A 72,089-nucleotide genomic window follows, 5' to 3' on the forward strand; every position below is an offset into this window, starting at 1 on the left:
ATTTATGGCTTGTTTTGACTGAAAAGTCAGAACCGTCCAAAAATTTCAAAATCACTGTGGCTCAGCCATAGCTATACATCAAAGCGACAAGAGCCCCTCTAGGGAATTAATTTCCGCATAGCTGAGATGACCCTGCGTTTAAGGTCTTAGGTTGGGATGCAAAGAGAATAGTGGTAAATTGAGGGAATATACGTGTATAGGTGCTTATTCTAATTAATTTAAAAAACTTTTTCTACAAAATAAGTTTCAAAGAAAAGTAAAGAACTCCATTAAACAAAAAAAGAGCAAAAATAAAGTCAAATAATCTACCAAGCGTTAAACTACCACAAATCAGCATTGATAAATAAATGAAACCCAAAACGAGCAGAAATCAAAGGAGGCGCGCTAGCGCTGCTAAAGTAAAGAACGATGTGGGCACAATGTGTGTTTTTTGTTTGGTTCTCCATACCCGGGCACTTCGTACGGAAGGAGTTGTCGTAGAAACTTTGAAAAGGGCTCATTCGATTGGAAATCGGAGTGGCTAGTGCCCTTTTAAATAGTCAAGAGTGATTGGAGGGCAACTAGCCCTCCCACGCCCATCATTCCCCCAAGCACATCCAATCAAAATTTTGAGATGGTCATTTTCTTTAGCCTAGCTGATTTCCTGATAGAAAATATGTTTTTGAGGAGGACACTCTCCCACAACCCTCAGGGCAAGGGCTTTAAGTTATGCCCTGGGGGCATATAAGGTTGTTATTGAAGCCGTTGTCGTAGAAACTTCAAAAAAGGCTCATTCGATTGGAAATTCAAATGGCTAGTAGCCTTTTTAATAGTTGAAAGTGATTGGAGGGCAACTAGCCTCCCCCCCCACCACACCCATTATTCCCCCAAACACATCCAATCAAAATTTTGAGATAGCCATTTTGTTCAGCGTTGATGATTTCCGATAGAAAATATATTTTTGAGGAGGACACTCCCCCACAACCCTCAGGGCAAGGGTTTTAAGTTATGCCCTGGGGGCATATAAGGCTCTTATAAAAGGTGTTGTCGTAGAAACTTCAAAAAATGCTTATTCGATTGGAAATTCAAAGAACTAGTGTCCTTTTTAATAGTCGAAAGTGATTGGAGGGCAACTAGCCCCCCCACGCCCATCATTTCCCCAAACAGATCCAATCAAAATTTTGAGGTAGCCATTTTGTTCAGCGCAGTTGATTTCCAGATAGAAAATATGTTTTTGTGGAGGACACTCCCCCACAACCCACAGGGTAAGGATTTTTAGTTATGCCCTGGGGGCATATAAGGTTTTTAAAGAAGGCGTTATCGTAAAAACTTCAAAAAAAGCTCATTCGATTGGAAATTCAAAGGGCTAGTGCCCTTTTTAATAGTCAAAAGTGATTGGAGGGCAACTAGCCCCTCCCCCCGCCACACCCATCCTTCTCCCAAACACATCTAATAAAAATTTTGAGATAGCCATTTTGTATAGCGTAGTTGACTTACCGATAGAAAACATATTTTTGAGGAGGACACTCCCCCACAAACCTCAAGGGCAAGGATTATAAGTTATACCCTGGGGACATATAAGGTTTTTATTGAAATCTTTGTCGTAGAAACTTGAAAAAGGGCTCATTTGATTTGAAATTCAAAGGGCTAGTACCCTTTTTAATAGTTGATAGTGATTTGAGCACAGCTAACCCCCCTAACCTAACCTAACATAAACCAGAGACAACACACACACGGAGGCGACACACACATAGAGACAACACACATAGAGACGACAAACACAAAGAGACGACACACATACATAGACAACAAACACACAGAGACGACACACACACAGAGACGACACACACACAGAGACGAAACACACATAGAGACGACACATACACACAGACGACACACACAGAGAGATGACAAACACAGAGAGACGACACACACAAAGAGACGACACACAAATAGAGACGACACACATAGAGATAATACACATAGATGAACATAGAGATGAGGTTTTTATTGAAATCTTTGTCGCAGAAAATTGAAAAAGGGCCCATTTGATTTGAAATTCAAAGGGCTAGTACCTTTTTTAATAGTCGATAGTGATTTGAGCACAGCTAACCCCCCTAACCTAACCTAACATAAACCAGAGACAACACACACACGGAGGCGACACACACAGAGAGACAACTCACACATAGAGACGACACACGCAAAGTGACGACACACACACACAGATAACAAATACACAGAGACGAGAAACACATAGAGATAACAAACGCGAAGAGACGACACACACACACAGAGACGACACACACATAGAGACGACACAAACACACAGACGACACACACACGGAGATGAAACATACAGAGAGACAGCACACACAAAGAGACGACACACACATAGAGACGACACACATAGAGATAATACACATAGATACACATAGAGATAAGGTTTTTAATGAAATCTTTGTCGTAGAAACTTGAAAAAGGGCTCATTCGATTTGAAATTCAAAGGACTAGTACCTTTTTTAATAGTCGAAAGTAATTTGAGGGCAACTAACCCCCCTCTCAGGCCCACCTTTCCCCCAGACACTTCCCCAACACCCTCAGTGCAAGGATTATAAGTTATGCCCTGGGGGCATATAAGGCTTGTATTAAAATCTTCGTCGTAGAAACTTGAAAAAGGGCTCATTGGATTTGAAATTCAAAGGGCTAGTATCCTTTTTAATAGTCGAAAGTGATTTGAGGGCAGCTACCGCCCTCTCACGCCCACCTTTTCCCCAAACACATCCAATCAAAATTTTTAGATAACCATTTTATTCAACGTAGTTGAAAGTTTTGGAAATTAGGTCTTGAAGGATGAGAGGCCCAACCCTCACAGCCTCAGGGCAAGGGTCGTAAGTTATGCCCTGGGGGCATATAAAGTTTTTATTGAAAGTGTTATCGTAGAAACTTCAAAAGGGCTCATTCAATTGGAAATTGAAAGGGCTAGTGCCTTTTTCAATAGCTGAAAGTGATTGGATAGCGACTAACGCCCCTCTCACGCCCACCATTTTCCCAAACACTGCCAATCAAAATTTTGAGATATCCATGTTGTTCAACGTAGTTGAAAGTTCTGGAAATTAGGTCTTTCAGGATGATAACCCCTCTGAGCCCTCACTGCAAGGGTTGTAAGTTATACCCTGGGGGCATTAAAGTTTATATCGAAAGTTGTTATAGAAATTTCAAAAAGGGCTCATTTGATTGGAAATTGAATTTGCCCTTTTTAATAGTCGAAAGTGAGTGGAGAGAAATTAACCCCCATCTTACACCCACCATTGCCCCAAAAACATTCAATCAAAGTTTAGAGATAGCCATTTTGTTCAACATATTTGAACGCTCTGTAAATTATGTATTTAAGGAAGACAAACCCCGGAGAGCCCCAAAGGGAAAGGTTGTAGTTTATGCCCTGGGGGCATATAAGATTTTATAGATAGAGTTGTCGTAAAACTTCAAAAGGGGCTCATTCAATTTGAAATTGAGAGGGCTAGTGCCCTTTGTAATAGTCGAAGATGATTTGAGCATAACTAACCTCCTCTCACGCCCACCATTCCTCCAAACACATCCAATCAAAAGTTTCAGATAGTCATTTTGTTCAACGTAGTAGAAAGTTCTGGAAATTAGGTCTTTGAGAATGAACTTAGGGTAAGGGTTGTAATTTATGCCCTGGGAGCATATAAGGTGTTTATATAAAGTGTTGTCGTTTCCAAAAGTGCTCATTCGATTGGAGTACGCATTGAAAGGCCTAGTGCCCTTTTTAATAGTCGAAAGTGATTGGAAGGCTTGACATTTTTATAGTAAAGATTGATGTGGGTATAATGTATAATTTTTTGTTGTTGTTTAGACTAGGGGACTTCGTATCGAAGGAGTTGTCGTGGGAACTTCGAAAAGGGCTCATTCGATTGAAAATAGATATTGCTGATGCCCTTTTTAATAGTCGAAAGTCATTGAAGGGTAACTAGTCCCCCTTCCACTCCCACCCTCCCATTTGCCCATTATATTTAAAAAAGAATCGGTGCATTAAAATTAAATCAAAATGCACTGTGATAATGCTAATTCCCTCAGCAGTATCTTAAAAACGACTGAGGGTATTATGTTCAAACATTCGGGGCTACTTCTGCTCTTCAAATTTAACCAAATCAAAATAGTGTAAGTGTATCAAAACTGTCAAAGAAAGTAAAACGGATTTTTTCGCGATTAGTTTCAACCTATCTATTTAAGGTCAACTAGATGAGGTATATAACTAAATTCAGCAATACTGTTTGTGTCTAGATTTTGAAAAGGGCTTATATTTTTCAAAATCGATGGAGAGTTTTCTCCAGCATACAAATAGCAGGCCAAACCATAAAGTCTTAAAAAACGAAAAGATTTAAAGTATTATTTTCTTTTTCCCTGAAAAGAGTATGTGAAAATAAAACGAACAGAAATTAATTAAAAAAAACTTTTTCCACAAAATAAGTTTTTCAAAGAAAAGTAAATTTAAACAAAAATGAGCAAAAATAAAATCAAATAATCTACCAAGCGTGAAACTACCACAAATCAGCATCGATAAATAAATGAAACGCAAAACGAAAAGAAATTACAATAATTAACCGAGTCAAACTCAAAACGAGCAGAAATTAACATAAGTTGGGCGCAAAACCCCTATATCCTTCCCAAGGCCAGAACAAAATTTACACTTTACTTAAAAAAATACAGATGAATGTGCATTGTCAGTTTAATCTACATATACTTATATTTAGTAATCAAAATGTTAATATTATTTGATTTATTAAAGTCATAAATGTAAAAACATTTAGATTTTTTCAGTAAAGTACAAATTTTGTTCTGGCCTTGGGAAGGCATAGGGGTTTTAAGCCCAATATATGTTAATTTCTGCTCGTTTTGAGTTTTACTCGGTTATTTATTTTAATTTCTGTTCTTTTTGGGTTTCATTTATTTATCGATGCTGATTTGTGGTAGTTTCACGCTTGGTAGATTATTTGATTTTATATTTACTCTTTTTTTGTTTAATGGATTTCTTTACTTTTCTTTGAAAAACTTATTTTGTAGAAAAAGTTTTTTTTTAATTAATTACAATAAGTAACCGAGTGAATTTTCAATCGAATGATCATTTTTTGAGGTTTCTATGACAACACCTTCTATAAAAACCTTATATGCTCACAGGGCATAACTTAAAACCCTTACCCTGAGGGCTGTGGGGGAGTGTCCTCTTCAAAAACATATTTTCTATGTGGAAATCAACTATGTTGAACAAAATGGCTATCTCAGAATATTGATTGGATGTGTTTTGGGGAATGCTGGGCCTGGGGAGGGGGATAGTTGCCCTCCAATCACTTTCGACTATAAAAAAGGGCAGTAGCCCTTCCAATTTCCAATCGAATGAGCCCTTTTTGAAGTTTGTATGATAACTCCTTCGATAGGAAGTGCCTGGGTATGGAGAAAAAAAACACACACATTGTGCCCACATCGTTCTTGACTTAGGCAGCGCTAGCGCGCTGCCTATGATTGATTGGATGTGTTTGGAGAAAAGACGGGCGTGAGAGGGGGGTTATTTACTCTCAAATCACTTTCGACTATTAAAAAGGGCACTAGCCCTTTGAATTTTCAATCGAATGAGCCCTTTTTCAAGTTTCTACGACAAAGATTTCAATAAAAACCTTATATAACCCAATGGCATAACTTATAACCATTGCCCTGAAGACTGGGGGGGGGAATATCCTGCTCAAAGCTATAATTTCCTGAACTTTGAGCTGCGTGGAACATAATGGCTATCTCAAAATATTTATTGGATGTGTTTGGGGAAATGGTGGGCGTGGAAGGGATGTTAGTTGCTTTCCAATCACTTTTGACTGTTAAAAAGGACACTAGCCATTTCAATTTCCAATGGAATGAGCCCTTTTTGAAGTTTCTTCGACAAAACGTTATATAAGACTCTTATATGCCCGCTGGGCATAATTTACACCCCTTGCCCTGAGGGCTGCGGGGGGGGGGGGGGTGTCATCCTCAGATACCAAATTTCAACTACGCTGAACAAAATGGCTAATTCAAAATTTTTATTGGATAGATTTGGGGAAATGATGGGTGTTTGGGGGGGCTAGTTGCCCTCCAGTCACTGTTGACTATTGAAAAGGGCACTAGCCCTTTGAATTTCCAATCAAATGAGCTTTTTTTGACGTTTCTACGACAACGCCTTCTTTAAAATCCTTATATCCCCCAGGGCATAACTTAAAACCCTTGCCCTGAGGGCTGTGGTGGAGTGTCCTCCTCAAAAACATATTTTCTATCAGAAAATCAAGTACGCTGAACAAAATGGCTATCTCACAATTTTAACTGGATGTGTTTGGGGAAATTATGGGTGTGGGGGGGCTAGTTGCCCTCCAGTCACTTTCGACTATAAAAAAGGGCACTAGCTCTTTGAATTTCCAAACGAACGAGCATTTTTTGAAGTTTCTACGACAATGCCTTCTATAAAAACCTTATATGCCCCAAGGGCATAACTTAAATACCTTGCCCTGAGGGTTTTGGGGGAGTGTCCTCCTCAAAAACATATTTTCTATCTGGAAATCAACTACGCTGAACAAATGGCTATCTCAAAATTTTGATTGGATGTGTTTGGGGCAATTATGGGCGTGGGGGGGCTAGTTGCCCTCTAATCACTTTTGACTATTAAAAAGTGTCCTAGTCCTTTGAATTTCCAGTCGAATGAGCATTTTTTGAAGTTTCTACGACAACGCCTTCTATTAAAACCTCATATGCTCCCAGGGCATAACTTAAATCTCTTGCCCTGAGGGTTGTGGGGGAGTGTCCTCCTCAAAAACATATTTTCTATCTGGAAATCAACTATGCTGAACAAAATGGCCATCTTAAAATTTTGATTTGATTTGTTTGGGGGAATAATGGGTGGGGGGGGGGCATGTTGCCCTCCTATCACTTTTGACTATTAAAAAGGGCACTAGCCACTCAAAGTTTCACAATCCTCAGGCAACAAAGTTTCTACGACAACTCCTTCGATACAAAGTGCCCGGGTATGGAGAATAACAAAAAAAAAACAATTGTGCCCACATCGTTCTTTACTTAGGCAGCGCTAGCGCGCTGCCTATGATTGCTATAAGGAATTTCATTGCTGCTCAGATTAAGGCAAGACTTGAATTTTATGCACATCTATCCCTTTTTTCATATATTTGACAGATTTCCAGGTCCAACCATTCTGTGGCCTAAGCTAGGCTAAGTCTAGAATTGGGGTTGTTGCGAAAAAAATCATGTTAAGAAAATAATTTATGCTTTGTAATATCCAGATTAACCGAGTTGTAATGGTATATACCTAGGGAAGGAAGTATTTTAAGAAAAACATTCATACGGTACTTGATAATATACAGTAAAAATTGTTACTGATATCTTGCTTGTAGCACTGCTATACATTACCCCCAGGCCCTCCCCTTTAATATTCAAATACATAGCTGAAATTTTTCCAGTGTGCCAGTAAATTTAATCAACTGTGACGAAGCAAGAACCAGAAAAACGAGTGATTAGTGGCAGAATGCGTTGGGAATATATAATTTGGGTTATATATTTGCACATTAGGGGAGGGAGTTAGGGGTAAAGTATAGCTGGGATGCATGCCAAATGTGTTAGCTACAATTATTCTGTATATTATGAATTGTTTTCTTAACATGTTTCCTTCTCTGCATGTCCTTCTCTAGGCTGTTGTGGTTAACACTTTTTAACTGTAAGTTTAATATACTTTACCTCCCACCCTCATAATGTATAAATATGTAGTCGGAATTATATTGTAAAATTCTAGACAAGCTAATTTTTGCTATCTTGGGAAGGGGCTAGGTTACGAAAATGAAATTTCCTGGGATGGGTTTACAGACTAAAGTAAGTCATGGGAAGATATTTTGAAGTAGCCAACCCATCTCTACTCCTTTTTCTTATAGAGGGCACTGACCTTTGATGACCTTTAAAAAATCTTCGTTTTATAAAAGTGAAACCTTGCAGAATAGATCTTCTGCTAAAAAAGTAAAAGAATAGTGTCTTCAGCTCTACAACTTTGTTGAATACAAATCTGTGAAGTTTAAAAGATCTGGAAATACAGTTCCTAAATTTAGGAAAGAACCTTTGAAATGGCTTAAAATCCTACTCTAATAACAGGAATCGCATCTTCTGGTGTTTTTTCACGGTTAAAAAAAATTTGAAGAATAGGAAGATAAGTCTGCAAACCAAAATTAGAAGCCACAGTGATGACAGTGGCCAAATATGGCTCTGAAGCATGGACGCTCCAAAAAGCGGATGAAGATTTGCTAGATATTTTCCAGAGGAATTACTTAAGGATTTTTCTGGGTACCCGGCTGACTGACCGTATTTCAAACAATAGGCTATACGAAAAATAAGGTTCAATACCGCTCTCTAGGGTTATAATGAAAGAAAAGTTGAGGTGGCTAGGACACGTTGTGCGAATGAAGGATAACAGATTGCCGAAGATTTTTATTTTCGGCCAACCATCTAAGGCAAAACGGAAAGCTCGTTGTCCTCGTCTGGGGTAGGAGGATGCCATAAAGAAAGATTTAAAGGAAATGGGAACTTCGTGGGTGGGTGTAAAAAGGCAGGCTTTGGATAGATTGGGGTGGAGAAGGAGCATGCGTAGCTGTGTTGACCTCAGGCGGCTTATTGCCGCGGTGAGTGTTTAGTGGTAGTAGTAGTAAACTAAAACCAAAGAAAAAGAAACTCAAAATTAAGATATAATGTTGTTTTGTCAAAATTCCAAGACTTAGAAATCAGAAGGGGGTTAGATTCATCACTGAAGTTTTGTTTTCTTATCCTAACTCTGAACAAGCGCTCCCCAATTTCGTCTTTTTGAAGAGCTACAGGGTTTGATACTAAGTCTTCTCTGTAAGGTTTGATACTAAGCTCATCTGCAGTGTCTGTGACGGTTAACATGCATTTCGGAATTAATTTTTTGCCGAAAGATCAAGTTGATTACGGACATGAGTTCCTGATTGAACTAGCAAAATCTAAACTTTCAGAACACAGAAGAGTGAGATCAAAATACGGTGTTTGGTGTTCCTCAAAACTACGGCTAAGGCGGTGCTTAAACGAATGCCTCCTGCTCTTGATTCGCTCCTCAACCTGAAATTTTTATCCTCTCTGATTTGCTCACCAAGGTTTTGACCCCAATTGGGAGACTTGCCATTGAGAATTGTTTCTACCACCGATTTCAGTGCCCTGGAGAATCAGTGAAGGAAACTGTTGGACGTTAATTGGCCATTTGTGTGTGGAAGAATAATCCCCAAACACTCCTCAGTTCTGAATAGCTGTGCTACAATATCTTGATGCTGTTGGAGTTTAAGTTCTTGAAGTCGAAGAAACTGACCAAACAACTGATCTTGTCGATCTAGATAATATCCCAGCCTGCTTTGAGCCTTAAATCCCTTAACCTTATGGATCTAAGTGCCTTTCTTTTTTGTTTTTGTTTTTTACTTGAACGATAAAAAAACGTATTGATTTGTCGTTGGTGTTCTTTCGGTTAGCCCTGCCATATCCTTTTCTTCTTTTTTTCTTTTTTCTTAATGATCGGTCCTTAGCTGCCCGTATTATTTCATCTTGGGGGTTATGAAGGCTTTTGTATTAACCCCGTTCCCTCACTTCTTTTTCAGGCCTTATTTTAATTATAGAGTTATTTTTAAATAATATTTTGCGACTGTACTAAAAAATTTTATGCGATAATAAACCAAAAATGTTGTATGTCTTCGGCTTGTGGTTGCTACTAGTACATATCAACAAATCCATAGGAATAAGCTATAAATGTTCTAAAAGTTAATAAAAAGAGTTCACAGCTGTTTAACCATTATGACGCATAAACCTGCAGCTAAAAACAAATGAATTTTGGTGGATCCCGCAAAATGGCTGTTCGTCCGTGAAAGCGGAGCAGGATGAACCAAGGGTAAGCAACCAAGGTAGAAGTATGGTTAGATTAGGGGCAAAACCTTTTCTTACTTTAGCACGAAAGGCCTATTTTAGCACTATTGGATCGTGTATAGTGCTGTAGCACGTGCTTAAATTTGTAGCGCTTTCGTAATACCATTTTTAATTTTGTCATGGAAGAAATGATGAGGATTTTTAAAAAGGCTAAAGAATTAGCAAAAACTGTGGACCGCATTGTTCCGAAAGATTTGTGCGAAGTTTGATTTAACCAGAACCACCCTTTTGCAGTGTTCGTTTCGAAAGACTGGTGCTAAGTTTAAATAACCGGACAAAAAAGTGATATAAAACTAATCCAACTATACTTGTCGGGCCATGCGCGTGTCTCGGCGCAAGCCGCGACCCGCGTAATTTTTTTTTTACTTTAGCACCGAAAATGGTTGTGCAACACGCAAAATCGGGCAATTTTAGCGCTTTAGGGTCTGACCATGATATCACTCTTGGTTTTCAAAGACTCGGGCGTATTTTGGCGTGTTTTCCAAAGGCTTGGGCTTGTGTTTTGTTTCACTTTCTGGCAACGCTGGTCGTACTCGAACAACAACAAATTGAAGCAGCCTCTACTATCCTATTTATTAAGTTCGAAAAACAAAAAAAAAGAAGAATAATATTAAAATAATTGTGTTAGAGAATTTGAAAATTTTTTGAAAACAGAACTATCAATTGAAGTTTTCTTGATTTTTTTTATTTATATAAAGTGGTGAATTTATCTCAACCATGATCCCAGTGAAATTACCCCCAGAGAAGAGGGATACCAATAAACAAATTGCTAGGCACCATCTCCCCATTACCAAGTGACCTTTCCAAGGACTCAGACTCCAATGAAACCATAATCACTGTCCACTCTGAGGACTCAAATCACCATGATGATGGCTTCAAAACTGTCACTCCTAAAAGATCCAAGAGAAAACGGGTCACCAGTTTCTCCCCATTAAAGACAGTTTCTACTACACCCCCATCTTTTTTGAAAGAAGAACACTTCATCCACATTCTGCATATCTCTCCTCAAACCATGTTCCAAATAAAAAACATCCAAATAATTCGCCTTGAGCTCTTCAAAATTCTGAAAATTAATTTCAACCTCAACATCAACAGAGATGGTTCAATCTTAATATCTATTCAAGCAGGCTTTGAAAATGCAAAAACAACTCTTTTGTCACTTAACTCCCTTGGAGGCACTAAGGTCCATTCAAAGCAATGGATTCGCCCTCCCCCTGCCCAAACAAAAATTGTCATATACAATATCCCTAACGGTATTCCTGAAACTGACTTAAAGGATGGCCTTATGAATTGCAAAGGCCAAAAAATATCAGTATCAAAAGTCACCAGACTTGAAAAACCCAACAATGATGGCATATAGATATCTAAATCCTACCTTTTCATCCTGGACTCCGCCCTAGAGAACTTCAGTGAACTTATATCCCTATTTGGCCGGATAAAGCCCTACAAAGAGTACAAGGCTAAGCCAATACAGTGTGAAATATGTTTGATAATGGGTCACACAAAACAACACTACAAAACAAACCTGAAAAGGTGCAACCTATGCCAAAATATCCATCCTCCAAACACAGCAAACTGTGCAAACAAGAAATTAACATGCATTAATTGCAAAGGTCCCCGTTCTTCTGACAGCAGATCTGTATGCCCAAAATACAAGTCAAGGTCAATGGCTCTCAGGTTGTCTGAAAAAGAAAACATCCCTTTTCAGTTTGCAAAAATTAGACTTATGGTGCATAATGCAGATACACCTGAATTCTCATAATCAAACACACAACCTAATCAAAAGTCTCTACAGCGAAAAACTGCAAGGACCCAACCACAAAAAAACACTCCCTGGAATCAAGACCTTAGACTTTCCCTCCTTCCAGCCAGAGACCAAGACCCTGAATCTTCTATAAGTAAACCTACAAAACCGACCTCATCAAAATCACCAAAGGAAACATCAGAAGAAAATCCAAATCTACTTACAAACTTATGCCTCTACATATTCAACTTCAACTCACTCTCTAGAACATCCCTCAGAGAAGATCAAAAGTTCTCAATTCTCAGAAGAAATCGCTACTAACTACTTCCCAAAAAGTCTCAAGTATACAGCCAACACAAATTTCAGAACTATACTCAATAAACTAAATTTATCTATCAATGGCTACCCCTCAGTTATCTCTATCCACCACAATTTTGCAATGGAAAGTGAGATCCTTAAATGATTATAAAATTACTGACCTTCTGAAGTATACTTCTTCACACAACATAGACATACTATGCCTCCAAGAAACCCATTTAAACTCATCAGTTAATCTAAAAATTCCTGGTTATGATTTCCTAAGAAAAGACAGATCTTCCAATAGAATTGGTGGTGGAGTTGCCATCCTTGTACAATCACACCTCAAATCCTGTGGTATAAGCCTCCCTGATTTTAGTCATGACATTGATGCAATTGATGTAAAGCTGTGGCTGGCAAACATGGAGGTCACTGTTATTAATTTAGATAATCCAAATGGTACTAACAATGGACATGATTTTTTCAATTTTATTTCTAATAATTTCTCAAACTCAAATCTAGTGGTTGTTGGGGACTTCAATGCCCACAATCCTATCTGGGGATATTCACCTCGAAATAATGTTGGAAAATACATAGAGGAATTTCTCACCAGTTTTACCAATATAGTACTAGTGACTCCTAGACACCTAAATATCTACTTCAGTAAAAGAAGTGGGAGTGATTTAACTATTGATCTTCAGTTAGTCTCACCAAATTTAATAAATAAAACTACTGTCAACAGAATAGACAACCTCCTAAGCGACCATTTTGCCATATGCACAAAAATTGGTGACCCAGCCATCATTGATAATTTCATTTCCCACTATGTTTGGCAAAAAGCAGACTGGCCAAACTTCTCCCATATTCTCTCAAATCATGACTACTCTTCACTGTCCACTGACCCAAACAAGCTCTCCAAAAATCTCACATCACTACTTCTTGATACTGCAAAACTTACCATACCCCAGTCCCAACGCCCAAAAACACTGAAGAATAATAAACCCCCTAAGTCATGGTGGACATCCTCTTGCCAAGAGACTTGGCACAATAAAAGGAATGCCATCAGATCCTTCAAGAGAAATTCATCCACTGGAAAATATATAGCAAAGCTACAAGCAGAGGCAAAACTTAAGAGCAAAACAATCAGACTTGCAAAAGAAGAGGCATGCAAAAACTTTCTCTTATCAGTGCCCTGCAAAACGCAAGAGTCAAAGATTCATAAATTCCTAGACAAGATGCGTGGCAAATTCTCCACACAGAACCCCTTCCATTACCAGCTAACTCTAAATGGTCAGCAGCTGGAAACCAACAAAGAAAAAGCGGAATTTTTAGCAGATTTTTTGGAGAAGAAATTCAAAACCACCCCTCATAATCCACCTCAGATCAGCCTAACACCCCATTTTGACTTGCCGCGGTCCCAGTATCTACTCCAATATTTTACAATGATTGAGCTGAATAAAGCAATCAATTCAATCAAACCCAAAACATCTTGCACCCTCGACCAGATCCATCCATCTTTGCTCCAACACCTTCCAATTGAGTTTAAAAAAGTACTCTTATCTCTCTTCAACAACGCCTGGAGCAATTCCTTCTTCCCACCTGCTTGGAAAACATCACTCATCATCCCTATATTATAACAAAATAAACCCAAAGAGGACTCCAACTCCTTCAGACCCATTATGATTACCCCAGTTCTGGGAAAATTATATGAGAAGATAATTCACTCCCGATTGTATTGGTTTGCTGAGTCTAACCACCTCATCCCACATACCCAAACAGCATTTAGGAAATACCATTCTTCCATTGACGCATTTGTTCGCTTAACCAACGCAATATCTGAGTGTCTGAAAGACAACCAAATCCTAGTTGCAGCCATCTTGGACTTCCAAAACGCATATGATAATATCCTACATCCACTCCTACTGCAAAAATTATCAAAAATGGGTTTTCCAATACCTGTAGTGAATTTCTTTAAAAGTTACCAATCCGAACGTTCTATTGTTCTCCGAGTAAACTCTTACATCTCTTCTAAAAAGTCTGTCTCCAAAGGCCTTCCCCAAGGTGCTGTCCTCAGCTGTCTCCTGTTTTCGCTCATTATTCCATGAATTTCAGTGTCAGAGATAAATCCACCTTCTCCCAATTTTTGTGGATGGCTAAAAAACAGAATCCAGGACTGCTTGTGGAGTCTACTTCCCATCTTTATGTATAGCAGCTGCAAAAAGGCTCCAAAATGATGTGAGTATCATGACAGCCGAAATAGCTGCCATCAACATTGCATTGGAAACCATTATAAAGATGCCGAACCCTCCAAGAAACACCCCTCTTATAATTTATTCGGACTCAAAATCATCACTTGCCTCAATATCACCAGAACATTCAGACTTCCTAGACAATGACATCTCTACCACTCTTGAACTATTAAACCAACTACTTAAACATGGTATATCCACAAAATTCCAATACATCCCAAGACATATGGGTTTTAAAAGAAACCATAAGGCAGATGAAATACTTAAGTCTGCCTTTTAGCTTCAAATAATATCTGGAAGACCTATCCCAGTAAGAGATGTAAACCATTGGCACCTAAAAATTTACCTAGCAAACCAACGCCCACCAAACCTTTCTCCATTTACATCCCGGAAAGACTACAAATATGTACCACAGAATACAATCAAATGCTAATGGCCTTAACGGCCAAACTTATCACTTTCAAAACACAACCATTCCAACATTAATGAGCCCTCTTTGTCGCCTATGGCAAACCTAAGATGAGACCATCAACCAGGTCCTTTTTGGTTGCCCTGTGGCAACTCTTAACCATAAAAAAGAATGGCTAACTTTATCTGCTATATTCAAGCGCCTTCATCTAACCCTTAAGATTGACCAACTAACACAAAGGAGACACTCTTCAACTGATGATGCCGAATTGTTCAAGGCTGTCTTTAACTGCCTAAATATAGGTGGTTTCATCAACGATGTATAAATTATGCTATTAAACAATAATAGTCTAATTTTTATATTTGATTTCCCAGGACACCCCTGACATAATCAGACAACACAAAAAAGGTTACATGGATTCATCCGAAGCCTATAATTGAAGAAGAAGAAGAAGAAATTAAATCTCTTGCGGAAAAGTCGTGAGATTGTGAAATACAGCAGCAACATTTTAAGAAATTTAAAATAAATTTTCTTGTGAAATATTATCTCAATTAATCAGCAGCTGTACCGAACCAATCCTGCTCAAATCATCCTCAGGGCTATACTGTGGTTTTTCTTCTCCCCGTAGTATACTGCGGACGGTTTGATATGATTGTATTATCCCTTCTTGTTTTAGTTTTGTCTTAGTTTAAAACTTTTTCCAATAAACAATGCTTAGAAGTCCTCCAAAAAAAAAGTCCCACCAGACCCAAACTCAAATACCAGTGAGCCTGATACCCATTTTGGCTGGTCATGCTCACTATCTCAAAGTTCAAATGATAACTCCAATTCTGAGAATAGGACAATGATCAGTGTAGGGGTTAATGACACTATAAATGATGATAATGGGTTTCAAGAGGTCCTTTCTAGAAACTCTAAAGAAAGGAAAAAAATCTCCCCAATCGAAAGCATTTCCCCCCTCCCTGCTCAAGATCCTCCCTCCCAAAACTTAGGAATTTACCTTAAAATTACTCCTACTACCCCCTTTAAAATAAAAAAGATTACTGCAATAAGAGTTGCAATTTTCAAACTGATAAAATCACTGTTCTCTCTTAATATTCACCGTGATGGATCTCTGCTAATAGCTGTCCAAGATCAGAAATCAGCAGACACAATAATTAACCTAAAATCCCTTCTGAATACCCCATTTAATGTATCTAAATGGAACCCAAAACAATCACAAACAAAAATAGTAGTTTATAATGTTCCCCCAAAAATATCCATTCAGGAGTTAAAAGAAGGGCTCTCAGATAGGGCTGGCAACACAATCCCAGTTGAAGATGTTACCCAACTTGGTAAACCTACCTCTAATGGCCTAAAAACAAGTAGATCCTTCTTATTTACACTGAAGGAAAAAATTAATATAAAGGGATATTAATATAAAAGGATATGAACATACATCAACTAAAAATTAATAAAAAAAGGATATTAATATAAAAGGATGTGAACATACATCAACTACAGAAAACAAAAATCATTGCAGAATTGGCAAAAATCTACATCCCTGATGATATGCTCATTCAAGCAAAAAAAGATCTTGCTTTACTGTTAACAAAGCTGAACATTGATACACAGTCATATGAAAAATAAATCAACAACACAACACATATCAATACTCCAGTGGAACATAAGATCACTCACAGAAAATAAGCTAAATGAACTAATATCTTTTATGAATAATAATTCCATTAATATTGCTTGCCTCCAGGAAATTCATTTAACCCAAAATCAACAAATTAAGTCTCTGGGATATACTACCCTGAGAAAGGATAGATCATCAGAGAGAAAAGGAGGTGGAGTAACTCTATTAGTTAAAAATAATATAAAATTCTGTGGCATCAATTTTCCAGATTTTGCTAATGATGTTGATGCAATCGGTATCAGTGTTTGGCTGAATAATATAAAAACCTAAATAATAAGCTTTTATAACCCTAATTGCCAAATTACAGATGCCTTGGATTTCTTTAATTATATAAATAATTCTAATATGTTAAAAAATATCATTATTTGTGGAGATTTCAATGCACACAGCCTTTTGCGGGGAAATAAACCAGCAAATAAAGCTGGTAAATTGATTGAGTATATGACTTCAAATAATAATGAATTAGCTGTTGCTACCCTTCCAAACCTGAATACTTATTTCAACCCCAAAAGTGGCAGATTCTCCACAATTGGCCTACAAATTGTGTCATTAAATATTTTGAATAAAATTTATATAAATAAAATTGATAGTCTATGTACTGACCACTTTGCTATAGTGTGCTCCCTAAATGAACTTGCTGAAAACTAAAGCAAATTGGTCTATGTTCCAAAATAAGCTAAATGATGAAATCACAAGTTTCACCCAAAATTCATACATTTCAAACACAACAGTTGACACACATGCTGAAGTATTGACATCTTTACTAATACATACAGCTAATCATGCTATCTCCAGGACAACACCTAAGAAAACCTACCCTAAACACATTCCTAAAGCATGGTGGACAAATGAGTTCCAAAATAAATGGAGAATAAAAAAGGCAGCTAGTACAGAATTCATAAAATCTAAAAAGGACTATAATAGATGCTAAATATAATTACTGGAATAATTTTGCAAATAATCTCTCCAGAGAAACACATGAGCCAATTATACATAAAGTCATAAGCCACATCTGTGGGAAAAAGATTTCCCCCAACCCACTCCTGTATGAGCTTATACAAAATAACAACAATTATAATAAGTAAAAGTTAATAGCTAAATTACTTACCTCTCGTTTTGTTAACAAGCTAGCATCAAATTCTTAAAGCAAAATGTCACCGATTTCCATCAAATCAAGATACAACCCTTATCGAGGAGCTACGTACGTAACCACTCCATTTTCAATCCAGTAAATGGATAACAAAATGCATCATATTAGGACCAAAACTAGCAGCAGCTATGGCAATATACACCCCACATGGATAAAGAATCTCACCCCTTCATACAAACAAGAACTGCTAAATTGTTATAATCACGCTTGGGCATCTTCTATGTAAATATATGGAAATTTTCGTCCCTCCTACCAATCCTAAAGAAAAATAAACCCAAAGAGAACCCTGAGTCCTATAGGCCCAGTTTGATTACTCCTGTGATGGGGAAAATAATGGAGAAAATGATCTATCACAGACTCCTCTGGTTTGTTGAAAAAAACAATATGATCCCTCACACTCAAACTGGATTCAGGAAACACCATTCCTCAACAGATGCTTTCATTTTGCTAACAAAAGCAATAAATGAATCATTCTCAAAAAATAATGTCCTAGTTGCAGTTTTCCTAGATTTTGAAGGGGCACATGACAATGTGAACCGCCAAATCCCTTTAAACAAACTTGCAAACCTTGGACTACCCCCCAAGCTAGTATCTCTTATAAAATCCTTCATAGAAGTGCAAAGTTTAATTGTTTGTGTTGGTTCAGCCTCTTCACCCCAAAAGACAACAACCAAAGGCCTACCGCAGGGAGCAGTCCTCAGTTGCCTCCTGTTTGCCCTATATCTCTGGGAAATGAACCTACCCCACACGAATCTACAGTATGCTGACGATCTGGTGCTACGGTTATCTGGCAAAACCTTTGAGATAGCACAGTCAAATCTGCAAAAGTCACTTCCAATTTGAAAAATTCTCTCAACATTCAGATTTACCCATTGCACCTACCAAGTCAAAAATAATCCAATTTCACCAAAAGCGAAACCATGTCAATGCAAAACTAACTCTAAATATAACAACTATTCCAGAAGATAATCATATTAATAACCTAGGTCTCATGCTTGACCTAATACTTAATTTCCAGCTCTACATTTCAAACACAATAATAAAATGCTATAGAAAAATACATCTACTAAAAAGACTTATTTCCACACCCTGGGGCTGTAAGGAGAAAACCTTACTCCAGTTTTATAAATCACATATAAGACACCATATTGACTATGGGCTCATCGTATATGTTGCATGTGCAAAGACCCAGATGTAAAAAATTGAAACAACACGTAATGATATAATACGTCTGATATTTGGTCTTAGGAAACCCACAAGCACCAAGTTTCTGCTTATGGAGAGTGGATTAACAACAATAAGGGAGAGACGTAGCTTTCTCTTGACAAAACATCTTACAAAAATTGAATCAAATAGCTCACACACCCTACATAATTGGTTAAGAAATCCAGTCATGTATAGAGGCATTGCAGATGAGTATGCCAGCATTCAGAAGAAGTTCCCCGTACCAGCATAGTCTATTGCACCTACTTTCCCCCAATCCCCTCCATGGAATTGGTCAAGTCCCATAATAAATACTGATTTTTCAAAGTGGACTAAAGATTTAACCCCCATTGCTTTTGTCTAGAAAAAATTTGCTGAACTTAATACAATTACCTATAAAAATCACTTCCAAATATTTGTTGATGGGTCAAAAATGAATGAGAAGGTAGCATGTGGTGCTTTCCTTCCTCACCTGAAAATTGCAATGGACGAGAGATTATATAATAATTTATCTATAATGTCTGCTGAGTTAAATGCCATAATCATGGTATTAGAACACATTAAGGAAAACCAACCTTTGATTGCAAATTCAAATAACATTATTGTATATTCCGACTCTTTATCCAGCCTTGAGTTGCTGGCCTCAGCTCCTCAGTATAAGTTGGACATTGAAACTTATCATTGTCTTAGTATTATAGATAATCTTGCTTCAAGTGGCATAAAAACTTATTTTCAGTATATTGCTAGCCACTCTGGCATAAGTGGTAATCATCAGGTTGATGAAATAGCAAAAAATGCTATAAATATTGACCAGCCAAGTGGAAGAACAATCCCGATTAGAGATATTTACCGATGGAGGCTATCAGATATTAATTTTAGTAAGATTAATTCTATCCTTTCCCCCTTTCCCAATAAGTATCTTTCTAAAATTTATCATAGAATTCGTTCTGGAACAAATGGACTAAATTTTCTTGTATTCTCGTATAAGTTTTATAATTCAAGTGGTTCAATTCCCCTGTCCCCTCTTTGCAGGCATTGCAATATGAATAATTAAGCAATTGACCATTGCCTATTTTAATGTAATATGCTGACGTCTGCACAACATATTTTGCTTTGCAAACTGTTAAAATGCTTCAAACACCACAAAATCTCACTATCAGCCAAGAGCCTAGCCAACTATACCTGCACACAGAGCATAGAAATCGACATCTATCAACTCATAATTGAACTCATTTAGTCGAAAGATCTACTGAAAGATATCTGAAAATATCTAATAATCATGAGGCAATCAAGCCAGTAGCTCTGTAGTCCACAGAGTGAAGCAAAAGGAAAAGGGCTAAATAGTATCACCTGAAAAGCCCGCCTGCTGTTAAATAGAAGAATAAGAAATATTCAAAGATTGGGATACATTGTCAGAAGAAGAAGAAGAATCAACCAACCCAGAGAGAAGAGGGGCAAATGATCTGACGCACGCCTCGATTCACTACAGTTGATTGATTGACAAATGACAAAAAACATAGAAAATTGATACTTGCTTATAGCCTAATTTTAAATAGGCTAGTAGCCTAATCCAAAATCAGTTTTCACAAAAGTTCATGGGTTTATTTTTTGGTGAGTAACTATGTATCATAATTTGCTACTAATGCTGGCCAGGTAGAAGCTAGACTCACTATCTGCCAAAATCAAAACTGTAAACAATTTATCTTGTTAATAGTTCTAGGCTAGGTACTATCCATTTTTGAATATTATGCAAATTTAAAGGTTTCATAGGCTATTAGGCCTGAAGTATAGAATTTGGTAAATTTGGAGTAGCTGAAATCACTGACCTAGGAATAAGGGTAAATTTCTAGGTGGCCCTTTAATTTTACACATTATCCCTCTAGGCCTATGGACATTGTAAACTACTGGTGCTATCCCTGCATAAAAACTTATAAGCTGTGCATATGGAATATTCAGATGCCTCCAGGATCTAAAGGAGTAGCATTTAAAGAGACTGAAGGTGTTCAAACACTAGTGCATTACTCCAGACTCCATAAGCTGCTGGGTGCTAAGGAAATTTCATGAATTTTTTTAGGCTAACTCAGGGTTGACCAAATTATGACTAGCCTAGTTACCTGCATTCAGTGCACAACAGATTTTACTGTTTCAGTGGTTTCCATTTCAAAATACCAAGTTCTAAAAATTTTTTTCCCAAACATAAAGACTTTATTCTGGCTACAACAAATGTTGTTTCACTGTGTAGAGGTATAGTATGTCCTGCCCTTTATGTGGTCTTAGCAACAAGAAATTTGCCTGTCTCTGCTTTAATAACTGTATACTCAATAGTTTATGGAAAAAAGAGGTACTTATGCAGGCACTGCTATACTCTGTAGGCTATGTGGAATGTCAAACAGAAAATGCTACAGTCACCCAACAAAACCCATCAAATTGCTATTTGCCATACCTAAATTGATTGCAAAGCATTGTGTCTCATGGAGTTTACAATATTTAAATGATTGTTTTTGGGGTTTAGGGGGGGGGGGGAGAGGGAAAGGTACCTAGGTTAGGTTATGCATTTAATATATGCTATGCTTTATCCCCACCCCTAATGTGCAAATTTATAGCCCAAATTTGTTTCTAAACTTTTATATATTCATCCTATTTTATTTCATTAGCATTAACCATACTTGAGTAAATAGCAGTGCCTGCATAATGCATAAGTACCTAAAAAGAAAAAATATACCCCTAAACATAATCATCTCTACATTTAGTTTTTGAATGAAAGTTATCATTTAAATTTTAAATTTATATTTTATATGAATTATGAAAGAGCATAAAAAAGCATCAAATGATGTTTTCACTTTCATCCTAGCTAAATTATATAGCCCACTGCAAATTTACCTTGAACTTTACCCCACCCACTCCCTAATGTGGAAATATATACCCTGAATTGTTTGCAGCAAAGTGTTGAATTGCAAAATTCAGCACTGTTTTTGTTGATGGCATTTGAAAAACTTTAAATGGTAGGAAAATGGCTTGAATTGGAAATCAAGTATTTTGCAGGTTATGCTAGGTTATAACTTCTTTGTGTGGTTACAAAAATAAATTACCTTTGGGGCCCCTTTAAGGGCTCAAGATGCAATTTGCACCAGAAGCTATTATTATATTGATGAAAGAGCATTAATAAAGGCATCAAATGCTTCACTTTTATTGTAGCTGAATTATAGGGCCACCTAGAAATTTACCAGAATAAGCTAAATATAGCCTACTGCTCAATGCCTTTTTTTGCTCTTTCCAAATAGAATAATTGCTGGTGTAAGCCTAGATAAGACCCATCACATAAGGGAACATGTTAAGATAACAATTCTTACTTTATAATATACAGAATATTCATAATGAACACATTTTGCATAGGGAGAATCTTTATCTTCACTTCTTTCATTGTTGTATTATTTTTTTTTTCAAATTCCTGAAAAATAAGCATGTATTTCATAAGCAGATTCTCTGTTTTCAAATACAAAGTAAACACCACCAGTGCCATTTAATTATTTATCATAGGCCTATCACATGTTAATAGAAATGTAGTGATAAATTAGGCTAGGTACAATGGTGGTTGGGCATTTGTTTTGAGCATGTTTTTCAATACTTAAAGAATAGACACACAGATTTAGAAATGTGGTAGAAAAAGTATAAAAAAATCAAAGAAGTGAAGATAAAGATTCTCCCCTTGCAAAATATGTTAATTATGATTATTCTTCATATTATGAAGCAAAAATTGTTTTCTTAACATGTTTCCTTATGTGAAGGGGCTTATCTAGACATATACCTAAATGCTTTACTTGCAAACTCAATTTTATGCCCATTATGGATTGTCAAAGATGATACCACTTTTCACTTATTTTTGCTATATAATGAAAATGAAAAAACACAAATGAAAAATACTTTAAATACTTTAATGAAATACAAAAAATACTTTAATGAAAAAAATAAAAATGAAGGTGCATTGTCAGTTTAATTTACATATACTGATATTTAGTAATCAAAATGCTAAAATTATTTGATTTAATAAAGGCATAAAAGTAAAAACATTTATTTTTTTCTGTGAAGTGCAAATTTTGTTCTGGCCTTGGGATGGCATAGGGGTTTTGCACCCAACTTTTGTTAATTTTTGCTCGTTTTGAGTTTGACTTGGTTATTTATTTTAATTTCTGTTTGTTTTGGGTTTCATTTATTTATTGATGCTGATTTGTGGTAGTTTCACTCTTAGTAGAATATTTGATTTTATTTTTGCTCATTTTTTGTTTAATGGAGTTCTTTACTTTTCTTTGAAAAACTTATTTTGTGGAAAAAGTTTTTTAATTAATTTCTGTTCGTTTTATATTTACATAGTCTTTTCAGTGAAAAAGAAAATAACACTTTAAATCTTTTCGTTTTTTAAGACTTTATAGTTTGACCTGCTATTTGTATGCTGGAGAAAAATTTTCAGCAATTTTTAACAACATACACCATTTTAAAAATCTTGACACAAATAGTACTGTTTAACTTAGTTTCATACCTCCTCTAGTTGACCTGAAACAGAAAACTTGATACCATTTGCAAAAAAATCTGTTTACTTTCTTTGATAGCTTTGATATACTTGCACTTTTTTGATTTGGTTAAATTTTGAGAGCAGAAGTAGCATCAAAAGTTTGAACATAATACCCTCAGTTTTTCTTCGGATACAGCTGAGATGCCTTATTGGGAATTAGCATTATCACATTGCATTTTGATTTAATCTTAAGGCAACATTTAGTTTTTAAACATAATGGGCAAATGGGAGGGTAGGAGTGGAAGGGAGATTAGTTGCCCTCCAATCACTTTTGACTATTAAAAAGGGCATCAGCCCTTTCTATTTTCAATCAAATGAGCCCCTTTTGATGCTTCCACAACAACTCCTTTGATACTAAGTGCCCTGGTCTAAACCACAACAACAACAAAAAATATTACTAATCACTTTCAACTATTAAAAAGGGCACTAGCCCTTTGAATTTCAAATTGAATGAGCCTTTTTCTGAAGTTCTTATGACAACGTCTTCTATAAAAACCTTATATGCTCTCAGGGCATAAGTTAAAACCCTAGCCCTGAGGGCTGTGGTGGATTGTCCTCCTCAAACACATATTGTCTGTCTGTAAATCAACTATGCTGAACAAAATGGCTATCGCCAACTTTTTATTAGCTGTGTTTGGGGGACTAATGTGCATGGGGGGGACTAGTTGCCCTCCAATCACTTTCGACTATTAGAAAGGGCACTATCCCTTTCAGTTTCCAATTGAATGAGCTTTTATTGAAGATTCTAGGACAACGCCTTCTATAAAACATTATATGCCCCCTGGGCATAACTTACAACCCTAGCCGTGAGGGTTGTGAGGGAGTGTCCTCCTCAAAAAGATATTTTCTATCTGGGAATCAACGATGCTGAACAAAATCGCAATCACAAACTTTTGTTTGCTGGGGTGTGAGGGACGTAGGGGCATGGGGGAGGGGGGCTAGTTGCCCTCCAATCACTTTAGATGATTAAAAAGGGCACTAGCCCTTTGAATTTCCAATCAAATTAGTCTTTTTTGAAGTTTCTATGACAACGCCTTCTATAAAAAACCTTATATGCCCCCAGGGTATAACTTAAAACCCTCGCCCTGAGGGTTGTGGGGGAGTGTCCTTCTCAAAAACATATTTTCCATCTGGAAATCAACTAGCCTATGCTAAAAAAAATGGCTATCAAAATTTTGTTTGGATGTGTGTGGGTGAATGATGGATGGGGGGGGCGGTTGGCCATCCACACACTTTAAAATTTGAAAAAGGTCAAGAACCATATAAATTTCCAGTCATATTAGCACATTTTGAAGTTTATATGAAAACGCCTTCTATAAAAACCTTATATCCCCCACGACATAACTTACAGCCCTTGCCCTGAGGGAGGTTGGGGAGTGTCATCACAAAAATAATTTATATCTTGACATCAAATATGCTGAACAAAATGTTTATCTCCAAATTTTGAGTGGATGTGTTTGAGAAACTGATGGGCGTGGAGGAGGGGCTAGTTCCCCTCCAATCACTTTTGATTATTAAGAAGGGATTTAGCCCTTTGAATTTCCAATTGAATGAACCTGTTTTGAAGTTTCTATGACAAAGCCTTCTTATAAAAACCTTATATGCCCCCAGGGCATAACTTAAAACCCCTGCCGTGAGGGTTGTGGGGGGTGTCCTCTAAAAACATATTTTCTATCTGGAAATCAACCAGCATAAGCTGAACAATATGGCTCTCTCAAAATTCTGATTGGATGTGTTTGGGGGGAATGATCGGCATGGGGGACTAGTTACCCTCCCATCACTTTCAACTATTAAAAAGGGAACTGGCCCTTTGAATTTCTAATCGAATGAGCCTGTTTTGAAGTTCTTACAACAACGCCTTCTATAAAAACCTTAAAACCCCCAGGGCATAACTTAAAACATTTGCCCTGTGGGTTGTGGGAGAGTGTCCTCCTCAAAAACATATTCTCTATCTGGAAATCAACTCTGCTGAACAAAATGGTTATCTCAAAATTTTGATTGGATGTGTTTGGGGAATGATGGGTGGGGAGGGGGGTTAGTTGCCCTCCAATCACTTTTGACTTTTAAAAAGTGCACTAGCCCTTTGAATTTCCAATTAAATGAGTCTGTTTTGAAGTTTCTACAACAACGCCTTCTATTAAAACCTTATATGGCCCCAGGGCATAACTTAAAACCTTTGCCCTGAGGGTTGCGTGGGAGTGTCTTCCTCAAAAACGTATTTACTATCTGGGCATCAACTAGCCTACGCTGAACAAAATGGCTATCTCAAAATTTTGATTGGATGTGTTTTGGGGAATGATGGGCGTGGGAGGGGGGCTAGGTGCCCTCCAATCACTTTTGACTATTATAAAGGGCCCTAGCCCTTTGAATTTCCAATCAAATGAGCCTGTTTTGAAGTTTCTATGGCAACGCCTTCTATATAAACCTTATATGCCCCCAGGGCATAACTTAAAACCCTTGCCCCGAGGGTTGTGTGGGAGTGTCCTCCTCAAAAAGATATTTTCTATCTGGAAATCAGCTACGCTGACAAATTACCTATCTTAAAGTTTTAATTGAATGTGTTTGGGGGAATGATGGGATTGAAGGGGGGGGGGCTAGGTGCCCTCCAATCACTTTTGACTATTAAAAAGGGCACTAGTCCTTTGAATTTTCAATAAAATGAACCTGTTTTGAAGTTTCTATGACAATGACTTCTATAAAAGCCTTATATGCCTCCAGGGCATAACTTAAAATCCTTGCCCTGAGGGTTGTGGGGGAATATCCTCCTCAAAAACCTATTTTCTATCTGGAAATCAACTTGTTGAACAAAATGGCTATCTCACAATTTTAATTGCATGTGTTTGGGGGAAAGATGGGCGTGGGGAGGGGGTGTTAGTTGCCCTCCAATCCCTTTCGACTATTAAAAAGGGCACTAGCCCTTTGAATTCCCAATCGAATGAACATTTTTTGAAGTTTCTATGACAACGCCTTCTATAAAAACCTTATATGCCCCCAGGGCATAACTTAAAGGCCTTGCTCTGAGGGTTGTGGTGGAGTGCCCTCCTCAAAAACACATTTTCTATCTTGAAATCAACTACGCTGAACAAAATGGCTATGTCACAATTTTGATTGGCTATGTTTGGGGGAATGAAGGGCGTGAGGGGGGGGGCTAGTTGCCCTCCAATCACTTTCGACTATTAAAAAGGCACAAACCCTTTGAATTTCCAATCGAATGAGCCCGTTTTGAAGTTTCTACAACAATGCCTTCTATAAAAACCATATATGTCCCCCAGGGCATAACTTAAAACCCTTGCCCTGATGTTTGTGGGGGAGTGTCCTCCTCAAAAAAATATTTTCTATCTGGAAATCAACTTCGCTGAACAAAATGGTTATCTCAAAATTTTGATTGGATGTGTTTGGGAGAATGATGGGCGTGGAGGAGGGGCTAGTTCCCCTCCAATCACTTTCGACTATTAACAAGGGATTTAGCCCTTTGAATTTCCAATTGAATGAGCCTGTTTTGAAGTTTCTATTACAACACCTTCTTATAAAAACCTTATATGCCCCCAGGGTATAACTTAAAACCCTCGCCCTGAGGGTTGTGGGGGAGTGTCCTTCTCAAAAACATATTTTCTATCTGGAAATCAACTAGCCTACACAAAAAAATGGCTATCTCAAAATTTTGATTGGATGTGTTTGGGTGATTGATGGACGTGGGGGTTGGGGGGGGGGGGCTTGTTGCCCTCCAGTTACTGTCAACTGTTAAAAAGGGCACTAGCCTTTCAATTTCCAATCGAATGAGCCTCTTTTGAAGTTTCTATGGCAACACCTTCTATAAAAACCTTATATACCCCAAGACATAACTTAAAGCCCTTGCCCTGAGGGTTGTTGGGGAGTGTCCTCCTCAAAAACACATTTTCGATCCTGATAGTTGCCCTGATAGTTGAATTTCCAATTGAATGAGCCCGTTTTGAAGTTTCTACAACAATGTCTTCTATAAAAACCATATATGCCCCCCATTTCGACTATTAAAAAGGGTATTAGCCTTTCGAATTTCCAAACGAATGAGCCTGTTTTGAAGTTTCTACAACAACGGCTTCAATAAAAACCTTAGATGCCCCCAGGGCATAACTTAAACCACGTGACCTGAGGGTGGTGGGGGAGTGTCCTACTCAAAAACACATTTTCGATCCGGAAATCAACTCCGCTGAACAACCTGGATATCTCCACAGTTCGAGTGGAGGTGGGTGGGGGAGTAAGGGGCGTGAGGTAGGGGGGGCTAGTTGCCCTCCAATCACTTTCGACTATTAAAAAGGGCACTAGAGCTCACGATTTCCAATCGAATGAGCTCCTTGTGAAGTCTCTACGAGGACCCCTTCTATATGAAGTGCCCTGCTTTAAAGAAAAAAAAAAATAAACTACATTGTTTCAACATTGATCTTATATGACCTCAGGGCATAACTTAAAACCCTTGCCCTGAGGGTTGTGGGGAGTGTCCTCCTCAAAAAGATATTTTCTATCTGGGAATCAACTATACTGAACAAAATGGCTATCTCAAAATTTTGATTGGATGTGTTTAGGGAAATGATGGGCATGGGGGGGCTAGTTGCCCTCCAATCACTTTTGACTATTAAAAAGGGCACTAGCCACTCCAATTTCCCATTAATGAGTCCTTTTTGAAGTTTCTACGACAACTCCTTAAATACGAAGTGCCCAGGTATGGAAAAAAAAAAAAAACCAAAAAAACATTGTGCCCCCATCGTTCTTTACTTAGGCAGCGCTCGCGCGCTGCCTAAGATAGTATTTTTCCGAGGTGCATGTTAAAGTCACTACAAGCTGTACTCTAAGAGGAATATATGTAACCATAGTTGGATTTGCAGATGACATCTTGAGTTTTTCTTGGAAAATAATATCCCTAGAAAGTAATTTTAATTTCCTGTCTTCTCAGTATGGTGATATTGGCCTTAGTTTTAATTTGTCAAAATCGGAAGTAATATTGTTTAATTGTAATAAATCTGTTCTACCTCACATTTAACTAGAATCCTAGTGTGTCAAGCGTATGGAGTCACTAGTATACTTGGGACTGCCCATTGGTGACACACTGTCATCTACCCATTGCTGGTCATCACATATGTTGAGCATTAAATTAGAACTGTATGGGGCCACAATTTCTTCGAAGAGAAATCTTGACAGGTTTTCACTGGCTAGAATTTATAATGCTGTCGCGCTGCCATATATATTATATATAACACCATTTTGGAAACTTCTGCATAAAGAAGATAAGTTTAAAATCTGTAGAATTTTCTTCAGATATTTGAAGATTCTGCTGAAAATTCCACTGAGAACAAGTACTTCATATCTGATCCGGTGATACGTAGTAACTGATCGTTTTCCTGCAGATAATCAGTTGCTTGACAAGTCTTGCTAAGTTGAATTGTAGCAGTCATCCTTGGCTACCTCTACTCTCGTCACTTTGATTGATGTATATATGTATTTGCTTTGTCTGTGCCATTAAGTGTATGTTTTTCGTTTTCTCTTTTCTGCTGTTTTTTCCATCTGTTTCTGTGTTTGTGATAGTTGTAAAATAAATTAAATTAATTGGGCTTAAATGTGTTTTCAGTTTTGCCTTGACGTGATGTGATGGGGTGTTTGTCAGTTTATCAACCTAAAAAAAAAAACAACTCATATAGTTAACAGTGACCATGTAATCTTGTCTGTTGAGCTGGAACAGGTCAACAGCTATTTGCTGGAAAGGGTAGTCTGGTATTTTGTGTGGGATCATTGTCTCCTTCTGTTGGCTTGGGGCAAACTTGGCACATACTTCACACTGGCCCACCATTCTCTTGATATCTTGTGTAATGCCTGGCCAGAACACAGAAGTTCTGGCCCGCTCTTTAGTCGTTCCCACTGCCAAATGAAAGGAGTGTAGTTGGTCTAATATATCTGGTCTCATGCTTATCGGAATGACTATACGCTGTCCTTTTACCACAAGGCAATCAAGTTCTGCCAGCTCTTGCTGGTAATTCCAGAAGGCCCCAAGTTTTTTGTCTAGGTCCTTATTAGTGCTTCGCCAGCCTACTTGTATTGTCTGCATCAGAAGCTTATATATTTCGTCTTTTGCTGTTTCTTGGCATATTTGGACTAGCCTTTGGCTTGCTATGGGTATAATTTGAAGGACTGAGTAAACCACAAATTCCAAGTCCACTTGTGACTCTATGTCTATATCTGCAAGATGCAGATGAGATAGGGCGTCCGCTACAGGAATGGTCTTTCCAGATTTGTATCACAGCTTGATGTCATACGGCTGAACAGCCAACATCATTTGCTGCAGCCTTGGAGGTGTCTTTTGTATTGATTTCCCAAAGATCAACTCCAGAGGCTTGTGGTCTGGGGTCATGCAGATTGTTCTTCCAAACAGATATTTGTGGAATCTTTTACAAGCAAATGTTATTCCAAGCATCTCTTTTTCCATTTGCAAGTAATGCTGCTCCATCTCACTTAGAGAGCAAGATGCAAAAGCAATGGTTGCTCTGTCTACTGTCAGTTGCGTGTCTAGACCATGCTGGGAGGCATCTGTAATCACCTCAATCTCCTTGGCTTCTTGGTCGAAGTATGAGAGATTTTGACAAATTGTATCCCAAATCCCCCTTGGCATCCTTTTGGCTTGGAGTCCATTCAAACTTCTTCTGTTTTGACAGGTCTCAAAGGGGTTTATTCAGCGTTGATAGATTGGGGATGTATCTGAATAGGTAATTATATATTTCTAACAATGTCTGTTTTTCTTTCTGGTTTTGGGGTGCAGGCATGTTTTTTAATGCCTTGGTTTCCTCTGGATCTGGGGCAATGCTGCTTGTTGTTAATCTGTGTCCAAAGTAGGTGATGGAAGTAGTATCAAAGACATATTTCTCTCTATTGAACTGCACTCCTTTGTTTCTTACGGCTAGGAGTACTGCTCTCAGCTTGACGTCATGCTCAGCATTGTTATGCCCATTGCCTGTGATATCATCAACAATCAGCTCAATGTCCAGTTCCCCAAAAACCTCCTCCATCTTTTGCTGATGTTTGTCTTGTGCTGAAATCAGTCCAAATGGGTATTGATTTCATTTATACCAACCGTGCAGGGTGTTGAACGTTGTCAACTCGGAGGATGGTTTGTCCAAAACCATCAACCAGTATCCATTTATGGCATCCATTTAAAAAATTTCTTGCCGCCTTTGCACTTTGATGCTACTTCATCAAATAAGGGTATAGGGTAATGCAGTCTCTCAATTGCTCTGTTTAGGTCAACAAGGTCTAAACAGATCCTGACTGACCCATCTGTCTTTCTTACCAGGACCAGAGAGTTCAAACACTGTGTTGGCTTGGTCACTTTTTCTATGACCCCAAGTGACTACAGCCTTTCCAGTTCTTCTTTGAACTTAGCTTGCAGAGCAAATGAGATTTGCTTTGGTTGCTGTACAGTAGGGGTTGTACCCTCTTTGAGATATATCTTGCTGGTTCCAGGCAGTGTTCCTATGCTTTCAAAAACCTCACTGAATTCATCTAAAAGTTTTTGTACTCCTGGTCTAATCGGGACAGGACTGTGGATGCTGAGGACAAACTTGATCAGCTGAAGCTGTTCACTTGAATGGCGGCTGAGGATGGGGGCTCTATCCATGCAGACTACATGGAAAGTATGGGTCTGGGGGTTTTGGCTCTTGTACTGAACTTTGAGGTTGACCGTCCCCAGTGCATTCAGCTGTTCTCTGGTATAACTGGTCAGCACATCTGCAGTAGGCAGAATTGCTGTTTTTTTTGCCAATTTAGCCATAACTTGTTGACTGAAGTTGTACCTGCAGACAAACAATTTTAGAAAGCATGTGTATACAAATTACAAAAAGATCAGGCAAGATTTAGCAAACCAAGATTGGTCTTTTGTTGAAAAGAATAATCTAGAGGGAGCATGGCTTGGGATGAAAATGGTCTTCAGTGAGACAACTGCAAAACACACAACAAACACTTGGAAACAAAGACTAAAAGCACTCCCTTTCATCACATGAGAAATCAAGCTAGCAGTCTGAAAGAAAAAGAAGTTCTTGAGAGGGTACAAGGTCGTCCCAACGTAGGCAAATCATGACAAATTCAAACAAATACGAAACAAAGTCCGCTACCTTACAAGAGAAGTTACTAGCAAGCATGGTGAGTCTTTAGCTTCAGCGTTGAAAACAAATCCAAAGAAGTTTTGGAAGTATGCCTCCACTCAAAAGCCTGGAAGACATTCAGTAACCAAACTCTCAGTTAATGGGAATACCATAAGCAACCCTGGAGGTATAGCTGAAGCTCTGAACCAGCAGTTCAAGTCAGTTTTTACACCTCCAGGAGATACCCCTTTGCCACAGGTGCCAGAATATGATATTCAGAAACCAATGCAAATTATTACTGTTGGCACTTTGGATGTGGAATCACAGCTGAAAAGATTGAACCCAAATAAGTCAGTTGGTCCTGATGGGGTTCAACCTCGGACTTTGTAAGAGGCTCATGAGGAAATTGCCCTGTCCTTAGCAAAGCTGTTCCAGAAATCTCTTGATACCAAACAAGTCCCTCAAGATTGGCGAAATGCGAATATCACACCTGTTCACAAGGGTGGAAGCAGGAACTGTGCCCCCAATTACCAATCCATTAGCATCACCTCGACAGTCATTGGAATCCTTGAATTAATTGTGAATACTGCTGTTATGAAACACCTGATTGACAACAAATTACTTACTGATAGCCAACATGGATTCAGATCTGGACGCTTGGTCGAGACAAATCTTATTGATGCATATGAATATGTCTCTGAACTGCTAGACCTGGGTATCTCTGCTTATATGATCTCATTGGACTTTGCTAAGGCCTTTGACAAAGTTTGCTATCACGGTTTGAAGACAAAACTCTTAGCTACTGGGGTACACGTGGAGGTTGTTGACTGGGTGATGCAGTTCCTCTCAGAAAGAAAGCAGAGAGTTAAAGCTTTTGGGGATAATGGGCAGGAGTTCCTCTTGGTAGTTGCTGGAGTTGATAGTGGCGTGCCCCAGGGAACGATTTTGGGCTCAACAGTTTTCAATATTTACATTAATGATACTCCATGGGCTGTAAGAAATAAGATGAGCCTTTATGCCAACAATTCAAAGCTTATAGGGCCCGCGGAATAGACAGCAACAAAAGCCACCATACAGGAAGACCTGGATTCCCTTTCCCTTTGGGCCCGCTTATGGGAGCTTGAGTTTAACATCCAGAAATGCAAGACAGTATATTTCGGGAAAAAGAATGAGAAGGGGCAGTATCCTATAAGTAAAAGGGGTGTCCTAAGGCAATTGGTTGGTTCTTCGGCAGCTGAAAGAGATTTGGGAATAGTCGTTGATTAAGAATTAAAATTCCACAAACACACACAAACAGCGGTTGCCAAAGCATCTCAGAACCTCGGAATAATTAAGTGTACAGTACGTAATAGATCATCCAAAGTCATAACGAAGCTGTACAACGGTCTCGTTTGGCCATTACTGGAATTTCAGATGTGGTTGCCACGCCCCTGAATAAGGGTGAGCAACCGACAATAGAGTCTGTTCAAAGGCGCGCACCCAAAGCTGATGATGGATGCAAGATCCTCAACTATCCATCTCGCCTGAAAAAACTACAGTTTCCAACACTAGTCTACAGACAACAGAGGGGTTATTTCATCTTGACTCACAAGCTACTGCATGCCGATTCCTCTTCTCACAAGTCTTTCCAACTTGACAAATCATCCAGGACAGGAGGGCATAGTAAGAAGCTGCTTAGAGGGCGCAGCAGACTCCACAACCACTATTTCTCCAATTAAGTGGTGGCCCCCTGGAACAGTTTTTCCAATTCACCTGTCACCACTCCCTCTGTCAATGCATTCAAAATCGCTGTTGATAAGAATCAGTCCACCAAACCATGGAAAACAGAGCGGGATGCTGCTGAACCAATGGCTCCCCATCTTCACTGACCAGCAACCAGCGATCAGCAACTCTACAGGATTTTTTCATTATTTTGCTGGACAATGCGATTTAAGGTAATTAAGGTAGTTTTGAGAGGAATGGAAGTTTCTTTGGCTGTTTTTGGTAGATGACACAGGATTGCTTTTTTTTCAGTTGATAAGAGAGGTTCTTTAACGTTTGTCCATGATATGTTGACATCAGAAAGGATTAGTTCTGATCAATTTATTGAGGCTAGTTCCTTCTGTATTGCTTGAGAGTCAATAAAAGTTTGAGGACAAAGATTAGGTTGCAGACGTCTATTCTGTGAAGGGGTTGTCAAGTCACTATCTCTATCTGTTTCTGTATCTAATTTCTAGGGTTTAGAAAATTTTGTATGAGGCAGGTCTACTAGCCTAGTTAAATTTTGACAAAAAATATTTTGCCTTAATTTTGGGCAGTAATTTTTTTTTCATTTGTTCTAGTTTTTTTTTAAATATAATTCATTTTATTGCAGTAGAATTTTAAGCATTAAACAAGTTTTACCTTAGATTAAATTTATATATTTATAAATCTGTGATAGCTTAGAAATCAGGATCTATAAAGGTATAATGCTTAAACACTTTTCTTGGGTCTCAAGGAAGCAGTGGATCTGTCTCTTGGGATTACCTTTATAAAACAAAATTTTTTAAAGGTAACAATCCTTTGGAAAGAAATGGATATAGATGCTTCTAAATATCATCCCAGGTTCTGGATTAAGGTTCTGGATCAAATCCTTTTAATCCAGTACTACTTTTCTAATCTATTTAGATCCACTACTTTGCAAGATGAATAGAAACCTCTAATTTAGCTTTTTACCAAAAGTGCTAATGTTCAGAATTTCATAGTATTCCCCTCAGGACAGGCCAACCATTGCATCTATCAGCTACTATTTTTAGCAGAGATTTCTGGATCTGCTCTGGATTTCCCAATTTAATTTTATGAGCATTATAAAATACTTCAAGTAATACCTGTATAAAATACCCAGCAAAACAGGTAACAATAATTGTCTGATTATTTAGTTGCCATGTTCCATAGCAAGGTAGCTAACTTTTTAGTACTATCTCATGCAAACTTACAATAGTTCTATGAGTGAAAGGAGTAGCTTAGGAAGTTATTTTGATATAGTCTCAAGGATGTCAGTTCCATGGGTTTTTATTGAGATTATATTAAGCTGAAGCTACTGCGGTACCAAATTTTTGTATGTTCTGTTTTTTGAAGATTTCTAAGCTGATTAGAATAGACATGGAGTTTGCTAAGAAAACACAGTATCATCTATAATTAATCTTTCTATTTGAAAGAAAAGCAAAAAAATCTATTGAGGTCTATATATAGTTTTTAGGGAGTATATGTAGCTGTGTCAACCAAGTTACTGAAATCACAATCCTATATTTTTTTCGGGGGGGGGAGGGGGTCTGGGTAGGTATGGTAAGTGGTTTTTTAGGACGAAGTGGTAAGTGTATTATTTTGTCTTGTCGCCAAAAAAAAGATAAAAACAATCCAAAGCCATTCCTGGTGCATAGGTAACGGAATCAACATTTCAGCCTTGGATAATGGATATTGGGATCAGCCTTGTTTCTAGGGTGAGGTATAAATACTACTATAAACAAACATGAGGAAAAGGATACATAGCCAAAGACGGGATTAAAGAGGTAAAGAATAGTGCGTAGGTGTCTTGGGGAACGGGGGGGGGGGCTGGCTAGTTATAATTAAGATTTGAAATATATACGAAAAGAAAAACTCAATATTGTATTTAAGAAAGCGGGGCAGAATGAGTAGCTGTTCAAAGACATTTAAAAGCAATAGAGCAAAATGGAAAGGGCCTTTTTTTGGGGGGGGGGGGTATGTAGGAGAATTAATATTTAAAATACATTTGAAAAGAAACATATAATTTGCTGGAGTTCAAGAAAATTTTATGGTTCTACCAAACATACCCTATTTTAGGACATATCAAGACCTTTAATTTTTAAAGACTAGCAGTTCTTGCTTCTAACACTTCATCACAGGACCACGACTTCTTCTCTATGTAAGGCCAACAGTCAATTCATTTCTTGTAGTCAGGTATTGATTACAAGATATGTCTTTCATCCCTAACCTTGACCTAAGCTGATACATTTAAATTAAAGCGTATAAATAAATATAACATCATGTAAGCACTGGCCCTAGAACCAAAAATGATATATGTTTCTATATCTCCAAACAAGTCAAAAGATGATAAGACTTTAAATTAGGCAAATATAGTGTTTGTAAAAGGGAGCATGTGTAGCTGTTCAGCCTTTTCACTAAGTACTTTCTATCGTACGATGTTGGAATGAGGGTTGATTTTGGCCCTTTAAATCTCAAAATCTTATGATTTCACCTATAAGTGCTTAGAAAATCAAGTTGAAGTATTTTAAGGTTTTTAAAGGGGTCTCTTGGAGTAGTGAGAATTGTACTTAGGATTTATATGTGAAATTAGTAGGGATACTTGTCTTAGTTCAGTTTCTTCATTGAATTTTCAGGGGTTTAGCTGCCTTGCTGTTGCTATTATCAATACTTAATTCAGAAAGACTTCAGAAAATTGTATGAGAGGTTCTGGAAGGGATAATGGATTTTCTCAAGGTTGTGACCTACCTTGATACAAATACCAGTTGTATGTCCCTAGGTTTAGGAGCTTAGGTTTATTTTCCTCTAAGGGGCAACATTTTGCCAACATATTTTAGATATAGCAACTTGAATTAAAAATATGTTGGTCCAATTGAAGCAACTAGAAAAGGGAGAATTATAAAAAGTAAAAAACATTGTAAGTAGAAAGTAATACCTACTAGTATGGCATCTGTTCAAGATTTGTTTTTACCTTTTAACCTTTATTTGAAAGCTGTAAACTTTTATAGGAACTTCATATTTGCTTAAGACTGCTTAAGAACTTAAGTTTCGTTGCTTAAGAACTTCCGACTGTTCTGACAAAGATGAAGAAAAATGTTTACCATAGGCTACATCTATTTTATTAATTGGTCAATGTAAATTTAGAAATGTCAATAAATCTGTCTTTAATTTGGGCATGTGCTTGATCTATGTTCTTTTTGCTTATATCTCCCATCCATTTTCTAGGTTTTGTAGTCCTTCTTTTTTAAAGATACAATATTGAAATTTGTGAAGGGGAGCTGACTGTGTATTTGACTTAATTTATGAAACATGGAAACACCTGGCTATGTTGGCATCAGTGCTATTAAGAAAGGTAATTTGTATTATGAGGGACTGAGCCAATTTTCTACTTATTTGTACTGCTTTTGTGCTGTACTTATTTTTTATGCTGTCTTACTTTTGTGATTTTTGTGCTCTACCTATATTTTGAACAATTATGTGTGAATATTAGGACAATTATTGAACTTTTCGTTTTTGCTATTTTTACCTAAAGTATAGATCAAACAAACTATAACCTGTCTTTTGTTAATCTAAAAAATAACTTCTTCCACAAAGAAGCTTTTCCAACCAAGGTTTGAGAGGTAATGCTGTTTTATTGCCTTTGTTTAATTTCATAAATTACTGCCCTTAAGTTAATGACAAAAAAGCACCAATTTCAATTGCATCTGCTTCCCACCAGAAAGCTGCTATTAATTTTAAATGGAGTGTTAAACATTTTCCTTCTTTCACTAAAGAAAGCAGATTGGCTTTAAACTTAAAAAAAACGTAAATAATCAGGATTGGAATAACAAATTCTATTATTCCTTGGTTTTACTTCCAGCCAATTAGACAGCCTAACCATGATGTTTAAGAGAACCAGCTGAGAATCATCATTCATATGTCCTCGTCTCTGTCCCTAGATAACCAAAATAAAATAATACTGAAGCTTTGACCTAGTTTACCAAGTATTGTCAGAACTGTCTAAAGGGGGGGGGGGGGGGTCTTCAAGACTGCTCTCAAGCGTTATCCATACCTAGATACGAGGATGTATACCTCTTGGCTAGAGGAGGCCCAAAGTTTATTCTTTTTCATTATGATAAGTTTTTATTACTTCTTCTTGATGATTGTATCCTAACTCTCTAATCTGGGATTCATGAGATATATTATAATTAATTTTGACTTGTAGCATGCGATTTTCACTTATCTATAACTTGCATACAATGGATATTATTTCAGTATATATTTTTGTCTCCTACCATTTGTTTTTCTTTGCTTTGTTTACCATTCGGACGAGTTGCTTTTGTTGTTACTTATAGATATTTACTTATAACTGTTTAATTGTGCAAAGACAAAAACAAAGATAGTCAGAAAAATTTTGTCTTTTCTTTCTATAATTTTTTACTCATCACTAAATCCATACTCCTGGGGCTTCTATTTTAAAGCCTATTAATGTTTTCTCTTTAAAAACCTTAATACTTATCACTAAATTATTTTTTGAAATCAAAAATTTCATTTTTTGAGCTTTTCGTTTTTGCTACTTTTACTTAAAGTATAGATCAAACAAACTGTAAAACCTGTCTTTTGTTAATCTAAAAAATAACTTCTTTTACAAAGAAGCTTTTCCAATCAAGGTCTGAGAGGTCATGCTGTTTTATTGCCTTGGTTTAATTTTATAAATTATTGCCCTTAAGTTAATGACAAAAAAAACAACAAAAAAACAATTTCAATTGCATCTGCTTCCGACCACAAATCTGTTATTAATTTTAAATGGAGGTTTAAATATTTTCCCTCTTTCACTAAAGAAAGCAGATTAGCTTTAAATTCAAAAAACAAATAATCAGGATTGGAATAACAAATTCTATTATTTCTTGGTTTTACTTCCAGCTAATTAGACAGCCTAACCATGATGTTTAAGAGAACGAGCTAAGACTCATCATTCATATGTCCTTGTCTCTGACCCTAGATAACCAAAATAAATAATACTAAAGCTTTGACCTAATTTACCAAGTATTGTCAGAAACAGTCTAAATGGGGGGAGGGGGTCTTCAAGACTGCTCTCAAGCGTTATCCGTACCTAGATACGAGGATGTATACCTCTTGGCTAGAGGAGGCCCGAAGTATATTCTTTTTGCTTATGATAAGTTTTTATTACTTCTACTTGATGATTGTATCCTAACTCTTGAATCCGGGATTCATGAGATAAATTAAAATTAATTTTGACTTGTAGCATGTGATTTTCACGTATCTAGAAGTAGCATACAATGGATATTATTTCAGTATATATTTGTCTCCTACCATTTGTTTTTCTTTGCTTTGTTTACCATTCGGACGAGTTGCTTTTGTTGTTATTTATTGATATTTACCTATAACTGTTTAATTGTGCAAAGACAAAAACAAAGATAGTCAGAAAAATTTTGTTTTTTCTTTCTATAATTTTTTACTCATCACTAAATCCATAGTCCTGGGGCTTCTTTTTTTCTAAACCTATTATAAAGTTTTCTCTTTAAAAATCTTAATACTCATCACTGAATCATTTTTTGAGATTTCATAAGTGAATTTAATTTTAATATTTTTAGAACTTGAAGATGCATTACCCAATGATAAGAGTCTGTTTGGAAGTACTGATTCTTTTTTATCGCTCAAAGAGGAAGTTTTCGTAGAAAAGAGTCTTTATACAGATGCATCTGTAAAGCTTCAACCAGATTACAACCCTCCTAAATTGGAGCCAAATATTAATATGGACGGTGGTATGTTTTTTTTTATATCTTCTTGTATAACTGGGTGCCAGGATAGAGTATTGAATTTTTAAGTCCTTGGGAAAATATGGTAGGAACTCAAATGTACTTTTAGTGGATAACCCACAAGTTAATTGACCGGAAAATATAAATCTAATGGTGGAATTCTAGGTACTATAGAAGTATTTGTTTCATAAGAAGTCTTGGAGACTGGAATAGATAGGACATGCCATTTCTTTCCTTAAACTGGTTCTTTGAATAAAAATCAGTTCATGTGATGAGAATGCTGTTTTTATTTAAAATTTCTTCCAGTGTGTTGAAAATGTATGGTATAATTGCAACAAAACCGAAAAATTGGCCCACATTAAAAACTGATAAGCTTTCGATAATTTATATAGTAATTTGTTTTATTTGGTTGTTTGTTTTATAAAGCCCATTTTATTTTCACTTTTCAAATAGAATCTCCAATCAATCAATAGAATTCAATAGAATAGAATCCTTCTTTTCCAATCAATAGAATCTCCAGTGTCTTGGGTCACCAATCAGGATGCAATGCCAAAATTTTCTCATTAGACAGGTTTGTTTTTTCAATACAGGTCTTTAACTGTCTCTTACTATGAGCAAGGGCTTGCTCTTTACTAAGTAGCAGCTATTACTACTATTGTACAAGAAAATTTTGAAAAAAAACTCATCAATTTCTAAAATTCCTTATCTTTGCAAATCTATTATCCCTTTGAAAGACCTATTATCCTTGCAAAGTTCCTTAATTTTTAAAATGACCTTTTTCAAACCCTAAACTAATTCTAACTGTCTAAACGTCTAAACTTGATTCTTAACGTCGTAACCTTGAGTTGTACATCTGCAGGGGAATGGGTATGCTTCATATATCCTGATGCTCTTTTGTTTATTTGCATGTTTAAAATGAAAAGACGTACCATACACTTTCCTAGAATTTTTTGTGAAGGTTATGTTTTATTGTGTCTGGGTAAAATGGGTGTATTTTAAGATTTATACTTAGTTAATAAGAATCTCAGATGGTGTCACTTATTAGGACACTGAATTTTGTATTACAATAAAATCCATGAACAAAACAGCAAACCTTAATTTATTTGGAACTCTTATTTTTCTTACAAGTATTTTTTTGTGATTTTACTAGAATTGTTTTAAAGCAGGACATACCTCCTCAAATGATAATATAATATCAAAATATTATCATATTTGTTACTATTGTTATTGCTACTTACAACATTGGAGCATCAAGCCGTCTGAGGTCTACACAACTACGCACACTTTTCCTCTATCCGAATCTATGCAAAGCCTCCCTCTTTTCACCCTCCAAATAAGTTCCCATTTCCCTTAAATACTTTCTAAAAACATCCTCCCGCCCCATTCGAGGGTGTTCTGCTTTTCGCTACGCCTGAGACGGTTGCCCTAAGAGAACGATCTTGTACAGTGTATCATTCGCAGAACGTGTCTTAACCGTCTCAACTTTTCTCTCATTATAACCATAGAAGCCCTACTGAATCTTATTTTTCGTACAACTTACAACTAAGATACGGTCACTCAGTAGAGTACCAAAAAACATAGGCGAATACTTTGGAAAATATCTTGCAAATGCTCCTCTATTTTTTGGAAAGTTCAATTTTTAGAGCCCATACTTGACCATTATCATCACTGTAGCGTCCAATTTTCTAATTTTGTTGAGAAGATTTATTTTCCTATTCTTCCAAACTTTTTCCAATTGTGAAAAAAACACCATGGGCCTTCCTCATTGTACTTCCAACATCTTCACTATACCCTTTTGACATCTTCACGTATCAAAGAAACGTGATGCCAATCTATTTTCTGTTTCTTCTGGTATAACTATAAACATCATTCTGAGTATCTTAATATGGAGTCGAACATCGCAGGGTCAAAGGTATGACTCTTATATCCTGAGATTCTTCTATAAATGTATGTGTCCAAAATGAAAATGTGTATGCTGCGCTTTCCTTGAAATTATAGCGGGGCGTGAAATGGTGGCATTTTAAGTTATATACTTGTTTCATAAGAGTCACGGATTGTTTCAATTATTAGGATGTTTATTTTTTAATATCCCAATGAACTCTATGAACAAAACAACCAACATAAGTTTATTTGGATCTTAACTTTTGGAATTTAATACTTACTTATTATTTTCAAATTTTCAATTTTCTTAACTTGAAGAGTGTGAAATATTTTATTTGTTTCTGGTGCAAGGATTTAGTTGTATGTACAAGTGGCGAGACCGTTTATAAATAGCACGTCTTTTCTGACATATTTGCCTTTTATTTTCTAATAATTCAATATGCCACTCTCTAATCATTTGAATAAAAAAACTGCTTTAGTTTCCATTGATTTTAATGCAATACTGAGCCGAAGATGATGCAATAAGACCAGGGTGCTGTCAGTTGCAACTCAGGTGGAATAAGACTAATACAAGGGTGCAGCCAGTTGCAAATCAAGTGCAATGAGATTAAGAATATGGTACAATAAGCCTCAGGACAATGAGGCCAGGGCTTTTGACAGATTTTTTCACCTAACTTCACATAGGACTTCACATTTGAATTTGAATTCACAAATTTTGACTTCACATAATTTTTTTCCCAAAAAAAGAACGCTTTGGTTTTCCATTTATTATAATGCAACACTAAGAGCCGAAGATGGTGCAATAATACTATGGTGCAATACTCAGTTAAAATATAGTGCAGTAATACTAAGACTAGGATGCAAGGAGTCTTAATGTCGTGTGATTTTATATAAATTTAGGAATTGTTCATAAATTTGTTCTTTTTACATCGAAACTTCAGCGTCACCTGGGCACTCCGCTAAAGCGGAAGGAAGATTTAGAGCAACTAGGAGTGAATGACATTTATGACGTCAGGCGCAAAAGAGACTGTTACAATAAAAGTTAAAGCGGATATGTTGGGACCCGTATCGAGCTTGATAAAAGATAGATATCCGGATTGCTGCGTCGAATCGAGAAAACGCGAGTTTGCAGGGTATCATGGGCGGGACTGAGAAAGATTGCGATTTGGAAGCCATAGAAGGAAAATATTTGGGGATTTTTGATTTCAAGCGGCTGCGACAATCTCCCGTGGTGAGAATAAATTTCAATTCAGAATCTCTTATGAAGTATTATTTGTGCTATGGTTTAAACATAGGTTATGAGTATTTTCTGATTACTGCTGACAGGAAGCTCCCGAGGAGATTTCAGTGTTGCCAGAGTATGTCCCACGATACTAAGATGTGCTTAACAATTGCTATGACTTGCGCGCGCTGTTCGGGCGACCACGAAAACTAGAGACAAACCTTGCTCTCTTCCGGTCCAGTGTGCGAATTGTGGCTCAAAAGACCATCCGTCTTTCAGTTTCCGTTGTCCTCAGATTCGTTAGTATATAAATGCAAAGTAACAATTTACCTGACCGAATTGTGGCTCTACCTATATTTTGAACAATTATGTGTGAAAATTAGGACAATTATTGAACTTTTCGTTTTTGCTATTTTTACCTAAAGTATAGATCAAACAAACTAAAACCTGTCTTTTGTTAATCTAAAAAATAACTTCTTCCACAAAGAAGCTTTTCCAACCAAGGTTTGAGAGGTAATGCTGTTTTATTGCCTTTGTTTAATTTCATAAATTACTGCCCTTAAGTTAATGACAAAAAAGCACCAATTTCAATTGCATCTGCTTCCCACCAGAAAGCTGTTATTAATTTTAAATGGAGGGTTAAACATTTTCCCTCTTTCACTAAATAAAGCAGATTGGCTTTAAACTTAAAAAAAAAAACCATAAATAATCAGGATTGGAATTACAAATTCTATTATTCCTTGGTTTTACTTCCAGCCAATTAGGTAGCCTAACCATGATGTTTAAGAGAACCAGCTAAGACTCATCATTCATATGTCCTCGTCTCTGTCCCTAGATAACCAAAATAAAATAATACTGAAGCTTTGACCTAGTTTACCAAGTATTGTCAGAACTGCCTAAAAAGGGGGGGGGGGGGGCCTTCAAGACGGCTCTGAAGCGTTATCCATACCTAGATACGAGGATGTATACCTCTTGGCTAGAGGAGGCCCAAAGTTTATTCTTTTTCATTATGATAAGTTTTTATTACTTCTTCTTGATGATTGTATCCTAACTCTTGAATCTGGGATTCATGAGATAAATTATAATTAATTTTGACTTGTAGCCTGCGATTTTCACTTATCTAGAAGTAGCATACAATGGATATTATTTCAGTATATATTTTTGTCTCCTACCATTTGTTTTTCTTTGTTTTGTTTTCCATTCTGACGAGATACTTTTGTTGTTACTTATAGATATTTACCTTTAACTGTTTAATTGTGCAAAGACAAAAACAAAGATAGTCCGAAAAATTTTGTCTTTTCTTTCTATAATTTTTTACTCATCACTAAATCCATAGTCCTGGGGCTTTTATTTTAAAGCCTATTAATGTTTTCTCTTTAAAAACCTTAATACTTATCACTAAATTATTTTTTGAAATCAAAAATTTCATTTTTTGAACTTTTCGTTTTTGCTACTTTTACTTAAAGTATAGATCAAACAAACTGTAAAACCTGTCTTTTGTTAATCTAAAAAATAGCTTCTTCCACAAAGAAGCTTTTCCAATCAAGGTCTGAAAGGTCATACATTTTTATTGCCTTTGTTTAATTGAATAAATTATTGCCCTTAAGTTAATGACAAAAAAAAAACACCAATTTCAATTGCATCTGCTTCCGACCAGAAATCTGTTATTAATTTTAAATGGAGGTTTAAATATTTTCCCTCTTTCACTAAAGAAAGCAGATTAGCTTTAAATTTAAAAAACAAATAATCAGGATTGGAATAACAAATTCTATTATTTCTTGGTTTTACTTCCAGCCAATTAGGCAGCCTAACCATGATGTTTAAGAGAACCAGCTCTCATCATTCATATGTCCTTGTCTCTGACCCTAGATAACCAAAATAAAATAATACTGAAGCTTTGACCTAATTTACTAGGTATTGTCAGAAACTGTCTAAATGGGGGTAGGGGTTCTTCAAGACTGCTCTCAAGCGTTATCCGTACCTAGATACGAGGACGTATAGCTCTTGGCTAGAGGAGTCCCAAAGTTTATTCTTTTTGCTTATGATAAGTTTTTATTACTTCTACTTGATGATTGTATCCTAACTCTTGAATCCGGGATTCATGAGATAAATTAAAATTAATTTTGACTTGTAGCATGTGATTTTCACGTATCTAGAAGTAGCATACAATGGATATTATTTCAGTATATATTTGTCTCCTACCATTTGTTTTTCTTTGCTTTGTTTACCATTCGGACGAGTTACTTTTGTTGTTACTTATTGATATTTACCTATAACTGTTTAATTGTGCAAAGACAAAAACAAAGATAGTCAGAAAAATTTTGTCTTTTCTTTCTATAATTTTTTTCTCATCACTAAATCCATAGTCCTGGGGTTTCTTTTTTTCTAAACTTATTATAAAGTTTTCTCTTTAAAAACCTTAATACTCATCACTAAATCATTTTTTGAGATTTCATAAGCGAATTCAGTTTTAATTTCCTTATAACTTTAAGACGCATTAACCAATGATAAGAGTCTGTTTGGAAGTACTGATTCGTTTTTATCGCTCAATGAGGAAGTTTTCGTAGAAATGAGTCTTTATACAGATGCTTCTGTAAAGCTTCAACCAGATTACAACCCTCCTAAATTGGAGCCAAATATTAATATGGACGGTGGTATGTTTTTTTTTATATCTTCTTGTATAACTGGGTGCCAGGATAGAGTATTGCATTTTTAATTCCTTGGGAAAATATGGTAGAAACTGAAATATGCTTTTAGTGGATGACCCACAAGTTAGTTGACCGGAAAATATAAATCTAATGGCGGAATTCTAGGTACTACAGAAGTATTTGTTTCATAAGGAGTCTTGGAGACTAGAATAGATAGGACATGCCATTTCTCTTCCTAAACTGGTTCTTTGAATAAAAATCAGTTCATATGATGAGAATGCTGTTTTTATTTAAAATCTCTTCCAGTGTGTTGAAAATGTATGGTATAATTGCAACAAAACCGAAAAATTGGCCCACATTAAAAACTGATAAGTTTTCGATAATTTATATAGTAATTTGTTTTATTTGGTTGTTTGTTTTATAAAGCCCATTTTATTTTCACTTTTCAAAAGGGCTGAGAGGGGGCGGTATCCAAGGCAAGTTATTTTAAACTCTGGTGAAGAGGTTAAACCTCTGGAAAAAGATACATTAATGATACACAGACAAAAATAGCGTCTTTCGAGGTTTTTCATGTAAGTGCCTGAAATTTTCTGATGAAGACCTTCGACAATTGTTATACCAATCGAGCCCCCCCCCCCCGCCCTCAGTGCCAATTTGATGGGTTTTCAAACTCTTTTTTTGAAATTTTCTAAAATTATTTTCCCTGTAAAATTGTGCTATTAAGATGAGCCAATATAGAGGTCACCGTTCTTTCTAATCAGTAGAATCTCCAGTGTCTTGGGTCACCAATCACAGGATGCAATGCCAAAATTTTCTCATTAGACAGGTTTGTTTTTTCAGTACAGGTCTTTAACTGTCTCTTACTATAATAATAATAATAATTTATTTTTGACCCACTAACAATTATAAAAAAGTGGAGTAACAAAAAAAATATAAAGTAAAGACATACAAAAACAAAACACATGCAAAATAATATCAATATAAAAAATACAAATCAAAACAATCGCACAAGAGGATGAAAAGGACCCAACCGCTTGCAGCCCTCATCTTTTAACTTGGAGTCCAACTTGTTATATGAAGTCAATATATCAGTTGCATTAAACATTCGAATAATCTTACGGTTTCTATACAAACGAGGCAAATACAAAAGATATTTACAATAACTGAAATACAAAACTCTAATATCATGCATATCATTATTATTAAAAAATGGGCGCAAACCTGATAGAAAAAGAATGGAATGGTCACAATACGTAGAATAGAGTTTAGCCAATGCCTTACGAGAATGTCGGTCACGATTTGGAACAATTTTAGCATAACCTGCTTTAAGCTTATTCTTAATATCTGCAAGTGCACTAGCACGGATAGCTGAAATAGAAGAGCAGATACTAATCCCGAGCCAACGCAACGCAGGAGCCAGCTTAACTGAAAAAGAACTACAACTCAAATTACTACTTGGGTTTTTAGCATTGAAAACTAAATATTCACATTTTTCAGCATTAAGCACGAGGCCAATTTTTTGCAAAAGTTTAGAAACAAACTGGGTAGACTTAGCTAGGGTGAATTTTGAACGGCTAATAAGTAATAAATCATCTGCATAAGCAATATAAGATAAATTAGTTAGACCCGTAAAACACGATGGAAAAATACGAGAAAGCACAGGGTATAAACAAGCATTAAAAAGGTATGGTGACAGAACCCCTCCCTGCCTAAATCCAGACCGAATTGGAATATTACCAAAAAAGATTTCTCCTGACCGAAGTCGAACATATGAATTTGCATACCAAAAACGAAGGACACACATAACAGATGAATTCACTCCTAGCTGGGTAAGAGAATACCATAGTTGGCTGTGACAAACCGAATCAAAAGCTTTTGAAATATCTAACGCACATAAATGAACTTCAGATCCGTCTTTTTGTGCTTGAATTAAAAAATAAGTAAGAATTCGATGCGCAGGTTGGCATCCAATATTTGTTTTAAACCCAAATTGATTGGACACATAATTAACATTTGGAAGAATTTCAGGAAGCAGGACATATTCAAAAACTTTGTTCAGTGATCAGGCTACCGTAATGTGTCTATATGATGCGCACTTAGTCGGATCTTTCCCACGTTTAAGAATCGAAGTGACGCTCCCGCACAAAAAAGAATCATGCACCAAAGACGTACGTAGACAAATTTTAAATAATAACTGCAAATGATAAATCAATTCTTTAGAATCAATATGATGGTGAAAAACACTAATACCATCAATATCGTATGATTTAGATTTTAAATTCTTAATACAACTAATCACCCGGTCAGCGGAAACGGGAGGCATATGGCCTTGGTAAATTTTCGCAGGTAATACATAAGAACAGAGGCTAACAAATTGAGAGTGAACCGCATAATTCATAACATTAAAAATCTTATTATAATGATTAATCCAAGAGGCATTAGGGATCCGATCGGCATTAGGAGGTGAATCAAATTTCGCAACATCAATCACTTGTTTCTACTGACTAGAGGTCTTGGGAAATTCTACACCATTGTACCTTACTTTACGAAGATAACGTTTAAAGTCCAACTTCGTTTTCTGTTTAATGTTAAAAAGGTGAACCCTTAAAGGGCGGCCGCACGCTACCCAAATTCTAAGCCACAATTTTGCACGATTTTTCACAATTTTTAAATCAGGGTCAGATTTCCATATTGAGCCTCTAGTCTTAAGCTTAAAACGACAAAGCGGGACAGCCACTTCTACAGCTTTTTTCAGACAGGAAACAATTTGGCTGTAATATATATTCAGCTGAACTCGAGCTTGTGGGGATATAACACTGGTACAGAGTAAATTAAATGGAACTTTAATTGTAGACAGAAGAAGAGCAAGGGTAGATAGATATAGAGCCCATTCCGCTTTATTCCAGTCTCTTTTGATTATCCACTTTTTGTAATTAGCACATAAGTTCGGTTCAGCCCAAGTAATATTGATGGTGACAGTGGCTGAAAGGGGCAGATGGTCATAATGACGTTCATCCTAATTAATTTGAATATCACTAATAGAAACAACGGAAGAAACAACACAGTGATCAATATGAGACAATGAACCGCTATTATGTATGTATGAATGGGATGCATCTTTATCCAAAAACCGATAGCCATTAGGTAGCGAATCCAAAAATAAATCAGTTCGTGTTGAGGTAGAGTTTATATCACAGTTCATATCGCCTACAAGGATCCAATCCAATCCAATTACTCTCAACTAATAAGAAGGGTCTTTAGCGAAGCACATGCTTTAGTATACCTTGTTAGAGAGGAAAATGATCTTTGGTTACAAGGGAGGTATACATTAATAGGAAATAGGTTAGCAAAACAGATTGCAATGAAATAATCACATTCACGATAACACAGAGGAGATATCGGGAGTTGTTTATGTTTTAATAGGCAGGCCAGCCCACCTGAAGGTCTCCCAGAAGTTTTTCGGGCACTTCTAGCGAAAACCAAGGGTTCTTTACTCCTTCGAAGGGAGTTCAAACTCACCAAAGGCAAAAGATGTTCTTGTAGAAACAAAATGTCGAAATTAGATAGTCTCTGGTTCAAAGAATCATCCTTATCCTTCGTTCCGTTTATGTTGAATGAGCATGTAGGAAATTTGATTTTAATAGTCATTTTCATAGCTGACTAGAACGTTTAGCTACGGCATTACGAAGCATTCGGCATTTTAGAGAAAATGAAGCATGATTGACATGACAATTAGCACATTCAGGGGTAGCCTGGCACAGAGAATCGCGCGACGATTCATGCTCTTCTGCACAGCGGGAGCAACGTTTAGGGTTATTACAAGACGACTTCAGAAGATTAGGCGATAGGCAATTATAGCAGCATCTTGGTGGACGGTAGAACTCATGAACACGGAAAATCTCATAACCAACTTTCACGCCAAGCTTCAGTGCATTAGCAAGAGCAATTGCATTTTCAAAAAACACTTTAGCAGCAAAAGAATTGCCAATTTGTTTTGCATCCTTAATATTGCCACAGCCAATAAGCATGCTCATGTCAAAAGCATTTGATAAACCTTTCACAATACCTATATATTTTGTTTCATTTACTTTGACGTCACAGTTGCTCATAATAGAGGGAACAGAATCACAAAAGCCCTTAGCAGCAGTCTGATCAATCCGCACCACCAATTTATCGCCGGAGGGCTTTATGCTATGAATACATTCATGACCAGGTATAAGGTCAATCACTTCACAGCGTTTTGCAGGATTATTAAGGTGAGATGGAACTTTTGAAATGACAATAATGGCCTGATTATCAGCGATTGGCTGGGGCCTGGGGTCACTAAGAGAAGGGAATTTTAGATCATAAGACACAATTTTCTCACGGATTTGCTTGAGTTCGGAGTCAATGTTTAGAAGCCTTGATGCGAGGCTTGAATATGCGACGGCTGGAATGACAGGAACCTCGGTAGGCAAAATAATCACGTAAGTAGGCAAAATAAAATCATCAGACTCGCATTTCTGAAAGGTCTCAATTATATCCTTTATGTGACGGTAATTAGCTAGATCACCTTACCGTCGAGCCACGCGTTCGCCCACGAGCACTCGAGACTATAGGTCAGTTTTAGCTATCATAATAGACTTTTCATCAAAAAAGTCACCCGCATGTTTGGCAATAATTTCAGTATCCACTCCTTCATGAAAATTCGACTGCACAAAGTTTAGCAGCGCAGAATGTACAAGCTCCATCATAATCATGAGTATATTCAATTTATACCACATTCATCCATTTTAGTAGTAAATAAGTTCAAGTCTAAACTGATTCTTTTACTATGAGTAAGGGCTTGTTCTTTACTAAGTAGCAGCTATCGCTACTATTGTACAAGAAAATTTTGAAAAAAACTTTCATTAATTTCTAAAATTCCTTATCTTTGCAAATCTTTTATCCCTTTGAAAGTCCTATTATCCTTGCAAAGTTCCTTAATTTTTAAAATGACCTTTTTCAAACCCTAAACTAATTCTAACTGTCTAAACGTCTAAACTTAATTCTTAACGTCGTAACCTTGAGTTGTACATCTGCAGGGGAATGGGTATGCTTCATATATCCTGATGCTCTTTTGTTTATTTGCATGTTTAAAATGAAAAGACGTACCATACACTTTCCTAGAAATTTTTGTGAAGGTAATGTTTTATTGTGTCTGGATGAAATGGGTGTATTTTAAGATTTATACTTAGTTAATAAGAATCTCAGATGGTCTCACATATTAGGACATTGAATTTTGTATCACAATAAAATCCATGAACAAAACAGCAAACCTAAATTTATTTGGAGCTCTTATTTTTCTTATAAATATTTTTATACGATTTTACTGGAATTGTTTTAAAAGCAACACACTTCCTCAAATGATAATATAATATCGAAATATTATCATATTTTTTACTATTGTTATTGCTACTTACAACATTGGAGCATCAAGCCGTCTGAGGTCTACACAACTACGCACACTTTTTCTCTATCCGAATCTATGCAAAGCCTCCCTCTTTTCACCCTCCAAATAAGTTCCCATTTCCCTTAAATACTTCCTAAAAACATCCTCCCACCCCATTTGAGGGTGATCTGCTTTTCGCTACGCCCGAGACGGTTGCCCTAAGAGAACGATCTTGTACAGTGTATCATTGGCAGAATGTGTCTTAACCGTCTCAACTTTTCTCTCATTATAACCATAGAAGCCCTAATGAATCTTATTTTTCGTACAACTTACAACTTGAGATACGGTCACTCAGTAGAGTACCCAAAAAACATAGGCGAATACTTTGGAAAAAATCTTGCAAATGCTCCTCTATTTTTTGGAAAGTTCAATTTTTAGAGCCCATACTTGACCATTATCATCACTGTAGCGTCCAATTTTCTAATTTTGTTGAGAAGAGTTATTTTCCTATGCTTCCAAACTTTTTCCAATTGTGAAAAAAACACCTTGGGCCTTCCTCATTGTACTTTTAACATCTTCACTGTACCCTTTTGACATCTTCACGTATCAAAGAAACGTGATGCCAATCTATTTTCTGTTTCTTCTGGTATAACTATAAACATCATTGTGAGTATCTTAATATGGAGTCGAACATCGGCAGGGACAAAGGTATGACTCTTATATCCTGAGATTCTTCTATAAATGTATGTGTCAAAATGAAAATGTGTATGCTGCGCTTTCCTTGAAATTATAGCGGGGCGTGAAATGGTGGCATTTTAAGTTAGATACTTGTTTCATAAGAGTCACGGATTGTTTCAATTATTAGGATGTTTATTTTTTAATATCCCAATGAACTCTATCAACAAAACAACCAACTTAAGTTTATTTGGATCTTAACTTTTGGAACTTAATACTTACTTATTATTTTCTAATTTTCAATTTTCTTAACTTGAAGAGTGTGAAATATTTCATTTGTTTCTGGTGCAAGGATTTAGTTGGATGTACAGTAGCGAGACCGTTTATAAATAGCACGTCTTTTCTGACATATTTGCCTTTTATTTACTAATAATTCAATATGCCACTCTCTAATCATTTGAATAAAAAAACTGCTTTAGTTTCCATTGATTTTAATGCAATACTGAGCCGAAGATGATGCAATAAGACCAGGGTGCTGTCAGGTGCAACTCAGGTGGAATAAGACTAATACAAGGGTGCAGCCAGTTGCAAATCAAGTGCAATGAGATTAAGAATATGGTACAATAAGCCTCAGGACAATGAGGCCAGGGCTTTTGACAGATTTTTTCACCTAACTTCACATAGGACTTCACATTTGAATTTGAATTCACAAATTTTGACTTCGCATAATTTTTTTCCCAAAAAAAGAACGCTTTGGTTTTCCATTTATTATAATGCAACACTAAGAGCCGAAGATGGTGCAATAATACTATGGTGCAATCAGGTGCAATACTCAGTTAAAATATAGTGCAATAATACTAAGACTAGGATGCAATGAGTCTTAATGTCGTGTGATTTTATATAAATTTAGGGATTGTTCATAAATTTGTTCTTTTTACATCGAAACTTCAGCGTCACCTGGGCATTCCGCAAGAGCGGAAGGAAGATTTAGAGCAACTAGGAGTGAATGACATTTATGACGTCAGGCGCAAAAGAGACTGTTACAATAAAAGTTAAAGCGGATATGTTGGGACCCGTATCGAGCTTGATAAAAGATAGATATCCGGACTGCTGCGTCGAATCGAGAAAACGCGAGTTTGCGGGGTATCATGGGCGGGACTGAGAAAGATTGTGATTTGGAAGCCCTAGAAGGAAAATATTTGGGGATTTTTGATTAGATGTGGCTTGGACAATTTTCTGTGGTGAAAATAACTTTCGATTCAGAATCTTTTATGAAATATTATTTGTGTCATGGTTTGAACATAGGTTATGAGCATTTTCAGATTACTTCTGACAGGAAGGTCCCGAGGAGATTTCAGTGTTGCCAGAGTATGTCCCACGATACTAAGATGTGCTTAACTTTAATTGTATTCATTTTCATAATTCTCGCTCAACTAGTAATCTTGATCACGTTCTTGTTCTTACTTCTAGTTCGATTTCTGGTTCGATTGAAGTGGTTGTAGATTTCCCGATTAGTGATCATAAACCTTTAAAGTTTTCACTTTCACTTGAAGGAATTCCTCAGCAAAGAAATAAAAGGAAAAATCAACCTTGGAGAACTAAGTTGATTTGGGATAAAAATCTTGCTGATTCTTATAGGGTCTCTGTAGATTCTGAAGTTTCTATAGTTATTGTACCTGATTATTCTAGTCTTAAACCTGCAGAGTCTACATTATTAGATATAGATTGTACATTTCTCAAGCCTGTCCATTGCCTTAAATTTAGTGCAGATCTAGTTTTGAGAAGAAAAAATATAAAGTAGGAACTGAGATACCTTGTTGGTCTAGTAACGCAGATTTGGTAGCGGCGAACAAGCTAGCTAAATGTAATTATCTCTGTTGGTGAGACATTGGTCAGCCCTCAGATCACCCTGCGTTTTTTTTAGATGAAAGCAAGTAAGGCGGCATAAAGATAATCTGATAAATGTTGCTTCAGAAAAAGTTGATAATGATCAGCAGTTATTGTGGAGAACTTTAAAAAATAGGAAAACAGCTGGTTCAAATAACATCTCTCATAAAGCCCTGACAGAGGAAATGTGGGTGGACCATTTTACGAATTTAATGTCTTTAATGATAATGCTGAAGAGTTCCCAGAGCTTGATGACTTCTTTCGCGTCGAGATCCTCAGTTTTTTCTTGCGAGTTATGATCTCAATGTGGCTCTAAAGGTGTCTTAAAAATGAAAGTGCTCTGGACCATGATGGAATTTTTTTCAATCATCTAAAACTTGCCCCGGCTTAATTTTTTGCTATGCTTTCGTGTTGTTTTTTTTACGTGATTCTTTTGTCTGGGTAAGTGCGAACGTCTTTTAAAACAGGGATAATTACGCCGCTTCCAAAGCATGGAAAAAGCAAGTACCAGACATGCGATTCTTTTTGGCCTATTACTAAGGGCTCTCAATTAAGTAAGATGTTTTAATTTAGTGTTAAATCTCTTTTTGTTTCGCTTGGTTTTGGTTCGAATCAATTGGGGTTCACTAGGGTACAGGTTATCATCATGCAAATACTATTTTTTTCAATTTGTAAGTTCTTCTTGGCTTAATGGAGACCCGTTATATTGTTTATTAATAGATATTAAAGGAGCTTGCGACAATCTTTCTGATACATCTGCTCTACTTAGCTAACTAAAATGTGGTTTACCACAAAACCTGGTTAATGTTTTTCGTTTGTGGTATTCTTGCCTTAAAATTCGCGTTGCCTAGGGATCTATAATTTCTGCTGATGAAGTAGCAGTTAGGAGGGGGTTAGACAGGGGGATATTATCGTCGTCTATTAAGATTGGGGTAATAATAAGGGGGGTAATTTGTGTCTAAAAGATTGTTTCGCTTTATTAAAAACCTCTCTGATTTACTTAGCAGTTGAAATTAATTATTTGGCTTATGCTGATGATATTATTTTACTTAGTCGGTCGAATACTGTGTTGATTGAAGATTTTAGCGAATGAGTTGAAGAAAAAGTTCTAGAAATTAACCTCGCGAAATGCCAGTATTTTATGATTAATGACCCTCTTGGCTCTCCTTCTCTTGATTGCGGTAATGATCAGATTTTCAATGCTTTGAACTCGGTGGTATACCTAGGTGTGCCATATTTTACTGTAAAAAGACTATCACCTCTTTTAATAATATGCCATCTGGAAATTAAGATAAGAAAGACGTTCGGTTCCCTTGTTCATCTGCGGGGCAATATGAGAAGAGATATATTAGCTAGACTGTATCAGTCGACGGTTCCACCTTTGATTAGCTTTCCAGCGATGATTTTGAAAACTTTTTGATATTATTAAATTTAAAAACATTTTAGGTATCTTAAATTTCTACTAGGTTGTCCGCTAATTTCTTTAAAATATATGTACGGAATAAAGGACCCGCTTGATGTAATAAAGAGTAAGTGTGAGCTTTTTTATTTCAAAAAGCTCGAAATTATCTTCGATGTAGAAATTTATTCCTGTTTTTTGAAAAAATATAATATGTTAACCGATTGGCGTCTTACTCGTATTCGTCGGTTCTGGTTGTGTGAATTGTAAGTTGTGTCTATATATTTTATATTTATTTTGAATGTACTCCTCATAGTGTATCCTGAGGGAAATTAAAAGTATTATTATTATTATTACTGACAAATTTCTGACAGTTACCATTTGGTTGTCTTCGCCAGTGACTTAACCTTATTCTGGGATTTTCTTTATGGCTACATTCAATGAAGCCTTAGGATTTGAAAGAATTTTGGTTTTCGGAATTATTATGATCGTCGCATTTAGCAAAATTTATATTTTAGAGCTAATCTGTTGTAGGTATATGCAGCTCTATGTAGCTTGAGTCACCATTTCCTTTATGGCAAATAGCATAAATCATGGTTTATGCTCTTTGATTGGCGAAAAAGTCTTGACCTTTATCCAAAAAAGTTCAAAGTTCAAAAATAACCGAAGTGCTTTATAAATGCTTTTCATTCAAATTCAATGAGCCTAACGAGTCATTTTTCAGAAATTAGGGCTAAAATTTGAACTTCATTAGTACTAAAAGTCAAACAGTAGCAGAAGAATAAAGAATCTACAGAGGAATTAGAATAATGTTTCAAATTGCCTGTTATAAACTAATTATCCACAGAAGAGTCTTTAAAAAGAAATTTATGTAACTGTGTAAATTAAAAATGTGTAAGTTATTTAAGTACATTTTACAATATTTTAGTTCTCCTTGCTGCAACGCTCTGTGATAACGATATCAGCAAACAAGAATGTAGAACATCTAGAATACCTGGTCTGACAGGAATATGTCTAAAAAAAGAAACAAATTTGAATTGTCATCATGAGATAACACGTACCATTAGTGTACTTACTAAAAATGATGTAGGAAAACCTAGGGAATACTGAAGAAAAATCTTTCAAGTGTGATGCAAGTGAGAAAACATTCCGCCGAAAATCCAACCTATCAACTCATCTGGGAAATTATACTAGAGAAAAATGTTTCGAATGCGATATGTGTAACAAAACGTTTCGTCAAAAATCTAACCTATTAGCTCATCAAAGAATTCATACTGGAGAAATCCCTTTCGAATGGGATATATGTGATAAAACATTTCGCCAACAAATTCACCTATCTGATCATCAAAGTACTCATACAGAAAAAAAAACTTTCGAATGCGATATATGTGAGAAAACATTTTGCCAAAAATCTCAACTATCTATTCATCGAAGAACTCATACAGGAGAAAAACCTTTCGAATGCGATATATGCGACAAAACATTTCGCCAAAAAATTCACCTATCTGATCATCAAAGAACTCATACTGGAGACAAACCTTTCAAATGTGACATATGTGCGAAAACATTCAACCGAAAAATCCATCTATCAGGTCATCGAAGAAATCATACTGGAGAAAAACCTTTTGAATGTGATGTATGTAAAAAATCTTTTAATTTTAGTTGTAATTTGTCTAGACATCTAAGAACTCATACTGAAGAAAAACCTTACAAATGTTCCATATGTGAGAAAACTTTCAGCCAAAATTCCTACCTATCTGCTCATCAAAGAACTCATACTGGAGAAAAACCTTTCAAATGTGAAATATGCGACAAAACATTTCGCCAAAAAATTCACCTATCTGATCATCAAAGAACTCATACTGGAGACAAACCTTTCAAATGTGACATATGTGAGAAAACTTTCAGCCAAAATTCCTACCTATCTGATCATCAAAGATCTCATACTGGAGAAAAACCTTTCAAATGTGAAATATGTGCGAAAACATTCAACCATAAATCCCATCTGTCAGTTCATCGAAGAACTCATACTGGAGAAAAACCGTACAAATGTGCCATATGTGAGAAAACTTTCAGCCAAAATTCCAACCTATCTAAACATCTAAGAACTCATACTGAAGAAAAACATTTCAAATGTGAAATATGTGCGAAAACATTCAACCATAAATCCCATCTGTCAGGTCATCGAATAACTCATACTGGAGAAAAACCTTTCAAATGTGCCGTATGTGAGAAAACTGTCAGCCAACATTCTACCCTATCTAATCATGAAAGAACTCATACTGGAGAAAAACCTTTCAAATGTGCCGTATGTGAGAACACATTTTGCAAAAAAATTCACCTATCTGATCATCAAAGAACTCATACTGGAGAAAAAATTTTCAAATGTGCCGTATGTGAGAAAACATTCAGCCAAAATTCCAATTTATCTGATCATCGAAGAACTCATACTGAAGAAAAACCGTACAAATGTGCCATTTGTGAGAAAACTTTCAGTCGAAATTCCAACCTATCTAATCATCTAAGAACTCATACTTAAGAAAAACCTTTCAAATGTGAAATATGTGCGAAAACACTTAACCATAAAAACCATCTATTCGATCATAAAAGAACTCATACTGGAGAAAAACCTTTCGAATGTCATATATGTAAGAAACGTTTTACTTTAAGGTACTATTTTTCTCAACCTCTAAGTACATGTTTCGAATTATAACTTTTCTAGGCATCAAATTATTTTTGCTTAATAAAACCTTACTTGTTACGTATGAAAAAATATTCTGCGCAAAATCGACTCTAGCTTATCTTAATTGATCTCATTCTGGAGAAAACCTTTCTAATGTTACATATGTGAGGAAAAAACCCCTCCTATCTACCCATCAAAGAACTCACATTGAAGACAAACATTTTGAACGTGATGAATGTAAGGAAAGTTTACTGTAAGCTCCACTTTGTCTAACGGAAGAACTCATACCGGAAGAAAATCTTTCAAGCCTTATTTTTTGTGAGTAATTTTTTTTTTTTTTTGAATGCGATTTATCTCTGGCAGAGACTTCGTACATATTAAAAACAGATTGAATGTGATATATGTGAGAAATGTTTCACTCCAAGCTGTTATTTATCTCGTAGTGAAAACTCAGGAGTTTGTTTAACAAGTTCATTGTCCATATTTTCAGTGTTGATTTTTTGTTCTGTTTTGTTGCTGTTTACTCTGTTGCTGTTTGAAACTTGCTGCTTACTGTGAAATTAGCCTGAAGTATAAATTTCAATTCTATGTAAAATAAAAAAAGAAAGATATTCTATGTTTATTAATGCAGGTTGCTCAGAACATCTTTTTATATATACTCAAGTTATTATATTTAATATGTTTTGTTATTTCATTAAGTTCATTCAAGATTTATAGAGTATTGGCTATTTTATTTTAAGATTCGAGTTTTCTGATAGTTGTTTACCATTAAAATTTGATCCAAAAGATATAAATTATCTTTAACATTTATGTTAAATCATTATGAATTGTTGCTAGCAAGTTGGAGTGTCAGGGCGTTCGTAAATAGGAAATAAAACTTAAAAAAATATAGTTTAAAACTTGCAACCACGAGTCTTTGGGCCAAGAAGAACATAATGCACGAACAGACTTGGATTTCATTCTACCCTTCCTTATTCAAGTTGACCCAAAGAAAGAGCCAGCAAAACAGGAGTCTTTGGATCAAGAGAAATGTATTGTAAAAAAAGACTTGGATTTTTCTGCCCCCACCCCCTTCCCCTTCAAAAGAAAGTTCGTCCTAGAAAGAACCAACAATTTTTTTGTGATTGTCTTAAAACATATCCTGATATCTTTTGCCTCGGGAGACCTCTGACTCTGCCAGAGTGAAAAATAGAAGAAGAAAAATATTTTTTCCCACAAAACAATATCCCAATAAAGAGATTTTTTTACTGTGAACCACTTGAGCATTTCCCTATAATTGAAGGATTCTTGAAAAATAGCATTTACTGAAACCTGAGCTTTCTTGAGTTTTAAAACAGTATCGTGAAACTTATTGATTTCATGGCGGTTTAAAGACTATTGAGAGCTCTAAAAGACTAGCTGTGCTGCTATTACTACCTCTCTACTTAACACTGCGAGTCTCTCTTGTGAAGGTAATTTATGCGATAGTCTTGTGACATAACAACTTGAGAAGTGACTGCTCGTGATTGTGACTATTTCTGCATACTTTTGATTGCAACTACAGCAACTTGTGACTATGGCTGCAAATACTGTGACAATCACTCGTAATCGTAACTGCGATTTCGACTCTTACTACTAATGCAATAGTTACTGTTACTGGTCCTACTACTACTACTCAACTTTATAAAATGCTTTACGGGCATCCAGGTTGTCAAAATGGTGTTGATTCATTATTTAAGGAACAGAATAGAGTATTAATTTGAAACTTACAGAAATAGTGAAAGGGGAGTATTAAAAACTAAATCAGAAGAAATTTTGTCTGTCAAAATCATCTAAAGGTTTCTTTGAAACATCACAGGAAGATTTTAGAAAATCACGTCGGAACTTTCAATGACATTTTATTCATCAAATCCGAAGGATGTCAAATGTCAAAATACACAAAGTCAGATACACAAAGACACTTTGTGTATCCAAGTTTGTAATAATCTCGTATCTGTGGTATCTCAGGAACTAATGTAGGCACAGATTTTAAGCTCTCAGGAGATGTTGAGGAAGCTGGTTGACTAATATTTTCTATACTCTATTATTCTGCATAATGGCGGTGAAATTATCATTCAAGCTTAATGAGAAAATTCCTCTAAATAGATGAAAGAGACCTAAATCAAGCAGAAATCATAGGCAGCGCAATAGCGCTGCCTAAGTTAAGAGCGATATGGGCACAAAGTATTTTTTGTTAGACCAGGGCATTTCGTATTGAAGGAGTTGTCGTAGAAACTTCGAAAAGGGTTCATTTGATTTGAAATTGGAAGGGCTTGTGCCCTTTTTAATAGTCGAAAGTAATTGGAGGGCAACTAACACCCCTCCGACGTCCACCTTTACCCCAAACACAGGTCCGGAAATTAAGTCTTTGAGGATGATACTCCCCCCCCCCCCAGAGTCCTTAGGGCAAGGGCTGTAAGTTACGCCTCGAAAGTGCCAAACTCGATTCTTATAGAAATTAAATAAAAAAACTAATTTTTTTTAGTGACAACCCTCCAATCTTCCTGGTCACTTAAAATGGGTACTAGAACTTTAAATTTACGTTTGAATGAGTTCTTTTCCGATATTTTAGGACCTCTGGTTCGATACTATCAGCCCTGAGAAGAACAAAAAAAAAAACACGCATCCGTGACCTTTCTTTTGGCAGAAAATGCAAATTTCCACATTTTTGAAGATGTAGGCTTGAAACTTCTACGGTAGGGTTCTCTGATACGCTGAATCTGATGGTTTGGTTTTAATTAAGGTTCTGTGATTTTAAAAGGGTGCTTCTCCCCTTTTTCGAAAATCAGACAAATTTTCTCAGGCTTGTAGTCTTTAATGGCTCAAAGAAAATTTAATGAATAAATTTAATATATTAAACTTCAATATATTTGGAATCAACAGAATATGCTGATTCTTTTTATATATATACTATCTTAATATGTGAGTAATAGTTGTGTATATATGTATGTATGTTCTCAAAAATTGCTCCGTATTTTTTGGGAGAATTAGTATCTTGAGATATTCTCCCATAAGAAAAACGATCTAGATAAGTCAGAAGTCTGAGAAAAATCGTTAAGAGCCGTAATTTTGGTTTTAACAAATGACTTCATGCACTATGTTATTACATCATATAAGCATTTGCTATGACATCGCATATGGCGTCATATAAGTATTTTCTTATATGATGTCATGCATACCATAAATAAGATTATTGAGTTTCCAACGCAATACTTATTTATATAATATAATGTCTGTTGAAAGGCCCAAAAAACGAAAATTTGCAGTTGAAGATACTATAAATGATTTGTCTTTGGAACTGACATCTGAACTATCAAACGTGATAAGATGTGAAATTGGACCAGAACCATCAATTGCGACAGCACCAATGTGAACAGCTAAAGCCATGGCCATTGCTAAATTGTCTGAAGTAATCAAAATCCAACAATGTATCAAAAATGAAAATGAAGGGCAAAGACATAAGCGGTTAGAAGACATACGACACCAAACAAGTGAGGGAGTCAAAAATGAAAATGAAGAGCAGCGAGTCAATGAAAATCAACTTGAATAACAAGAATCAAAATGTTTCAAAATTAAAAATGATAGCATTGATGGTTTGGTTCGGGATTTTGATGGATAAGGTCATCAATACCTACCATACCTTTGTTAAAAAAAAAAACAAAGGTTCGGTGATATGTATTTCATAATGACGAAAGATAAGCCGAGGTGTAACGAATCAAACAAATTGAAAATGATAGCGATGATTGAAACGATAATAAAAAGGTTGATTGGGTTTCGGATTTTGACATGGATAAGGTCATCTATACCTGCCATGCCTTTGAAAATCAAAAAATATGGACTGGATAAATCGTTGGATGAAAAAGTTTTTGTCCCACCACTTAAACAATTAAAAGAAACAAAGGTTCGACGATACTACTACTAACAACTCATCGCAGCACCAAGCCGCGTGAGGCCAATACAGCTACGCACGCTCCTCCTCCACCCCAATCTATTCAAGGCCTCCCTTTTTACACCCACCTACGAAGTTCCCATTTCCTTTCAATCTTTCTTTATGACGTCCTCCCGCGCAAGACGAGGACGACCTGTTTTCCGTTTAGCCCTATACGGTTGGCCAAAAAGAATAATCTTTGGCAATCTGTCATCCTTCATCCGCACAATGTGCTCTTGCCACCTCAACCTTTCTCTCATGATATCCCTAGAGAGCGGTATTTTTGCCCCACCACCTGAACAATTAAAAGAAACAAAGATGGCCGTCAATGCCTTCCATACCTTGTAAGATCAAAAACCTGGACTAGATAAGTCATTGGAAGAAAAAGTAGTTTTTGTCCCACCACCTGAACAATTAAAAGAAACAAAGGTTCGGCAATAATGAGGTTACGAAAATGAAATTTTCTGGGATGGGTTTACAGACTAAAGTAAGTCATGGGAAGATATTTTGAAGTAGCCAACCCATCTCTACTCCTTTTCCTTATAGAGGGCACTGACCTTTGATGACCTTTAAAAAATCTTCGTTTTATAAAAGTGAAACCTTGCAGAATAGATCTTCTGCTAAAAAAGTAAAAGAATAGTGTCTTCAGCTCTACAACTTTGTTGAAACCAAATCTGTGAAGTTTAAAAGATCTGGAAATACAGTTCCTAAATTTAGGAAAGAACCTTTTTAAATGGCTTAAAATTCTACTCTAATAACAGGAATCGCATTTTCTGGTGTTTTTTCACGGTTAAAAAAAAATTTTAAGAATAAGAAGATAAGTCTGCAAACCAAGATTAGAAGCCACAGTGATGACAGTGGCCAAATATGGCTCTGAAGCATGGACGCTCCAAAAAGCGGATGAAGATTTTCTAGATATTTTCCAGAGGAATTACTTAAGGATTTTTCTGGGTACCCGGCTGACTGACCGTATTTCAAACAATAGGCTATACGAAAAATGTGGCTCAATACCGCTCTCTAGGGCTATAATGAAAGAAAAGTTGAGGTGGCTAGGGCACGTTGTGCGGATGAAGGATAACAGATTGCCGAAGATTTTTATTTTCGGCCAACCATCTAAGGCAAAACGGAAAGCTCGTTGTCCTCGTCTGGGGTAGGAGGATGCCATAAAGAAAGATTTAAAGGAAATGGGAACTTCGTGGGCCGGTGTAAAAAGGCAGGCTTTGAATGGAATGGGGTGGAGAAGGAGCATGCGTAGCTGTGTTGGCCTCAGGCGGCTTATTGCTGCGGTGAGTGTTTAGTGGTAGTAGTAGTAAACTAAAACCAAAGAAAAAGAAACTCAAAATTAAGATATAATGCTGTTTTGTCAAAATTCCAAGACTTAGAAATCAGAAGGGGGTTAGATTCATCACTGAAGTTTTGTTTTCCTATCCTAACTCTGAACAAGCGCTCACCAATTTCGTCTTTTTGAAGAGCTGCAGGGTTTGATACTAAGTCTTCTCTGTAAGGTTTGATACTAAGCTCATCTGCAGTGTCTGTGACGGTTAACATGCATTTCGGAATTAAATTTTTGCCGAAAGATCAAGTTGATTACGGACATGAGTTCCTGATTGAACTAGCAAAATCTAAACTTTCAGAACACAGAAGAGTGAGATCAAAATACGGTGTTTGGTGTTCCTGAAAACTACGGCTAAGCTGGTGCTTAAATGAATGCCTCCTGCTCTTGATTCGCTCCTCAACCTGAAATTTTTATCCTCTCTGATTTGCTCACCAAGGTTTTGACCCCAATTGGGAGACTTGCCATTGAGAATTGTTTCTACCACCGATTTCAGTGCCCTGGAGAATCAGTGAAGGAAACTGTTGGACGTTAATTGGCCATTTGTGTGTGGAAGAATAATCCCCAAACACTCCTCAGTTCTGAATAGCTGTGCTACAATATCTTGATGCTGTTGGAGTTTAAGTTCTTGAAGTCAAAGAAACTGACCAAACAACTGATCTTGTCGATCTAGATAATATCCTAGCCTGCTTTGAGCCTTAAATCCCTTAACCTTATGGATCTAAGTACCTTTCTTTTTTGTTTTTGTTTTTTTACTTGAACGATAAAAAAACGTATTGATTTGTCGTTGGTGTTCTTTCGGTTAGCCCTGCCATATCCTTTTCTTCTTTTTTTTCTTTTTTCTTAATGATCGGTCCTTAGCTGCCCGTATTATTTCATCTTGGGGGTTATGAAGGCTTTTGTATTAACCCCGTTCCCTCACTTCTTTTTCAGGCCATATTTTAATTATAGAGTTATTTTTAAATAATATTTTGCGACTGTACTAAAAATTTTTATGCGATAATAAACCAAAAATGTTGTATGTCTTCGGCTTGTGGTTGCTACTAGTACATATCAACATATCCATAGGAATAAGCTATAAATGTTCTAAAAGTTAATAAAAAGAGTTCACAGCTGTTTAACCATTATGACGCATAAACCTGCAGCTAAAAACAAATGAATTTTTGGTGGATCCCGCAAAATGGCTGTTCGTCCGTGAAAGCGGAGCAGGATGAACCAAGGGTAAGCAACCAAGGTAGAAGTATGGTTAGATTAGGGGCAAAACTTTTTCTTACTTTAGCACGAAAGGCCTATTTTAGCACTATTGGATCGTGAATAGTGCTGTAGCACGTGCTTAAATTTTTAGCGCTTTCGTAATACCATTTTTAATTTTGTCATGGAAGAAATGATGAGGATTTTTAAAAAGGCTAAAGAATTAGCAAAAACTGTGGACCGCATTGTTCCGAAAGATTTGTGCGAAGTTTGATTTAACCAGAACCACCATTTTGCAGTGTTCGTTTCGAAAGACTGGTGCTAAGTTTAAATAACCGGACAAAAAAGTGATATAAAACTAATCCAACTATACTTGTCGGGCCATGCGCGTGTCTCGGCGCAAGCCGCGACCCGCGTAAATTTTTTTTGACTTTAGCATCGAAAATTGTTGTGCAGCACGCAAAATCGGGCAATTTTAGCGCTTTAGGGTCTGACCATGATATCACTCTTGGTTTTCAAAGACTCGGGCGTATTTTGGCGTGTTTTCCAAAGGCTTGGGCTTGTGTTTTGTTTCACTTTCTGGCAACGCTGGTCGTACTCGAACAACAACAAATTGAAGCAGCCTCTACTATCCTATTTATTAAGTTCGAAAAAAAAAAAAAGAAGAAAAGAAGAATAATATTAAAATAATTGTGTTAGAGAATTTGAAAATTTTGTGAAAACAGGACTATCAAGAGAAGTTTTCTTGATTATTTTTATTTATACAAAGAGGGGAATTTATCTCAACCATGATCTCAATGAAATTACCCCCTGAGAAGGGGGATACCAATAACCAAATGCTAGGCCCCATCTCCCCATTACCAAGTGACCTTTCCAAGGACTCAGACTCCAATGAAACCATAATCATTGTCCACTCTGAGGACTCAAATCACCATGATGATGGCTTCAAAACTGTCACTCCTAAAAGATCCAAGAGAAAACGGGTCACCAGTTTCTCCCCATTAAAGACAGTTTCTACTACACCCCCATCTTTTTTGAAAGAAGAACACTTCATCCACATTCTGCATATCTCTCCTGAAACCATGTTCCAAATAAAAAACATCCAAATAATTCGACTTGAGCTCTTCAAAATTCTGAAAATTAATTTCAACCTCAACATCAACAGAGATGGTTCAATCTTAATATCTATTCAAGCAGGCTTTGAAAATGCAAAAACAACTCTTTTGTCACTTAACTCCCTTGGAGGCACTAAGGTCCATTCAAAGCAATGGATTCGCCCTCCCCCTGCCCAAACAAAAATTGTCATATACAATATCCCTAACGGTATTCCTGAAACTGACTTAAAGGATGGCCTTATGAATTGCAAAGGCCAAAAAATATCAGTATCAAAAGTCACCAGACTTGGAAAACCCAACAATGATGACATATAGATATCTAAATCCTACCTTTTCATCCTGGACTCCGCCCTAGAGAACTTCAGTGAACTTATATCCCTTTATGGCCAGATAAAGCCCTACAAATAGTACAAGGCTAAGCCAATACAGTGTGAAATATGTCTGATAATGGGTGACACAAAACAACACTGCAAAACAAACCTGAAAAGGTGTAACCTATGCCAAAATATCCATCCTCCAAACACAGCAAATTGTGCAAACAAGAAATTAACATACATTAATTGCAAAGGTCCCCATTCTTCTGACAGCAGATCTGTATGCCCAAAATACAAGTCAAGGTCAATGGCTCTCAGGTTGTCTGAAAAAGAAAACATCCCTTTTCAGTTTGCAAAAATTAGACTTATGGTGCATAATGCAGATACACCTGAATTCTCATAATCAAACACACAATCTCTACAGCGAAAAACTACAAGGACCCAACCACAAAAAAACACTCCCTGGAATCAAGACCTTAGACTTTCTCCCCTTCCAGCCAGAGACCAAGACCCAGAATCTTCTAAAAGTAAACCTGCAAAACTGACCTCATCAAAATCACCAAAGGAAACATCAGAAGAAAATCCAAATCTACTTACAAACTTATGCCTCTACATATTCAACTTCAACTCACTCTAGAGAACATCTCTCACAGAAGATCAAAAGTGCTCAATTCTAGAAGAGATCGCTAATACCTACTTCCCAAAAAATCTCAAGGACACAGCCAACACAAATTTCAGCACTATACTCAATAAACTAAATTTATCTATCAATTGCTTCCCCTCAGTTATTTCTATCCACCACAATTTTGCAATGGAATGTGACATCCTTAAATGATTATAAAATTACCGAACTTCTTAAGTATACTTCTTCACACAACATAGAAATACTATGCCTCCTAGAAACCCATTTAAACTCATCAGTTAATCTAAAAATTCCTGGTTATGATTTCCTAAGAAAAGACATCTTCCAATAGCATTGGTGGTGGAGTTGCCATCCTTGTACAATCACAGCTCAAATTCTGTGGTATAAGCCTCCCTGATTTCAGTCATGACATTGATGCAATTGGTGTAAAGCTGTGGCTGGCAAACATGGAGGTCACTATTATTAATTTATATAATCCAAATGGTACTAACAACGGACATGATTTTTTCAATTTTATTTCTAATAATTTCTCAAACTCAAATCTAGTGGCTGTTGGGGACTTCAATGCCCACAATCCTATCTGGGGTTATTCACCTCAAAATAATGCTGGAAAATACATAGAGGATTTCCTCACCAGTTTTACCAATATAGTACTAGTGACTCCTAGACACCTAAATACCTACTTCAGTGAAAGAAGTGGGAGTTATTTAACAATTGATTTTCAATTAGTCTCATCAAATTTAATAATTAAAACTACTATCAACAGAATTGACAACCTCCTAAACGACCATTTTGCCATATGCACAAAAATTGGTGACCCAGCCATCATTGATAATTTTATTTCCCACTATGTTTGGCAAAAAGCAGACTGGCCAAACTTCTCCCATATTCTCTCAAATCATGACTACTCTTCACTGTCCACTGACCCAAACAAGCTCTCCAAAAATCTCACATCACTACTTCTTGATACTGCAAAACTTACCATACCCCAGTCCCAACGCCCAAAAACACTGAAGAATAATAAACCCCCTAAGTCATGGTGGACATCCTCTTGCCAAGAGACTTGGCACAATAAAAGGAATGCCATCAGATCCTTCAAGAGAAATTCATCCACTGGAAAATATATAGCAAAGCTACAAGCAGAGGCAAAATTTAAGAGCAAAACAATCAGACTTGCGAAAGAAGAGGCATGCAAAAACTTTTTCTTATCAGTGTCCCGCAAAACGCAAGAGTCAAAGATTCATAAATTCCTAGACAAGATGCGTGGCAAATTCTCCACACAGAACCCCTTCCATTACCAACTAACTCTAAATGGTCAGCAGCTGGAAACCAACAAAGAAAAAGCTGAATTCTTAGCACATTTTTTGGAGAAGAAATTCAAAAACACCCCTCATAATCCACCTCAGATCAGCCTAACGCCCCATTTTGACTTGCTGCGGTCCCAGTATCTACTCCAATATTTTACAATGATTGAGCTGAATAAAGCAATCAATTCAATCAAACCCAAAACATCTTGCACCCTCGACCAGATCCATCCATCTTTGCTCCAACACCTTCCAATTGAGTTTAAAAAAGTACTCTTATCTCTCTTCAACAACGCCTGGAGCAATTCCTTCTTCCCACCTGCTTGGAAAACATCACTCATCATCCCTATATTATAACAAAATAAACCCAAAGAGGACTCCAACTCCTTCAGACCCATTATGATTACCCCAGTTCTGGGAAAATTATATGAGAAAATAATTCATTCCCAATTGTATTGGTTTGCTGTCTAACCACCTCATCCCACATACCCAAACAGCATTTAGGAAATACCATTCTTCCATTGACGCATTTGTTCGCTTAACCAACGCAATATCTGAGTGTCTGAAAGACAACCAAATCCTAGTTGCAGCCATCTTGGACTTCCAAAACGCATATGATAATATCCAACATCCACTTCTACTGCAAAAATTATCAAAAATGGGTTTCCCACTACCTGTGCGGAATTTCTTTAAAAGTTACCAATCCGAACGCTCTATCGTTCTCCAAGTAGATTCCTACATCTCTTCTAAAAAGTATGTCTCCAAAGGCCTTCCTCAAGTTGCGGTCCTCAGCTGTCTCCTGTTTTCACTATATTTATGGGATCGGAATCTACCCCAAACAAATATTCAGTTTGCAGATGATATAATCCTATGGTCTTCCTCAAATAATTTTGAACTGGCCCAATCCAAGTTACAAAAGTAGCTTTATGCCTTTGAACGTTTCTCCAGCAATTCATGCCTACCCACCGCCCCATCAAAATCAGCTATAGTACAGTTTCATAATAAGAAAAATCCCCAATCTGCCCTACTAACCCTAAATTGTGTTGTCGTTCAAGAGCAACAATACATCAAATATCTTGGCCTAACTCTAGACCAAAAACTAACTTTCAGGCTCCACATTGAAAAGGTGAGAATAAAAAACCTCAGAAAAATGCGCATTTACAAAGGCTACTCAATACGCCTCTGGGGTTGCCATAAAAAAAACTCTAATAAATTTCTATAAGACTTATATCAGATGTCAGATTGATTATGGACTAACTGTCTATGGCTCATGCTCAAAAACTCTACTTTGCAGTCTGGAGACTGTCCAGAATACTATGATTCGTGCTATACTCGGCCTCAGGAATCACACCAAAACCAACTTCCTCCTCAGCGAAAGTGGTCTCATCTCTATTGCCATGCGCAGAAACATCCTACTTGCCCGCTACTTTACAAAAATTGAAGGTAACAGTTCCCATAGATTACAAGACTGGCTAAGAAACCCTGGTGCTTTTAGGGGCCTTGCACGGGAATTTGCAACCACCCAAATGACCTTCCCCATACCTTCATCTTCTTTATTTCAAATATACCCCCAGATTCCTTCCTGGGCTAACCACTACCCAGAAGTGAACCTTTTGTATGCGCCAGCTATTAAAGCAGATCTTTCCCTTGCCTACGTAAAATCATTATTCCATGAATTTCAGTGTCAGAGATAAATCCACCTTCTCCCAATTTTTGTGGATGGCTAAAAAACAGAATCCAGGACTGCTTGTGGAGTCCACTTCCCATCTTTAGGTATAGCAGCTGCAGAAAGGCTCCAAAATGATGTGAGTATCATGACAGCCGAAATAGCTGCCATCAACATTACATTGGAAACCATTATAAAGATGCCAAACCCTCCAAAAAACACCCCTCTTATAATTTATTCAGACTCAAAATTAGCCCTAGCCTCAATATCACCAGAACATTCAGACTACCCAGACAATGATACCTCCACCACTCTTGTACTATTGAACCAACTACTTAAACATGGTATATCCACAAAATTCCAGTATATCCCAAGTCATATGGGTATTTAAAGGAACCACAAGGCAGATGAAATAGCTAAATCTGCCCTTCAGTTTGAAATAATTTCTGGAAGACCTATCCCAGTAAGAGATGTAAACCATTGGCGCCTAAAAATTTACCTAGCAAACCAACGCCCACCAAACCTTTCTCCATTTACATCCCGGAAAGACTCAAATATGTACCACAGAATACGATAAAATGCTACTGGCCTTAACGGCCAAACTTATCACTATCAAAACACAACCATTCCAACAGTAATGAGCCCTCTTTCCCGCCTATGCCAAACCTATGATGAGACCATCAACCATGTCCTTTTTGGCTGCCCTGTGGCAACTCTTAACCAAAAAAAAGAATGGCTAACTTTATCTGCTATATTCAAGCGCCTTCATCTAACCCTTAAGATTGACCAACTAACACAAAGGAGATACTCTTCAACTGATGATGCCGAATTGTTCAAGGCTGTCTTTAACTGCCTAAATATAGGTGGTTTCATCAACGATGCATAAATTATACTATTAAACAATAATAGTCTAATTTTTATATTTGATTTCCCAGGACACCCCTGACATAATCAGACAACACAAAAAAGGTTACATGGATTCATCCGAAGCCTATAATTGAAGAAGAAGAAGAAGAAATTAAATCTCTTAAGGAAAAGTCGTGAGATTGTGAAATACAGCAGCAACATTTTAAGAAATTTAAAATAAATTTTCTTGTGAAATATTATCTCAATTAATCAGCAGCTGTACCGAACCAATCCTGCTCAAATCATCCTCAGGGCTATACTGTGGTTTTTCTCCTCCCCGTAGTATACTGCGGACGGTTTGATATCATTGTATTATCCCTTCTTGTTTTAGTTTAAAGCTTTTTCCAATAGGCAATGCTTAGAAGTCCTCCAAAAAAAAAGTCCCCCCAGATCCCACCCCAAATACCAGTGAAACTGATACCCATTTCGGCTGGTCAAGCTCACAATCTCAAAGTTCATATGATAGCTCCAATTCTGAGAACAGGACAATGCTCAGTGTAGGGGCCAATGTCACTATAAATTATGTTAATGGGTTTCAAGAGGTCCTTTCTAGAAACTCTAAAAAAAGGAAAAAAATCTCCCTAATCAAAAGCATTTTCCCTCTCCCTGCCCAAGATCCTCCCTCCCAAAACTTAGGAATTTACCTTAAAATTACTCCTACTACCCCCTTTGAAATAAAAAAGATTACTGCAATAAGAGTTGCAATTTTCAAACTGATAAAATCAATGTTCTCTCTTAAAATTCACCGTGATGGATCTCTGCTAATAGCTGTCGAAGATCAGAAATCAGCAGACACAATAATTAACCTAAAATCCCTTCTGAATACCCCATTTAATGTATCTAAATGGAACCCAAAACAATCACAAACAAAAATAGTAGTTTATAATGTTCCCCCAAAAATATCCATTCAGGAGTTAAAAGAAGGGCTCTCAGATAGGGCTGGAAACACAATCCCAGTTGAAGATGTTACCCAACTTGGTAAACCTACCTCTAATGGCCTAAAAACAAGTAGATCCTTCTTATTTACACTTAAGGAAAAAATTAATATAAAAGGATATTAATATAAAAGGATATGAACATGCATCAACTAAAAATTAATAAAAAAAGGATATTAATATAAAAGGATGTGAAAATACATCAACTACAGAAAACAAAAATCATTGCAGAATGGGCAAAAATTTACATCTCTGATGATATACACATTCAAGCAAAAAAAGATCTTGCTTTACTTTTAACAAAGCTGAACATTGATACATAGTCATATGAAAAATAAATCAACAATACAACACATATTAATACTCCAGTGGAACATATGATCACTCACAGAAAATAGGCTAAATGAACTAATATCTTTTATGAATAATAATTCCATTAATATTGCTCGCCTCCAGGAAACTCATTTAACCCAAAATCAACAAATTAAGTCTCTGGGATATACTATCCTGAGAAAGGATAGATCATCAGAGAGAAAAGGAGGTGGAGTAACTCTGTTAGTTAAAAATAATATAAAATTCTTGGGCATCAATTTTCCAGATTTTGCTAATGATGTTGATGCAATCGGTATCAGTGTTTGGCTGAATAATATAAAAACCTAAATAATAAGCTTTTATAACCCTAATGGCCAAACTACAGATGTCATGGATTTCTTTAATTATGTAAATAATCCTAGTAAGTTAAAAAAATATCATTATTTGTTGAGATTTCAATGCCCACAGCCTTTTGCGGGGAAATAAACCAGCAAATAACGCAGATAAATTGATTTAGTATAGGACTTCAAATAATAATGAATTAGCTGTTGCTACCCTTCCAAACCTGAATACTTATTTCAACCCCAAAAGTGGCAGATTCTCCACAATTGGCCTACAAATTGTGTCATTAAATATTTTGAATAAAATTTATATAAATAAAATTGATAGTCTATGTACTGACCACTTTGCTATAGTGTGCTCCCTAAATGAACTTGCTGAAAACTAAAGCAAATTGGTCTATGTTCCAAAATAAGCTAAATGATGAAATCACAAGTTTCACCCAAAATTCATACATTTCAAACACAAAAGTTGACACACATGCTGAAGTATTGACATCTTTACTAATAAATACAGCTAATCATGCTATCCCCAGGACAACACCTAAGAAAACCTACCCTAAACACATTCCTAAAGCATGGTGGACAAATGAGTTCCAAAATAAATGGAGAATAAAAAAGGCAGCTAGTACAGAATTCATAAAATCTAAAAAGGACTATAATAGATGCTAAATATAATTACTGGAATAATTTTGCAAATAATCTCTCCAGAGAAACACATGAGCCAATTATACATAAAGTCATAAGCCACATCTGTGGGAAAAAGATTTCCCCCAACCCACTCCTGTATGAGCTTATACAAAATAATACCCATTATGACAATGAAAATGAAAATGCTAAGCTATTTGCAACTCTTTTTGTTAATAAGCTGACATCAAATAACCAAAGCAAAATGTCCCCAATTCCTAGGAACCCAAGTTACCAGCCACGCCCAGGATCCGAGTATATAAGTAGTCCATTTTCAATCCAGGAAATGAATAATGCAATACATCATATTAGGACAAAAACTAGCGGCAGCTATGGCAATATACACCCCACATGGATAAAGAATCTCACCCCTTCATACAAACAAGAACTGCTAAATTGTTATAATCACGCTTGGGCATCTTCTTTGTAAATATATGGAAATTTTCGTCCCTCCTACCAATCCTAAAGAAAAATAAACCCAAAGAGAACCCTGAGTCCTATAGGCCCATTTTGATTACTCCTGTGATGGGGAAAATAATGGAGAAAATGATCCATCACAAACTCCTCTGGTTTGTTGAAAAAAACAATATGATCCCTCACACTCAAACTGGATTCAGGAAACACCACTCCTCAACAGATGCTTTCATTTTGCTAACAAATGCAATAAATGAATCATTCTCAAAAAATAATGTCCTAGTTGCAGTTT

The 72,089-nt window shown here is 36.5% G+C and overlaps 1 pseudogene across 1 annotated transcript; it reads left to right on the forward strand.

The window, feature by feature from the left end:
• The first annotated feature begins 20,163 nt into the window (after window positions 1–20,163).
• LOC148940535 (uncharacterized) lies at window positions 20,164–56,759 on the forward strand (annotated as a pseudogene). Its single transcript, XR_016143407.1, has 4 exons — window positions 20,164–20,334; window positions 36,355–36,481; window positions 38,724–38,894; window positions 54,939–56,759. The product of XR_016143407.1 is annotated as an uncharacterized LOC148940535 (transcript).
• Window positions 56,760–72,089: the final 15,330 nt, after the last annotated feature.

The sequence above is a fragment of the Artemia sp. Qi Xiang Cuo genome, chromosome 19 (genome assembly GCF_049724085.1).
Source record: "Artemia sp. Qi Xiang Cuo chromosome 19, ASM4972408v1, whole genome shotgun sequence".
NCBI classification, from domain to species: domain Eukaryota; kingdom Metazoa; phylum Arthropoda; class Branchiopoda; order Anostraca; family Artemiidae; genus Artemia; species Artemia sp. Qi Xiang Cuo.